Genomic DNA, 50,518 nt, shown 5'->3' with positions numbered 1-50,518 from the left:
TATTTCATATTCCTAAGTTCGACCACATTCATCTACTTACATACTAACTTAAAATCACAAAGCACTTTGGCTTAATTGTAAATATTCTGCATTTCTGCTGTAAGACTATAGCAAATCAAAATATTGACATATCTAAGTTGCTTTTCAAACTATCAACAAGCAAACTAATTAAATGACAAAACTGACTAGTAGAAAGTTATTAGCTACCATTTCTCAAAAAAGAAGTCGTTTGAAACCTACATTTAAGGTCCGAAACAATGTTCTATTGTATCAACCTAATATCAACATGTTTTCAATATTAACCATAATTGTTATTATCAATAATTTACAATCAAAATTTTTGTTTTGTTTGTAGGAAACCTTTTTAAAAGTTAACCATCGAACTCCAAAAATTTAGTTTAAACAGTATTACTTTATCGAATAAATGACATGCATATCACAATTGTTTTATTTCAATCACTTTTTTTTTAATTCTCATCTAAGTATAATTTTCACAATCTTTTTTATTGGTTTTCTGAGAACAGTAAAACAATAAAACTCCTCTTTCTCAGTTTGTCTACTCTTTGACCTTGATCATCTTCTCCATGACCTACTTTCCTCATCCTCTTCTTCTTCATCCTCAACCCTTAACAGATCCTCTTCATCAGCTAACAATGCCTCTTCATCAATCTCCTCTGTTCCCTGCCAACACAAAACATCAAAATTAAATAAATGATTTTTTTTGGCAGCTAGCTTATTTATTCTATACCCTGAACCTATTTGCATGTTTAATCTACTGGTTACTTCCCCAAAATGCCTACAGAAGGATGTTTAGTCATCATACAAATCGACCTCAACTTGTTAACACATATATACAGTAGAGTATTGAAACCCTAAAACAGAAAACGAATTCTATAATCTGAAATATACATAGCTTAATACCAGTTGGAACCTTTCTTTAAAATTGACTCCCTCCTTTTTGATACATTGGTACAGGTCAGCAACGAATTTAAATGTTCAAAGAAATACATATTTTCATTAAGTTGTATCCAGACTTTGGCAGAACCATGGAATCACATATCCACGAAAATTCAAGGTTTCCGTAATCCACGAAAATTGGTACCCACGAAAATAAATGAATCCACAGTATTTCTATACTTATACATCCTTAGCTTTCAAATGTTTGGTGTATGAGTGTTCCTGATGAAGGTAAATACAGAAAAGATGTTACCCTCGGTATTGTTTGTACTTCATTCATGACTATTTTTAAACATGTTAACATAAAACTTTACCTCATCTGTAGTGTCGTGATGCTCTGTAAAGCTATCATCACTGCTAACATTAAGGCGAATATTTATCTTAACTCCTGTATGCCATTTCATTGTCAATACACTGTCTTGTAACTTAGCACCACGTAGAACTGCCTAAAATTCAAAATACAATTGTTATATTTCCTGTAATAGTATTACTACATGTATATTGACTGTGAGATAGCTGTATGCCATTCAATAAATTAAGTTAATTAACTTTTCATTTTACATTAATGTGCAGTTTGTTCCTTCCTCTGTTTGCAATCTAATCTTTTCTCTTTTATATATATATATGTTAAAATATTTCAACATGAATGTCTCAGCATCTTTTTATCCAACAAATGGAGAATTAGGTATGTCAATGAAACAGCAATGTTATAGCACTAAATTAAAGAACCTCAAGATATCCCATGCCATAAATTCATTTCTAGTCAGTTACAGCTTTCATAGTAGTATCATGAAAAAGTTGTCCTACAAAAATCCTTTCACATATAACCATATACCCGGTACCCATGTTTGGTTCTAATCCAATGATATTTGTGCTTTCATTGGGGAAACCACTTTTTTGCAAATATTTCAGATGAACTTCTTCGACTTCTATGATTGTCAAAGATTTTCCATCATCTAGAGTTGTATAATGACTTACATGTTCTGCATCTTGTCTTGTTTTAAATGAGACTATTGCACTGTTATCTACATCATCAAAGTCAATTCTTTCCACCATTCCATATTGCTGAAAATAACAAAGTATTTGAGATTTTGTAGATTAAGATTAACAACTAATGATTAAAAACATAAAATGTTTAAATATTTAAGCAGTCTTCACGATAAACTTTTGAACCCACAAGCCCTAAGCTCAATTTTACAACATTTTTAGTTGAATTCTGTTGGCTTGTAGAGAAGAATTTCACAAGCCTGAAAGCAATTTTACAAGCATTGGCAGTAGGACTTGTGGTTAAGCGTGAAGACTGTTTAAGAAAAAACATTTGAACTGTGCCCTACCCACATGATACAATTACTCCCTTGTTTATACTTTTAAGTCTCAAAAATTATAAACATCAAATCAAGAAAAAAAATCAAAGTGAAAGGGACATTGCTGTAGTGGTTGTATATAACCCTTCAAGTTATATGAAAGATTGTGGTGGATACCTGATCCTGACATCAGTTAAAGTCAACAAGACAAAGGATCTCTGTCAGCATTTCAGACCTGCATAAGCTTTTTATTATATTTAGGCCTTGAGCATCACTGGAGATATTTTTTGTCTTGTGCATTAAAATTGGTAACGTTAAATGTTATTATTCATTATTCTTAAAGCAATCAAATTTATAAGACTTTCAAAGTTAAGTCCTAAAAAGTCCCGATTTTTTTTTTACACATCTTTCACTTTTAACTCCTACAAGGTACATCAATTCACCTTAAAATGAGTCTCCAATAGATCTTTCTGTTCAGCTTTAAAGCCTGTCACTTCAAACTGTTTAGGTCTGTTGTCTAGCGACCTACTGGTGTTGGCTGCTGGGAATTGACTAGCCCCTCGACCAACAGGGAATGGACTGGTTCCTCGTGCAGCACCTCCAGCTACCCATGTCATAGCACCACGGTTAGGGATGAAACCTCGACCTCTACCACCTCTAATAGCTCCACGGCCTCTGCCTCGACCTAGCAGACCCATAGCAGTAGCCTGTACAAAACAAAACTTTGTTAAATTTCTAAATATCAAAGAATCTTTGTAAATACATTTCATCTTCATCAGAAATTACTATTTAACCCTACCTGCTCAACCTCCACACCTTTTTGGGATTTTTTGCACTTAACACAAATACACAGTAAATAACTAGATTTGGATGATGAGCTTTACTATTATTTCACTGCACTCACTTCATATTAACCACCTTTCACTGAAGCACTGTACTAAAAAGTTTTATCAATTGATAAGTTTGTAGAGGTGAATTGAAACTGTTATTCGGTAAAACATTTTAGCAATTGCTATTGTGTAAGGTCAAAGCCTTCTTATCACCAACATTAAAAAAAAAATAGCCTTCAAGAGATTTAGTGTGATAATTAATAGGGAGATAAGTGGAAAAATCTGTGAAGCAACAATATAATCCCAAACCAGCAAGTTAATTTTACTACTGTAGAAACATTAATTTTTGTGGGGTTAAAATTTTGTGGTTTTGTCTCCATATAAGATTTCAAGGGGATTTAACTGTTGTTTTCAGTAAATGGAGGTGATATTATATGTAGGTTAATTTTCGTGGATATTCTTTCCACGAAATAAACGATATTCAATCCTCCAGGAAAATTTCTGCTTTTACAGTTTGTTGCCAATTTCCTGTTTTACTGGTGTAAAATGGGTCTATGATAAAAGGTCATACTAGCAGACTGGAATAATTATACTCAACAGAAGAAGGATTTTGTTCATGCTATTTTAATGTATGGTATATACATTCTTTGTGTAACTAATTATTTTAATACCTGTTTTGTAAGTTCATTAAGTTTTTTCCTGAGTATAATTGTGTCTTCACCACTTTGCTGCTTGTTAAATAATTCTAATTCTGTATCTAGAATCTCCTTCTTTGCCTGAAAAATATAAAGTATAACTTGTTAAGCACATTTCCCTAGTGATTCAAATAATAGAGAAACTTGAACCGTTATTTGTGATTTTATTTAGTGGAAGAAGCCTTATTTTTTTTCTCTTTTTAATTTTATCAATATATAAGGGCAGCTAGATGATCGCTTTCAATTCACTATTTTCTAACATAATATAAAAAACTAGCTGGTTACGAAAGGAGAAAAGGGGGATGGCAATTAGGAATAATGGCAAAGGAGAGGCAGCAATCAAGTTAAACAATGTTAGATTTCTAGATTACAGAAAAATAGGATTTTTTTTATGTAACAGGAACAAAATATCCATGTTTTACAAAAATACACTATTAACTAGAAATTTTTCATGAACAAACAAATTAAAGTTGTATGAAAAATTAATTTGGTAATAAAAAAAGACAACCAATGACCATGGAACATTTAAAACACATCTTACATGGCAAAAATATAAACCCAAAAATGACCAAAAGTCAAAAATTAATCCTGTAACAAAACAATTAGAAATTAAACTTGATTAATTTCTTTTTCTTCTGTTTCAAACCATTTTGTTACAATTTGAACACAGATTTGCCTGCACATATACATGATATACTAAAGTTACAGAAACAAATATTAAGAATGCCTATTGACACAAACAATGACAACAATGGATCAAAGGAAGCCAATTGCTATTGGTAACCAACCTGTTCTGGTGATGTAATTACAGGTAACTCAGGCGTAGCTGGTGGTGTAGCTTTCTGAATGACAGGTACCACTTCTTTGGTTAGCCTCTCTATACTTCCTGTTAGTATCTTCAAAGTCTGAAAGACAAAAGCAAAAATTTAAAGTTTTTTCAGAACTCAAACAAATCATCATTGAATAACTAGTCCATAAATTCATCTAACTTTTTCACACACTGGAAATTTTAAAGCAGAAATACAAGGATTTTTTTCTACACATTCTCTCATTTTGATGCAATTTTATTGATTTCTGGACTTTACCTATTGTTGTATGACCGCGGACGATTGAAATCACAAGATTATATGTTAAAACTTACAATGTACAAAGTAATTGTTTGAATCAGTCACTATACCTGTATGACTGGAATAACCTTTATTCGCAGATGCCTAAACGCAGAAAATGTTTAGGTGAATATTGGTTAAGAGTTAGCCTTATAACATAAATAAAGTTTATAAACAATGCTATCCATTACTATTTTAAAATCATCTCCATCACTTGAATTGATTCAAATGACCACCTAGTATTTTCCAAGAGAATAATTGTGATTTCTGAAGGTTTCTAAATTATCTAATTTAAATGTGATTGATTGATTGATTGTTGTTTGCTTAACTTCCAGTGGCAAATATTTCATGCATTTTCAGGACGAGAACAAGTTCACAATAAATACAATAGGTAGGTCTTGTCTTAAAAGAGGCCATTTGGGATGATGGTCGGGTAAATTTGGACTGCCACCAGAAAATGAGGGTATATTGGATAGGGACAGAAATTTTGCCTTGCAACAGGTCACCTACGGGCCCTCAAAGAGTTGTTGCAAGGGTTCTTAACGTGCAAAGAGCGTGGCACTCTCTTTACACGAGACATCAGATTTAACGTCCCCATTCTGACCGGACGTGACTGCGATCTTAAAACATTCCGCACAGCCAAACAGACGCCCCACTTCGGCAAGCGTTTAACTGTCAGTCTGGAGAAGACCAAGTGACCACATTTTTATTCCACAGTCACCCTTGGGGTCTAATTTAAATGTGTTTTGATCAGGTAAATTTCTCTAGAGAATGTGTACACTTTTGGATTAAGGCCAGCTTTCTGTATTCAAAAAACACTCAATTCATCAATTTAATTTGCTATTCTTTAAATATGATAGAACACCATAAAGGACAATGAACTGATAGATACTTGTTCTGATAAAGAAAGCTATGAAGGTGTCAGCATTATACAATTCCTTAGAAACTCATGGATTTTTCTATAAGTCATTGCTTATATATCACCCTGATAGCTTTCTTTATTTAAACAAGTCAGCATCATTGAGCCTCTTACTTATAAAGTTATAAAGGAAAGGGCTAAATCTATGAACCATACACGATACAGAACATTGAGGAAGGGTTGCACAAGTCAGACTGACCCATCATATTGTATGTTATGAAGCTATGCATATAAATGAATTATACCTCTTTTATTTTTTCCTTGTCTGTAGCTGCTAATGTCTTATTCTTCTCCAACTTCTCTATCAATTTCTGGAAAATAAAAATAATACTTTTGACATCATTTACTATAAACAAGAACTGTGTTTTTAATGACCACTACCTATAACTTTCCTAATATGAAGTGATTCAGTGACAAGCAGAACTTTTTATCTGTTATTCCCAATTTGCTAATGAAAAAGTATGTAGGTCACTGCAGGAAAAATGACAATCTAAATTGATTTCCCAGGGACAGGAATACAATATTTTTTTATGAAATTTAACAGAATGGTCTCCTTACTTTCTGTTGTTCTATTTGTTTCTGTAACAGTTCTTGTTTCTGTTTTTGTATCTCTGCTTTTTTCTTGGTTGCCTCTCTCTTCAAATCTTCCTGTTTTTTAATGGCTTCTATCTTTGACACAAACTGGGCCGAACCTACAGCTGTTGGACTAGTGAGTTTTGGTTTTGCAGCAGGTGACACTTTGGGATTATACACAGTCTTTGTAATTACCCCTAAGGATGGTGTGAACACAATGCTCTGCAAAAGTTACATAGTATTAAAAATGTTATTTGATGTAAAGAATGATTATCAAATTCCTTTAACATCTAGTTACACATTTATTTATTTGCATCACGTGAGAAAATCTACAAAAGAATGATATAGCCTCTTTTCAGTTCTGTCAAAATTTGAAATTTTATCAATGTTTTTTTCTTTCAAACGACAACTAGTTATTAAATGAAAACCTGAAATAATTTCTCTTGAACTCAGCCTTAAAAGAATCACAAGATGTTTATTTTTAAGAGTAAAAGTATAATTACAAGTATGAATTTTAAAATATATATTATAAATCTAATAAAAATTGTTTTAATAATAAAAACCTTTTCTGGTTTGGAAGCATCATAGGGTTTAGGTATTGTATTATTTAGTGACAGCTTGTGAGCAGGAGGGATTTCCACCCGTAATTTGACATTTCTTTCATCCTTCTGTTTGGCTGGGGGAGGAGTTGGTGTTGTACTTGTTGCATCAGATGTCGTTGTGTTTGAGTCATCTCCCTGAAACATTAGTAATTTAAAGATGAATGAAAAAAATCAAAAAACATTTTTTTTTTAATTACACTAAAGTCTCTATCTTTCCCTTTCAATAGTAGTAAATCACTAAATAAATGTAGTACTGCCCAAGAATTGTATTGATATATGGATGTTTAACATGCAAACCAAATTTAATTCCAATGCATGTCATACGTATGTATGTTCAGGTGCCTGTAAGTAATGTGTGTCTTGGTGTGAACTTTTAAGAATAAGGTGTTGATGGCAGACCTTTGTTAAACTCAACTCTAGGCGAGATTCAAAGTTTAACATAAAGAATGTTCATGTCTATTATTCCTACATGGGAATTAGATTTAGATTTTACTTACAACCCGATACAAACTTTTCATTAATTGCTCTGCAGGATTGGATTCATCTGCAGTTTAGAATCTTGTTACCCAATGTGTTACATATATTTTTAATTTGGTGTTTTTTTTTATATGTGACTGTCTCATTGTATTCAGGTAATTACACTTTTTAAATACTTTTGAGTATTTAAAATAGCTTCTTGTTGAAGGCCATACTGTTCCCTATAGTTGTTTAATTCCTGTGTCATTTGGTCTATTGTGGAAAGTTGTCTCATTGGCAATCATACCACATCTTCTTTTTTATATTTAGTGGGGTAAATAATCCAGATGTTGTCATTTTAATACCAAATCTTTGGTTTATCATGACATAGCACCAAAAACCATAGTAAATTGAACAAAGTAACAAAAATTGGCTTTATGTGTTATAGCTTGCTGAATATTTATTGTTTGTGAAGTGCAGATCTCTATAAATCATCATACACTCTCTTACCTGGTCTTTCTTGTCTTTTGGTTTATGCCAGAAAACTTTAATAAATCTGTTGTTGAAGACTGGTTCACTACTCCTGTAGGCAGCAAAGGCCTGGGCATTGTTAGCAAAGCATATCACAGCACCTTCTGGGTCTCCTTCATAAGATACCTGTAAGAAAAACAGATAGGTAACTGTGGAAGTAACTGAAAACAAATAGTTCAGTGGACTCAAAACAAACAAGAATGTGTCCATAGTACACGGATTCCCCACTCACACTATCATTTTCCATGTTCAGTGGACCCTGAAATTGGGGTCAAAACTTTAATTTGGATTTAAAATTAGAAAGATCATATCATAGGGAACATGTGTACTTAGTTTCAAGTTGATGTGACTTCAACTTCATCAAAAACTACCTTGACCAAAACTTTAACCTGAACTTTGCACTATCATTTTCTATGTTCAGTGGACCATAAAATTGGGGTCAAAACTTAAATTTAGCATTAACATTAGAAAGATCATATCATGGGGAACATGTGTACTAAGTACTAAGTTTCAAGTTGATTGGACTTCAACTTCATCAAAAACTACCTTGACCAAGAACTTTAACCTTGAAGCGGGACGAACGAACGGATGGAGACAATGCCCCTCTACTATCGTAGGTGGGGCATAAAAATAAACAGAATGATTCCCTGGTAATTTAAAAGTGAATTAAAATGAATAATCTTAACAGAACCAATACTATTGAAACATCATCTTATTTGACAATTTATAGTTCCCAAGCTACAAAACATTCAACAGTTCATTTCTGTTTTTTTTCTAAATTATATTTACTTTAATTTCAAAATAAAGGCTAATATTATAGAAATCATTTTGAATAAATTCTATTGCAATTTTTTCTCCAGAAATAAGTAATAATTTGACACCTTTTAATGATCATTAAAAAATATTCAATCAGAACCTACCTGTACATTGGTCAGTGTACCAAACTTTCCAAAGTATTCATACAATTTGGCAATATTGTTATTTTCCCTTGGGACTTTCCTCAGTTCTAATGTTGTATTGGTGTTATTGGCGCCTGGTTTCCTGTAACCTAGTCAAAATAAAATAAGTATTTAAAATAAACAAGTCACTAAAAAATATTTATTATGCCTTTCCATTTTGTTAAATTACAAAGTAGAGCACAATAGGTCTTTAAGCAATTAAACATTGTTAATACCTCAACCAACAAAAAATTATCTTCATGATCTAAGAATACAGTTTTTTTTGTTCATCGACAAAATTTTGTTGTTGTACGACTCCAGAGAAGAGAATAAATTATCTGAAGTTTATAGGAGTTGTGATCTTTGCTCTATGTTAAAACCTTTGAAATGAAAAAAACACAAACAATAATTGCTGTTCCTTTACTCTTTGACCAAACAAGGGAAATATATATCCCTTGTTGGCAGATAATATGTGTTCCTCATTAGATTGATTGTTGGTTGCTTTACACCGCATTAGCACAAAAAGGCTATATCACGGAGAGTTCCTCATTAGACAATTTTCAAACAAACAAAACAGTTATTTTCCGGACACTATATAGCCTGATGCTGATTTCACAGGGGGTAGAGTATACAATGTAGCAAAGTTTTTTTTAATTGATTGCAGTTACAATTGACAGAGAAAAACCATCATGATACAAGAGGTTATTTAAGTGGTATTATGCGACATTGCAAGTTTCAAATTTGTTGTAATAAATTAGATATTTTACTTTAGTCTGTATAAACCAAGTAAGATTTAGTTTGACAGACTTCGAGAAGACAATACCTCCTATCCTATTGTAATCAAAAGGTTTTTTTGAGGGTGGTCCTCCATAATGTCTGTCTTGTCCATTATCGTAAGGCCTCTTTGGTGCAATCACTGTCCTCTCTGGCTGAGATGATGGTGGAGGGATATGTACAGGCTCAGTGCCTGGAGGATGAATCGGGGGCTCATCTGATATAACAAAATAACAATGATTTAGTTATAACTTTTTTTCTTCCATAAATAGAAATGTTAACATTCGATCATTAAAATATTCCATACATACCAATTTTCGCCAAAATTTACCATTTTTTTGTGTTTAATTTATTGCTTGACATTGCATATCAATTACTCTTTAACTCGTAGTTGATTAAATTTTCCAGAATAATCAATCAATCTTTGAAAATCAATGTGTGAATAGCTTATTTGATTTCTTATGTAGATTTAAATACTATAAACATATTTGTCAGTGTGACTGCAGGAAATAAAGGCAAATACAGATATCACAGAAACAATGCATCACATCTTGCACATCGTAGAAATCGTTTACATATAAACTGTTAATCATTAAAGAACAGACTCTTCCACCTAAACAAGTAGGATACAATATTTCTCCACCCTCCAATATCAATTGTCTTACTTACCATTTCTTTGATTAGGCATAGTTTGTATATTAACAAGGTCCCTTGGTCTCTGCTGGTTCATGTTGGGAGGAAGGGGAGGTCCATGCATCATAAACATCCCAGGAGGTCTTTGTGGAGGTTGACCACCAAGAGGTGGAGGAGGTCCAGTCCAATATGGTGGAGGCCTGCTCATGGCTGGTGCTTCAGGATTGTAAGGTTCAAAATGTTCTAAAAAGATATTCAAATAAACACATATAATTACAATGTCGTGTAATGAGTTTCAAAGATATATTTTATTAGTAATAAAATGTTTTAAATGATGTGTTGGTTTTTTTTATTTCTGAAAAAAGAAAAATATCTTTCCAAGTGTTAATGTTACCCTTTCTTAAAATTAATTAAGAGAAGTTTCATGCATCATTTTTTACCTTGACTTCCTTCATAGAAAAATGCATTGTATTCAAATACAACTATAATTTTGTATTCAGTGTGGTGTCGGTAGTTTGATTAACTTATTATTTGGAACCTTTTGAAATAGTGTGCTTATATGAATAATTCTTATCACTTTTTGTAATTCTGCACTGCTTGAGCCTCTTGAACTATTGATGTCATATAACAATCACTTTTCCATTGTGGCAGATATTTTCTTTTGTGACAGTTAATTTTTTTGTGATGCCCAGTAATGGTGGACAAATTGTGTTAAAGTGTATTAAAAAGGTTAAAAAGTTCTGAGACACCTGAACCAAGCATGTACAAACCTGGCCTGGGTGGTGGAGGTCGTATTATCTGTGGTGGTGGTCCAACATGAGGTGGCATTGGTGGTGCTCCACTGGTTGGAGGGGGTGGTGGTCCTGTAAGATAAAGAACACATCAAATAACATCTGAGATGCCACAATAAAAAACATTTTTAACTTTAGTATCTTGGGAAAAATTGATGAAACCTGAAATTGACTGTAAACAAAATGATTGTATTGAATGAATGAGTAAAATCTTATTCTGAATGAGTAAATGTAAAAAAAAATTATGAATGCTTAAAATGAATGGAAAGCAGAATGAGAGTGTATGTTAAAAGAATAAATGATTAAAATGAATGATAAAATAATATACATTAGAAGGGACAACATGTTTTTTCTCTACATTATCATTAATGTCATGATTGCAGCAATTACTTCATCTATGCCCCTGAAAATATCGCAGTAAATGGTCAAGTTTCAAAATAAACATTTTTCACTTGAGTATAAGTGTTAAACAAACTAATGGCATAAATAATGACCATTCACATAATCAATTTTGACTTCTTTTAAATGTAAATTTAGCAGAAATGTTTTGTATTTTATTTATTTTTCATAATTTTAAAGACAACTTTTCTTCTAATTCTCGCTAAAAGCCTGACCCCTGGTTATACAAGCAGCCCCCTAAACTGTCCCCTTACCTGAAGGAGGAGGATAAGATGTGATAGGAACATCATCAACAATGACTGGATCTACTCCATGGTCAAATGGACACAAGTCTCCTCTCATGCAGAATCCCTGCTCTGTCAAAATACAAACGGCTCTAATTCTCATATTAGGGTCGAAATTTTCTCTTTTTTCAATATCTCTTTTTTCTTTAATCTTTTTTTTCTAATTTTTTTTTCTTTGATTCTATCTTAAATTATGATTTTTTTCTTCAATTTCTGACCCAATACTTGTGTTCATTATATTATAAATAATAAGCAATTAAATACTCAAACTAATTTCTGTTTAGAAATTTAGTTGAAAATAAGCAGACGGAGGCCAAAATCATCCCCTTTTTGTTTCTTTATTCCTTACCCCCTTTTTTTTCAAAATATTAATTTATAAAATTTTAAATAAATTACTAGTTATTTCACAAAATTCAATTGACACATCTTTATTCCATGAAGTTTAAACTCAATACAACTTAAATATTTAGTAACAGGTATTTGATCAGTTTGAGTATTTAAGAAAGAAACATATTAACATAATACATGCAGCAATTTAAACCAAAGTTCCATTTACATGCATTTAAAAGGATAGCCTCAATTCTATCTGTGGACCAGTCTGCACCTTTACTTTTTTTTTCTTTATTCTTTTGAAGGTTTAATTTTTTCCTTCCTCTCTTGCTCAATATTTTAAAACTAAATTTGCTCTTTCTTTTTTTTCTCAAGATTTTTTTTTCTTTTCAGGTGCACATCAAAACTTTTTTTTAAATACAGTCCTTCTTTTTTTAAATGTTGTTATTTCTAATAATAAACTAGCACATGATTTCTATATCTTAACCTATTTTTTCCAGTATAAAAATGTACCAAAATAACTTAATTTACCAATTAAGCATCACACTCTTTCTTATGACCAGTCTGTATATATTTTCTTTTCTTTTTTACTTGAAGATTTTATATCTTTGAAGGCGTTATATTTTTTTCCTTCATTCTTTGAAATCTTTTTTTTATAGTCTTTTCTGATTTTTTCTTTTTTTTGCTCTTGTATCTTTTCACGTCATTGTTGCTTCTTTTTTTTCTTTTTTCTCAATTTTTCTTTTTTTAATTGCTTTCTCCTTTTTTTTCTTTTCACATGAAAGACTTTTCTCTTTTTTATTCTGGTCTTCTTTTTTTTTTTTTGAAGAAAGAGTAATGATGAGAATTTTACTTCAGATCTTTCAATATAGTATTTAGATTCATTAAAGAAAACTTGATTTTTTTTTTTTTTTTTTATCCCTTTACAAACATAGAAAGCAAGGACAAGATCATCCACCGCTATAGACGGAGAATCCTGAATTACCATCGTAATCTTTACATCTAGGCAGTGATTTCACAGCTGACGGCTTAGTCTCATTGGGTTCTGTTCTTGCTGTGCTGTAGACAGTGACACCCATGACAGGTATGCTGGATTCTATATACTTTCCATTATCCATAGTTGGTGTTGGACCTCTGCTGTCTCTTTTCCTTCCTGCAATAAAATACAAAATTGTAAGGAAATTCAACCAGAACACTTCCTACAAAAATGACAATACCAGTGAACATTAACTTTAATGATAACTGATAACCATGATAACTGAAATAATTAACCAAAGCGCAACACACAAATCCATAATGCTTTAGACATGAAGCTTGATACCAAAGCACTGACCTGCAGCTTCTAAGAAAACTATGACAATTTCAATGAACAGAAGGTCAATGGTAAACATTATACTACTTCTGGTCAGGGGAATAAATATTCTTGCATGGAAACTGTTCAATACTGTTGGGAGCTTATTAGATAGACAACAGAAATGGTTTTGGAACTGAGCAACTTGAAAGCTTCTCATGAATAGGTCAAATATATTAAAAAAAATATATAGATGTCTATAACCAGCAAGTTTCTGTCCATCTAATTTTTGTTTGAATTCAATTTTACAAAATTGGTACTGCTGAAAACCTAATCTTCACCAATACTGCTTCCATCACTAACTGCTGCTGGCCTTGTATTTTAGACTACCAAGTCAGAATAAAGATACATGTATAAATTGAAACATATTATTCGATTTACTCATGTTCTCCTGAGTATTATAAACACTCACCTGGAGACCTTGATCCTGACCTAGATTTTGACCTAGGGGTGGATCTTGATCTTGACCTAGACCTACTCCATGATCCAGATCGCCTGGGTGATCTTGGAGACCTGGCTCTAGCTTTGGGTGACCTATAACCAGGTGATCTTCCTCTTGGAGACCTAGATCTTGGTGATCGTGACCATCGTTTTGGTGATTCTCTAACAATCCTCCTAGGACTTCGACCTCTTGGTGATCTTGACCTCAATCTAGGGGATCTTGCCCTGGGTGACCAGTGTCTTGGTGACTTTGACCTTCCCCTTGGAGACCATGCCCTTGGAGATCGAGTTCTAGGTGGTCTATATGGACTTCTTGATCTACTTCTTCGTCTTATTCTCCTGTCATCAACTCTCCGTCTTCTTTCATCACTGACAAGACAACAAAATAGAATAGTACATAGTCAAGGGTGCAGTATGGGTTTATTAACATTATGTACAATAGTCTACCTTGATTTGTGTAACCATGACTCATTATGTTATAACTGGACTGGTACCTTTTTAACTATAGGAAGAAAACATTATATGAAAATTCCTAAATTCAGGCAGAATTGATTACTTATTTAATGTCTATAGATGAGTTGAAAGTACTGAGTAATCAATGAAAAGCCTGTATGGCAGACAAATTTGCTATTTCGCCCAACTTAAGTGCAGAATAAGAAAAGATATTTCCTGTATTAAACTTATCATGTAATTATATTGCTTAAAAACATTTTATCACATGAAATTTAAAGCCATACAGTGACCTATAGTTTTTAACTTCTTCATCATTTGGTCTCTTCTGATTGGCAATCATACCACATCTTCTTAATTTTATAAGTACATTTACAGTGTTCTTGCATTTCTTTTATGTGATTCATCTCAGATATTGAAATTTCTTTGAGGTTTAAATTTCAGTGAATATGTATAAAATACCATTATATTAAACAGTATAGATCTGACTTGTAAATAACTATATAAACAAGAATGTGTCCTCAGTACATGGATGCCCGGACAGACGAACGGACGCACAGACCAGAAAACATAATGCCCATAAATGGGGCATAAAAATTTAGATGCAAAACTTCATAAGTAAAAGAAGATTCACAATGCATCTGCAGAATAATAAATTGACCGCAGGTTCCTTTATTCATACATGTAAAAATTTAGAAACCGAGCACTGTACTTACAATTCTCTCCTTCGGGGACTAGGACTTCTGGAACTGTGTCGTTTCCTGATAACATCTCGTAAATCTTTTTGATCTTCCTTACTGGTGCTTCTTTTAACTGGAGGCTTAAAGAATTCAAAAGACTCATAAATATATATTGCAATACTTATTGTTGTATAAAGGAAAAGATAAAAATTTTACGTAACGAAAGTGGTACTGGCAAGGCAACTACATTTAAAATAAGAAACAAGAATTGCCATTTTCAAGATAACTTTAATTTATACATTTGACAATAAAGATTGATATTTTCCAAAAAAAAAAACTGAAAAGAACATCATCTTTAATTTCCTTCCAGAATATAAATAAACACTTTAAACTGTTAATTAAGTTTTTGACAGTGAATTAATTATACATATATATCTCAAAATTGGCCTCCTCTATTACCTCTTTTGGTTCTTCCTTGACCTTTATATCGTCTGTTGTAGAGGAGGGTGCCTCTTGGCTGTTATCTGGTACATCTGGTTTTCCTTTGGATTGGAGGTAAGCTTTGGACTTTAAAGCATCAAAAAGAACATCAACAAAACCTGCTGTCTCTGAAGAGGAAAAAAATATCTTAATTTATTAAGATTTTGTTTGATTTGTTACATAATAAATTTTTCTCAAAGGGAATATACATCAAATTTTATTTAATTAAAGTATATAATATTCAAATATAATATACTATACAATTGGGTAGAATAATAAAATGGAAATGAGGAATGTCAAAGAGACAACAACACGACCAATAAGCAGTAAAAAGCAGAAGGCCACCAATGGTTCATCAACACAGCAAGAAAATCCTGCTTTCAAATAACACCCCTTTCCTTTTTTTAACTGATTAAGATCTTTTCACAAGTATATGATTCGTTGAAATCACCACCTTATATTTGGAAACAAACAACAAAATTTACCAAAACCATGTGAATAGTTGTTATTGGATAATTGAATGATTACAAATAGTGCAAAAAAGGATCCGAAGGCACAAGTTTACATGATCGTGCTAAAATATGTACATTATTCTAGTAGTTTCTACAACAATTTACCAACTTATCAAAGATACGAGACTTTCAATTTAGTACACCAGATGCCCTAATCATAATACTAGGAAGGACAAACCAATAATTAAGAGTATTGAAAACCAAAATTTTATAAAACGGTTGATGCATTTCTGGCCAAGGCCATCTGTACATTGGTTAAGAAAACTTCCAAAAACTTCAAAAAAAATAGTAATTAATGCAACAAAGTGTTACTTACTGCCCTGTAAGAAGACTTCTAGCTGATCTAGACAAAACTCTCTAAGTTCAGACTCTGATTTATCTTTCTTCACTAAAGCTAAGCAATATCGAGACAATGGCTCAGGATCTGCATCACAACTGTAAAAGGAAAAAAAGTAAGAAAATCATGTTTTTATAAGAGGAAAAAGGAGTTAATAAACTGATAATTTTTGCTTTTTTTCATATAGAAATAACAGATTTGATCATTCTAAGGTAAATGTACAATGTATTGTAAAGACAGTAGAACTTGAATGGATCTTAACAACAAATCTAGTCTTGTGTATTTGTTAAATTTAGGTAACACATGTATATGCTTTGGAATTAAGTGAGGCATCCTTTGCTGAACTATCATGTACATGTATTATGTTCAGGCCTAAATTAAAATATTGTTTGTTTGCCCTTTTCCGACCCTATGTTTTAAAACAGGGTAGGTAGGTACATTGTAGGTAAAATATTTTATTTTTTTCCCAAAAAAAATAACTTGGCTCGGTATATTTTTTGTCATGGGTAGGCAGGTAGGTATAAAACTTTATTTTATAGATACAAAATCTGCATAATGTCATTTTTGTCTGTTTTGCTTTTGCTAATAAGTTTTGAAAAAAAAATATCATGTAGAATGTGAAGCTAATTCATATGCACTACTTTTTTGTTTTCAAATATCAAAATATAGAGCTGTGCCGCATATCAGTCAGGGGAGTTACTTGTACAAGTGATTTTTAAAATCACTTTCTCAAGTGATATTTTCAACATAATAAGAGTTAATTCCCTTTCATTACTTTTTAAATATCACTTCTACCAGTGATTAGAAATATTTTTTAAAATCACTCATTCAAGTGATTATTATTGTTTGGAAAATCTTTAATAAGAAACCAGGATTATCCCTCTCTTTCAGAGGACAACATCACAACAGGGGTCTTCTTGACATTAAAATAACTATAAAAAAGGTAAAAATAAATAAAACCAGATGCTCCGCAGGGCGTAGCTTTATACGACCGCAGAGGTTGAACCCTGAACGGTTAGGGCAAGTATGGACACAACATTCAAGCTGGATTCAGCTCTAAATTTGGATTGTGATTAAATAGTTGACACAGCATAGGTTTCTGACACAGAATGAATGTGTTCTAATGAACTTAAATTTTTTGTTTCTCTTAGAGCAATTCACTATGCTGTTGAATATTAATCCTCTCAAAAAAATGTTTGAAGAAATTTTCTTTTTTATTCATGAAATTTCAAATGAGAAAAATTGAACCCAATTTTTTTAATCACATCCCCCTTTCCCTTATTCCAAAACTAATCTCAATTAAAATTTCTAATGGAGTTTGCAACAATAACTACTCATTTAAATACATCATAAAATATTAAGATGTAAAAAAACTGCTTGTTATCACTGAATGGTAAAGATTATTTTAATTTATCAGTTGGTAGTAAAAAGTGAATATACATTGTATATTGTATATAACAAAGATTTAAGTTGATTCTGGACAAAGAAAGATAACTCCAATTAAAAAAAAATCTTGCTATTGCACAATATTTTGCAATTAGATATTTCTTGCTTACTATTCTGGACAAAGAAAGATAACTCTAATTAAAAAAAAATTTGATATTTCACAATATTGTGCAATTAGATATTTCTTGCCATTGCGCAATACTGTGCAATTGAAAAGACTTGCTATTACACAATACTTAATATAATAATTTTAGATCCTGATTTGGACCAACTTGAAAACTGGGCCCATAATAAAAAATCTAAGTACATTTTTGGATTCAGCATATCAAAGAACTTCAAGATTTCAATTTTTGTTAAAATCAGACTAAGTTTAATTTTGGACCCTTTGGACTTTAGTGTAGACCAATTTGAAAACAGGACCAAAAATGAAGAATCTACATACACAGTTAGATTTGGAATATCAAAGAACCCCATTTATTCAATTTTTGATGAAATCAAACAAAGTTTAATTTTGGACCCCGATTTGGACCAACTTGAAAACTGGGCCAATAATCAAGAATCTAAGTACATTTTTAGATTCAGCATATCAAAGAACCTAACTGATTCATTTTTTGTCAAAATCAAACTAAGTTTAATTTTGGACCCTTTGGACCTTAATGTAGACCAATTTGAAAACGGGACCAAAAGTTAAGAATCTACATACACAGTCATGACAGTTAGATTCAGCATATCAAAGAACCCCAATTATTCAATTTTGATGAAATCAAACAAAAGTTTAATTTTGGACCCTTTGGGCCCCTTATTATGTTGGGACCAAAACTCCCAAAATCAAACCCAACCTTTCTTTTATGGTCATAAACCTTGTGTTTAAATTTCATAGATTTCTATTTACTTATACTAACGTTATGGTGCGAAAACCAAGAAAAATGCTTATTTGGGTCCCTTTTTGGCCCCTAATTCCTAAACTGTTGGGACCTAAACTCCCAAAATCAATACCAACCTTCCTTTTGTAGTCATTAACATTGTGTTTAAATTTCATTGATTTCTATTTACTTAAACTAATGTTATTGTGCGAAAACCAAGAATAATGCTTATTTGGGCCCTTTTTTGGCCCCTAATTCCTAAACTGTTGAGACCAAAACTCCCAAAATCAATCCCAACCGTTCTTTTGTGGTCATAAACCTTGTGTCAAAATTTCATAGATTTCTATTAACTTAAACTAAAGTTATAGTGCGAAAACCAAGAAAATGCTTATTTGGGCCCTTTTTGGCCCCTAATTCCTAAAATGTTAGGACCAAAACTCCCAAAATCAATACCAACCTTCCTTTTGTGGTCATAAACCTTGTGTTAAAATTTCATAGATTTCCATTCACTTTTACTAAAGTTAGAGTGCGAAAACTAAAAGTATTCGGACGCCGGACGACGACGACGACGACGCAGACTCCAACGTGATAGCAATATACGACGAAAATTTTTTCAAAATTTGCGGTCGTATAAAAACTAACTTGTAAGCCCTGAGTAAAATTTATTTTCTGAGCAAAAAATAGCATTAGCAGTAGTACATTGTACATGAATTACATGTTTTTCATAAAGCAGAGGTTTCAAACCACCAAAACTTAAAATATAAAAAAACAATTATTGCTGAGTTTGGCGGTAATATAAGCATTGTCTATATGTTGATAACATTTGGTTGAGGCAAATTTAAGTCAGAGAACAGAAACCAATTTTTGGACGAACAGACAGCATGGACAAGGGTGAAATTTAATGGCCCTACACTACAAATGGGCATAAAAAGGAACAGTAAGAACAATAATTATTAATAAACTTCAAATGCTTTGACCAAAAACAAACACAAACATTTTAACATACATTTGTCATGTTTGTAGAAAACTAAAGACCTCATGAGCAGTGATAAATAAGATTTTGCAGGTCATAATTATAATTTCTAGTGAAGTAAATTTATCATATGGAATATAATCATTCATAGTATTGATCACTCTTATAAATGAAAATAAAACACTTCAAAGGGTGTCTTTCATCACATACATTTTGAAATAATGTATATCACTGGTACACATGATTTTAAATCACAGCACAGAGTTTTTTCATTCAATTAGAACGTAAATCACTTGTGGAAATGATTTAAAATCACTTGTGCAAATGATTTAAAATCACTTAAGCAAATGATTTAAAATCACTGCACAGAGTGAATTAAAATTGGTGTTCATTTCTGATACCAGCAGTATTTTCAATTACTTTCTAGATGGTGAAAAACAGATAAAATTTTTAATTCAAATTTAAAAAAAATAACTTTATATTTATCAATCATTTCAAATGTTTGTAAATCGTATAATTTCAGAGGGCTGAAATGAAATGTGTGGATTACAATAATTGAATCTTGGTAAAAAGAGGTTCTTGACTGCTGAATCTTGTTATTTTTTGCTTAAATCTTTCTTCAATGATTATTTTTGCTTTTCTATATATATTTATAATGAGTGGCTTAAAAATACCATTTAAATGTTCTTTAATGAATTGGTAGCCATGTTTGTTGATGGATCAAAACTTCAGTCACCTAAAAAGGGGGGATGAATTGAGTGACTTTAATTTACTGTTCCTTCAGAGTGATTTTAATAGAACACTGGTTAAGAAGTGATTTCTGATTGGAAACCCCTCCCTTGTTAGACATCCAATATCAGAATATTAATCTTTTTATTTAATGACCAGGACTAATCATTGATTCAACTCCATTGCAGGTTGTCAAATTTTGCAGATCTAGATCATTTCAATCTTTTTGTCAGAATATAACTATTTCAACAAATTCAAATTCAGATAACTTTTTTGTTGTAATCTGGTTCAGCAAGGGGTCCTGCTGTCCAGCACAAGATCATTTACGAAGGAAATCAGATCAAATCTATATTTTTTATGCCCCACTTACGATAGTAGAGGGGCATTATGTTTTCTGGTCTGTGCATTAATCCGTCTGTCTGTACCATGAATAAATGCATTGCATTTTTGTCAGGAACTACTTGCCAAGGATTTCAAAATTTGGTGTTAGGATTTATAGAAGTCAGCTACTTGTATACATTGTACCCAGTGATGTGTTTTCCAAATTCATCATTATGAATTCAGGGAAAGAAGAAGTCATTATCATCACTGTAAAAGTGTTTGGATTTGTTGGTATATATCACCATTATCACTGACAAGGTCAATTGGCTATAAATACCTTGTGTGTTATAAATGGTAAGGAACATGTGTACTAAGTTTTAAGTTGATTAGACTTCAGCTTCATCAAAAACTACCTTGACCAAAAACTTTAACCTGAAGTGGGATGAACGGATGCAAAGACGAATGGAGGAACAGACGGACTGACGGATGGACAGACAGAGGTAAAACAGTTTACCCCCCCCCCCCCCCCTCCAAGTTTTTAAAGCAAGATTCAACGCTATAGCTAGGGTTTAGAATAATAAAAATCACTTGTAATCATAATGGTTTAATCATTGCACAGTATGAGACCTTCATTATGGTCAAATCCTATGTTTTTGTACTGCTATGCATGCTTTTTCAATAAAAGTTTGACATCACAATGCATTTTTTATAGTTAGGAAAACCCATGCATGAGACCAGTATAAATAATAATGAAAATCACTTGTATAAATTATTTCAAATCATTGCATAAAAAAAATATAAATCACTTGTACAAATGATTTTAAATCATTGCACTGAGTGATTTACATGAATTAATATAAATCACTTGTACAGCTGATTTCAAATCACTGCACAGTGATTTTCAGTAATAGTTATTGTCAGATCATATATTAACAGTTTTCTTACTTATGAATTCGTACAACATGTACAATGCATGCTTTTGCTATGGAAATTGTGATGTCAAAATACATTCATTAAAAATAGTAAGAAAACCCATAAGACCAGGATAAATAATAGTGTTAATCACTTGTACAAATGATTTTAAATCACTGTACAGAGTGATTTCTGTGATGGTACAAATGATCTTGCTGCACAATGATTTTTAATAATTTGATATAACATGCATAAATCAGGATGTTAGATCAATTAAAACAAAAATGCAGACTCCCATTGATGTACAAGATCGTCAACAACAAAGAAGTGTACCTCCTATTAGACCAACTAGAGTATCTAGCAGGGGTGGATCTAGCCATTTTAAATTGGGGATCCAACTATGTCCCCATTCAAATGCATTGATTGGCCAAAAAGGGGGGGTCCCATCCCCAGAGGTTGCCACAGCACAGTCATCAGTGGAGGATCCAGAACTTTCATAAAAGGGGGGGGGGCTCCAGTCATGCGTCAGTGATCCCCTATATAATCAACCAAATTTTTCCCACAAATCATTTGCAAATCAGGCCCTCCCCTGGATCCACCTATGGTCATTTGAGACATTCAAAACACAAATGAACAATCTCACAAAATATAAATAAACATTTGTTTTTATCCTGTATTAACCAAACAGAACCAAGTTGCCAGTATATATGGAAAGTTGAATGTGGACAGTATACACAGAAAAACATGTAAATTATTTGTTTACCATCTTTGATAAAAGAACATTATCTTGGCATGTAAGTTGTTATGGAGTTTGTTCATAAAGATTTGCTTTATTAAGTCTGAATTTATCAAATAAATATTTAATATTTTTGTTTGCAGTGTGAAGAAATTATGAAATTATAATAAATCAAGAAGGCACACAATGATTTCATATTTTTATTATTGTGCCAAAAATTTCTGACATTCTGATTTACATGATTTTGTTTCAAACTTTTTAAGTCGTCCGGAGTTATTCCCCATTAAGTTAATTTCATTCCCAAAAATCACTTGCTGAAATGATCTTTTGTATCTGAATAAAAATATCACTCATTGAAGTGATTTAAAATCTTCAGAAGGTCCAATTTTCAAACCACGCAAGTACTTATATTTCTATCGAGAGTACATATTTTTTTCAACGTCAAAATGTAGTTTAAATGTTGAAGTTTATTGGAAATATATTCACAGTACCAGCAAAAATCTTATAAAATCCCCAGACTATAAATATTTCAAGGCTATTTTTAGTCATTTTCAAGTAATTTTTGCAAATTCCTTTATTTTGTCAATGTTTACAGTGTTTCCCACCATATCTTTGGAAAACCATGTAGTTTAGGAACAATCTCACAAAATTACAGCGAGCTACAAATTGGGGGAAGTTCAAATTTTCAAGTTTTTATACCTATAGCTATGTTTCTAAGCAAAAATAAAAAATCACTCAAATAAGTGATTTTAAAAATCACTTGTACAAGTAACTCCCCTGACTGCATATTTTCAACGTTTACATGCCTGGAACTTTGAAGAGTTTTAACTTGCACTAATATTCAGTACTACGTACCTTGTACGCTTACCTCTACCTAAAGGTTTTCTGTAAGAGATAACTTTGTCCTGGTAAAATTTTACAGGCTTTTGTCACCTTTCGTTCATGTCAGATATAAATAATATAGCAATGCTGGTCGAAGGCATTGTTAACATAACTATCCTGATCTACGGATCACAAAAGGCCATCCCTACATAGAATACAACGTCCGTTTACAAAATAGTTTGTACGCACGTTGATAATTTTGTATTAAACAAACCTTTTTGGTAAATGAACCCTGTTCTTCAAGTATAAAGATACAGAGTAACGTACGTCATATCATGATTTCAAAGCGTTCAACATCGATTTCAAACAAACACTTTGAAACTCTAAATGCAAGTGTTCATGTCAAACGCTCACGTGATACTAAATGGACTAGACCTTATACAGTAAAGATAAAACCCCGAGGATCCTGGTAAAAAAGTTTTGAGCGGGAAATACAAATATAAGATTTTTGGTAGGAACGAAAAAATAAAATCTTGCTGGTAAATACAAATAAAAGATTTTTAGGCGGAAAAAATGTATAGGGTCAGTTGGTAAAGGGCAAACAAACAATATTTTAATTTAAGCCTCAGGGGTCAAGCCTTGTTTGGATTTTCTTGCTGCTAGAAGACCACCCATTGTTGGCCTTGTGCTGTTCTGTACTAGGGTTTGGGTTTTCCTCCCTTTGACACATGGTATATGTTCTTCTTACTGAACATTGGACTCCCTATGACCAAAAAACGATGAGTCCCTGGACTTGACACCTTCATAAATCCTTCGTGAGAACCCACCTCAACTGCTTACATGGCTAAAGAGGGTGTAAAATTTTGCAGACCTAAATTTCTGTATAAATATGATCATAATGACGTAAATAAAACATTGTGCCTGAATTTGTTGAAATTCAGGTCCATCAATAATAAGAGTTTGGTATTTTATATGCTCGAGGAATCTTGGGAAATCAGCTGCATTTTAAAGACATACATGTATCCACATCTCATGTGTTTTTGTCTATTAAGGCCACGGTTTTTTAATTTGTTGGTTTACGGATTTTCTCCATGAAAAAGTCGGGTCGGTCGGTAGGGAAAAAAATAAAAAAAATATCTTTCAAGACAGAAAACTGACATGCAAAAGAAATATATATTTCACCTTTCTATAATCAGTCAGGGGACTTACTTAAATAAGTGATTTTCTAAATCACTGATTCAAGTAACATTATTTCCATAAAGGTTGGAAGTTACAGTTGTCTTTCTTTAATAATCACCTATTTAAGTAGTACAATTTAATCACAAGAAGAAGTAATTTAATTTTATTGTAGCTTTAGATATAGAATACTAATGATCCAGGGACTAATTATGTTTCTAAACTTATCAGAACCAACATCTGTGTTGTCTAGGATGACCAGGTCATTTCAGGTGATGACCTTGTACTGAATCTAGGATAATGACATAAAAATCACTTGTTTAAGTATCAGACCTCATTTTCCTTCCTAAAAATCACTTCTTAAAGTATCATTCTTTTAATAACCCCCACTAATTTCAACACCCCCGAACAGTGAAATTTTTATCGCGAACAGTAGAATTTTATTACATAATCTGAAAGATGAAACCTTGAACTTCACAGGAAAAATACTCCCACTGCTGGGAAAAATCTTTTAAGAAAGTATCAGTTCATTATGTTAAGCCATTATTATAGCATTTTTCAACTAAATTAGAATTTTCAGCTAAATGATAGCATCAAAGGCATAAACCTTGCTACTTAAAAGAAGCAAAAAGTTATTTTTTTTTTAATTTTACTGATTAAAAGATATTATTTAAACCTAGATGTGTTTAAAATTTTGAAAAAAACTACATAATCACAATTTGTGACGAAACCTTGAATTTGCTACTCATATAAGTGATTTAAAAATCACTTATTTCAGTAAGTCCCCTGACTGATAATAATATGTTTGTTATCCTATTTTGTCGTCTTTTCTTAAATTTTAGTTTAATGAAATATTATTGCTCAGTTGTAATAAAAATTGCACGACATTGCCTAATAATTCCCGTAAAAACGGGGGTGCACAGACAAAGACGTAATTAAATTTCATAAAGGAAGACAAATTCACATAGCTCTTAATCAATTACAGAAAACTTGGTGAATAATGATCTTCAAGAACGAAAACTGATAAAGAAATAAATGTAAAAGCGTGGTAAGAAAATAATTTTCAACACACGCGTCAAAAACGTAATAGACTCGTCCACTGGAAAAAATGAGAATATCGGGTTAATCTGTTGTCACGCATTCCCGTTTTTATCCAAATGGACGAAAAAAAATTATTATCTATGAAACAAGAAAATTTTAAATGATCTGTTAATATTCAGTACTTTAACTTGATGTCCTGAACTTCCACCTGTCCACATTTGGACAAGTCTATTTCTATGAGAAGATGCATCTTACGGACTGTTGACAAATAAGAGAAACGAACTTATTGTGCAATTGGTTTTAAACACGGGTTTCGTTCCACAAAAATATTTGTCCAAACGACATGTCAAGGTCATTAATAATTGATTTATCTATTTTTAGAAACGTAAACTGGAAGTTTCATTTTTTCACAACAGAAAGTGTTATCAATTCTGTTAGTGATTAATGCATTTCATTTTATAAAAAAAGGATAATTTATTTATTTTTCAGGGATAATGCATTTGTTACGGTCGGCGGGAATGAAAAAGCATGAAAAGTCAATTTTATTTTTATTCTGGAAATCAGCAAAATCAGGTCGGCGGATCCGTAAACCAACAAATTAAAAAATCCTGGCCTAAGAATGCATGATGTCGTGATTTCCATTGTAAAATTATGCATAGTACATTTGTAGTATAAAACGTATGATGTATGAAAACATATGGTGTGACCGTTTAATATTTGTGTTTTACATCTCGAATGGATCAAGAAGCTTTTTTAAACAACTTTTGGATTTTTCTGGAAATGTTTTATTTGATCACACAAAAAGGTTAGACTTTGAAGATATAAGAAACTTTTAACATTCAAATATAGAAATTTCGTTAAAGTATATTCAACATTTGATTAAAATGGTCCTGTTGTAAAGTTCCACATCTTGAAAAGCTGTGCTCCTATGATGCTTATGCTTTAAAAATGGTCTGCAAATTATGTTATAGTTTATAATGTTCAGCAATAAGGCCAAAAAAAAATATATGTCTGTTTCCTGTTTCCCGACCGACCCTGACTCAAAGCCCCCGAGCCTAGATCTTTTTATTCAATTCCGGAAAAAAAATCCTTTCCGGTCCGAAAAAAATTTGTTTCCGATCCAGATCCGTATTTTACTATACCCAAACAATCAAAATGGCTGCTTCCAGCACAAATGTGCTACAATTAAGGTTTAAAAAATGTCGGCACTGGGAGGATTATTCAATTAAAGCTTCTTTAAAGAGATTAAATGATTTAAGGGTACAGGACCCTAACCAACATGACATTTAACCATCTGCAAATCTGACAGGGAGTGCAAAAATAATTAAAAAAAAAACCGACCCTGATTTTTTTGCCTTTGCAGCAGGAAACAGACATATATTTTTTTTTTGGCCTAACAGAGGGTCGTAATGAAGAAAAACGGTAAAAATTCTTATCAAATGACGTTAACGATAATTTTTGTTGTATGACGATAATATGTACAGTTTCTTTTAGACGATAAAAACATCGACAGATTTTGACGAATCATGATAATTATTTGAGAACTCTGACGAATCACGATAAACCATGGCAGAATAATCAGTCAGTTGATTGTGGCCATTACCTGGCAGAAGCAGAAGAAGAACTAAGCATATTTTGACGAATCACGGTAAAATTTTAACCAATTGGATGCTAACGGTAGCCGAAAATGGCTGTTTGACGCCTGAAGTTAAAAGGCATTACTACCCTCATAAACCCCATACGTGCTACCGCTGCACTTAAAATAAAAAAAAAAACAGATGCGAGGCCAAACATGCAAAATTTAAACCTACATCGGTGCAACAGTATCCATCACCCATTTCTTCAAAGCTTCTACGTCTTCAATAATCATTTCTGAGGTTACACTATATGGTCGTATAATGGTTAAAGTTACTCTTTATAACATAGCTTGCAAATATTGTAATTGTCGTCGCCGGAAACGTGTAGCAAATTTTCAAAATGGCGACAATTTAATCTCTAAATTTTAGTCGGTTGGTATTAAAGTCATTGAATAATCGGAAATCAAATGAAAATATATAAATTTCGGTTAAAGAAATTTAAATAGTTGCCTAAAGTTTAATCAAATATTTGAATAATAAACCAAAGAGTAAAAGATAACTATCAGTTTAGTTATGTAGAGAGTAATACAACAGGTTCCCGGTTGAAGAAACGGTCGGAAGTAACCAGTAGTATTTGTAAACATAAACACGTGGGCACAGTAAAAATGCCCCCGAAGTCAAAACAACAGAAACAAGAATGGCTTCAGTGTGTGAAATGCAAACACTTGATTTTTCATAAAGACATTGAAAAGCATCCCAATGAATGTGATTTACAAAACAAATACACAAGTTGCAGCATCAATGGAAACAAACTCAATGCATTCATTTCCCATTTGAATGCATTAGAAGGTTATCATCATAGATCATCATAAGTTTTGAAAGCAAGACAAGTCGCCCCACTTTCCCACCAACTCGCCACACTTTTGTCTACCAACTTGTCCAACTTTACCATCAATCACAGGGGCACGCCCCTTTATGATCAGCTCGCCCCACTTCATGTTTACCAACCGCTCCACTTCACAGGTTCAATCATCATAGAAGGGGGAACTGATTCAAGATCCGGCTAAATGTTTTGTCAGATTCATATATCTACCTTACACAATGTACGTAAGCAGTTTTTTTATTATTTTTGTCATTTCCCGTGTCCAGCTAGACTTCATTTCCAGTTTTCACGACACAATTATTTAACTTTCACGTGTCACGCTAACAAAAAAATCTGCAATCCTGCATCGCTCTTAGACCCCAATAAGACCTACATAGAAGAGGGACAAGTCTGACAAAAGATACCAGAGGGACATTCAAACTCATACATTGTCATAGATCAAAAATAAACTGACAGCGCCATGGCTATAAAACAAAAATACATATATAGACAAATAGTAGTACACAAGACACAACATAGAAAACCAAAGACTGAGCAACACGAACTCCATCGAACACGGGGGTGATCTCAGGTGCTCAGGAACCTGAAACAATCTCTTTTGTCTAATTAAAGTTTTGTTTCAACAGACCCATATTGTGAATTTTGAGATGTAAGTCAAGATATTAGGCAGACTTACCTGTGTCTGTTGTAGTATCCTTTATCTCTTGTTAAATGGGATAGATGTGTCCAAATTTTATCAAAGATATCCTTCTGTGTATTCTATGTAGGTAATATATTACAGGGTCATAAATACAAGTGATCTCAAGTCAAATTACCAATAAAACCCTGTTTCACAGTGAATCTACACTAGAGGCAGGAAGAGAATGTTTTGAATGGATAACCTTGTGTGTACTGTATAACAAACATTAGCTGTGAAACTAGCTCTTAAAACGATTGTTTATTTATATACAATGTACTTTTTGATACATGTAAGGCCAAAAATGGTGTTTACATTGTCCAAAAAAATATGACGAGGACCATACAAGATGATTTTGCAAGTAGATAAACATGCACTTTTCTTTTTAAATACTGTAAATTCAGAAATTATTGCGAGGTTTTTATTATTGCGAATATTGCGACAGAATTGTAAACGCAATAATTAAAACTCGCATTTTGTCATATTTTAACTGAATAAAGCATGACTTTTCACAAAATCGTAAAAATTAAAATCGCATTTAAGTTGAAATTGACAAAATCGCAATAATAAATGCACGCAATAATTTCTGAATTTACAGTAGTATTGGAAGTACTTGGTATACTATTATGAACAAAATATCCAACAACAAAAAACAAATAACATCAACGGGTCAGCAATACATGCAATACAAAGTTATTGTCAAAGACAAGCTTCTTATGAGTCCTAGACATATTGAATGCATCTCTGAAGCAATGTAGATTAAAGTTCAACAGTGTAATAAAAAACATTAAATCTTAAAGGCATCAAAAGAGGGATGCCAAGTTGTGGTCATATTTTTTTATTGAACAGTTGACTGTGTATCATCAGTACAAATGTATTAACCTTATAAACAAATTTTGTTTGCTTTGTTTCAGTTGGGAAGCTTGGTTTACCTCATGATTTAAGTGACAATGTTACAGTTGTTCATCCCAGTACAATGAAATATAGTGGACTTGCCATTGGACGACCATGTTTATTGGACAGTCAGTATGTCAGTGTAGCCTGGCCTTCAACTTTCATGGCCCAGACATCAGTTGGGGTACCAGATAATTTAGTGAAGTTGCTAGAGAAAGAATCTAGTGGAAAAATAACAGTAGAGCCATTAAACTACGGACTTCCAACAGCTTCAGAGATCTGCTTGAAGCAGAGGTAACATTTATTTTGTAATATATGATCAATTTACAAATGTTAACTGTTTATAACCACCAAGAAAATTTATTTTGTATTAACGAGTAAAACACAAAAAATTAACAAATGATACCTTTACACAAGAAAATTTGTTTTGTAAGAAATGAACAATTAACCAATGTAACATGTACACCAGAAAATGATTTTTGTAAGACATCAACAATATTAAAATGTTTCCTGTACACCAGAAAATTTATTTTGTAAGAAATGAACATGGTTTTATTTGTTGTCTTAAGTGTTTTACAGTTGAACAGAGTGATTTACCATTTGTTATTGTATATGTGAGTGATAATACCTGTACACTTTCAACGGGAGACATTTTGAAAATGATTTATGTATTCGAAAAATCAGTATCAATGTATTTTTTTAATTAAATCATTATTGTGTGAAATACAATACTTCTGCAATTAGCAAGAGTTATCTCCCATTGATTGCTACAATAACCAAGTTAAATAATTCACGAGTTTTTGTCCTTTGATAGTGTTTTACACAGTGGCGGATCCAGGGGGGGGGGGGGGGGGGGGGAGAATTCCTGCATCTGCCCCTGTTACATAATGTAGTCAAGTTTTTGCCATGGCAATTATGGCTCTTAAATTGTTTATAATTTGCAAAGTTTTCATTTATCATTTCCAAAAATGTGTCTGTGAATACTCACCCTCTAAAAACATTTAGACTAGTTTATCATAAAAGTATGTTTAGGCCACAAAAAAAAGTAGGGAGACAGATTTGTAAAAGCAAATTGCTTGTTTCTGAATCCTTAATATTATTTCATTGTATAATATGTTTAATGTTGATTTATCTGAATAAATATTGTTTAAACTAAAAGTATGTTTAGGCCACAAAAAAAAGTATGTGTGTTTAATGTACTCCTACCTACCCTAATTTTTATCCCCTACCCTAAAGTTTTTTTGGCCATTATTGATTAAGCACTGTTAAAGTCACAATGTTGCTCCAATAGACTAAAAAAAATACCTACAAATGTACCTACCTACCCTGGGTTTTTTCAGCATGTGACAGTAAACACACATACTATTTGTTTGGCCTCATATTAAGATTTTTTAGAGAATTTCTTTTCATTTTTATTTTTTTGGCTTAATAAAGTTGATTAAATTTTAATTTGTCATTGATTACTTAGGAATTTAGAGTGTGACATCTCTAAAAATGGCACCATGCAAAAAACTGTAAAGAATGTGTCTATATTAACCGAATATTTACACAAGACATGTGAGTTATCTCCCTGCAGATTTAGAAAATTGAATAAACTAGTGAAGTATAGTACTGCTATAAGATGCAAACTACATAGTTAGTTATTTTGTGTATTTAACATGTTTAATATTAACTGATAAATATTTGAATCAGATTGTCCATTTTAATGCAGCACTGATGGGTTTCCACCAGAGGAAAGTTGCTTTCAAGATTTTGTCAGAAATAAACTATGTAAGTATTGCCATTTAAAGTCAGTATCACACACAAGGATGTGATTTAATTATACATGTACATGATGAAAACAGGCTGTTATTATCTTCAGTGTCACCAAAATAATCGTAGGATAATGCAGGTAGAGAAATATATTCAAGGAGTGAACAAATAACACAAGAATTGATGAATATGAATAACTATTATTAGTTAGTTATCAGTGTTGTTCAGTAATGAATTGTTTATTTCCTGATATTTGAATTCTCTAATTAACTACACAATATATTCTTTTTATTACTGACGATACACTGATTCAAATGTAAATAAAAGGATAAAGTATAGCATGCAAGGACTCATTCTCAATTTGTTTTGATGCATTTGAACATGCCATTAGTATGACTACAGAGGAGTGAAATTTTTCAGAAATTATTTTACACAGTATTTCAAAGAACCAATGCAATAAAACTAAATAACACATATAGCTTAATTGTTGCTCCAGTAATGAAAATTAGTTTGAAAAACTCAATATTAAAGGACACCTCTTCTTTTTCTGCTTGTTTCTTTATCCTGTCTACACTACATGCTTTTCTTTTATTTCAGGTGGAAAATGTTTTAAAATAGGAAATAAAGTAAACATTAGTTATTATGGACAAATGTATCAGTTTGTAGTGACAGACCTAACCATACAAAGAACTCAAAATCTCAACCAATCAAATGTTGATGAACTATCACATGACCTTTCCGGAATGAACATGTCTGACATGTCATGTGACACATCCTTTAAATCACCTTGTACACCTTCAAGTTCATTTGACAGATCTTTATCATCTGAAAATCAAAGTTTTAATAATTCTTCTCCAATATCAAGTACTCCAAAATCTAAACCAAGGAATTTAGACATGTTTAAAACTCCAGAGCCTCCTGGGAAACAGAATTTAAAGATGAATGAAAAATTTGCAAAAATAGCTTCACAAACGAGACTGATGATTTTACGAGATGAACCGATTGAAGAGGACGATATAAAAGACAAAGTGACATTTGATTGGATAGGAGGACTGAAATCACAGATTAAAGTGTTGAGGGAAATGATTCAGCTTCCTCTAGCACAACCAGAACTCTTTAAATCATTTGGTAATACAATAAATTCTCAAATTAGATATCATGTACTGGTCAAAATCTTTTGTACCTGGACTAGTCACAGATATTTATGTTACTCTGGTAATTCTTAAAAATTTTGAAAGACACCAAAAAATTCTTGGTAACAAAAGAGTTTGACATGAGATAACCTGCTATAAGTGTTCTCACACTCTCAGACGTAAAATTGAATAAATTTTAAGCAATTTGTTTGATACTGTACACAATTCATATTGCTCCTTAAATAATGAAAAAGACCTGAATAATTTATATCACAAAGTTTTAAATGTCATGACGATACTTGCAATTTTAAAAAAACTTTCTGGAGTCAAGACAGTCGGAACCAATTGAATTCAATGAAGTTAAATATCTTTTAGATATAAAAACAAAAAGTGACTATTAGCATAATTATGATAATTTGTTGTTTTAGGTATACCTCCACCAAGAGGAGTGTTGATATATGGTCCATCAGGTACTGGGAAGTCATTGTTGATTAAAGCTGTAACCAATGAGGTCCAGGCACATATAATAAGTGTATCCTCATCCGATGTCATTAGCAAGTAAGTTCTTAATAGAATACAGGGATCCAGTTTTAAAGGGCATATGGAATAAAAGTGTTACAACATATCCCCCTTTTTCTATAGATTACGGCTGCTCCAGTATGAAACTGAGGAACTTAGAATAGACTTTCAACTGATCAATCCAATGATAGTGATTTTAGTACCATATGATTTTGGTGGGATGAAAAGTGGTGCTTATAATACACAACTTCACAGGGCTAAATACTATATCTATTTTAATTGTGAATTTTACCTGTAAGCTTGCACTGAACTCTGTAAATAAACCAGATTCCTTAAATTTTAATGTTAGTGTGTTCTGCTGGATAAAGTTCAATGAATATATATTTTAATAATATTGGTGTCCATGATATTGTAAAGGACTTTGTGGTTTGATACAAATAATAATGTAAAATTTGTCATCCTAATTTTATATGCTTTCTTTGTTTCAGATTTTTTGGTGAATCCGAACTTAAACTGAGAAATATATTCATGGAAGCTGAAGAAAGGTAGTTGTGTTTTATCAGATTAAAATAGTATTGGTATTAGACATGTCCAGGAAAACTTTTATTTTGTTTGAAGGCTTTATCGAGAGAACCACATTGGTACTGCTCTTTCATATCCTGATTTCATTTTAAGTGAACAGATTGCGTTGTTTTGGGTTGCATAGTCCTGATAAAATTGACAAATTCTAAGATGTGTGTTTTTGTTAGTATTATGGCACTTGTATGATTTTTTTTTCTATTTGGTAGTCTGTGGAAAACTGAAGGCATTGTGTATGATGTAATTGCATGAAGATACACAAAATGTACAAGTGATGTTTTGGACTGCTTTCTTATTTATTCAAATTTAAAAATTAAACAGCAAAGATTTTTTCATCACATATTGCAGTAACTTTGATTTTTAGTCAATGGCAATAAAACTCTTTAAACCAGAATTCCTCATGTCAAAAGATCTTTTAGAATTGTGTTATTTTTTCCAGAGCGCCATCTATAATAGTTATGGATGATGTAGATTCTATTTTACCAAGTCGAGATAAAACACAAAATGACTCCCAGAAAAGACTGGTAGCCACCATGTTAACATTGATGGATGGAATTAGTCAGGTTGGTTAAAATATCCTTCTTTTTGTGAATAAATTATTCTGTATAATATTGATCTTAGAAGTATTTTTTCATGTTTTTTAATATATCATTTTGAAAGTTTCCAATAAAAAGGGAATGATACAAGAAAGAGAATTAAAAAAAAAGATAAAGGTTTACTTAAAATGCCAATAAAATATTAAACTAAAGTGTAAAAAGCAGGGGTTTCAGTTGCAGACTTCAGTTTGTTTCTTATTGCATTTACCCTGTTTTAGAACCAGAGAGAAGATAAAGTTATTATGGTTGTTGCTGCTTGTTGTGTACCTGATCAAATAGATCCAGCATTGAGGCGACCTGGGAGATTTGATAAAGAAATTGAAGTAGGAGTCCCAACATCACAGGATAGAAGAGAGGCAAGTTTATAACTGTATTTAAAGCACTTTGTTTAACAGGCTATAAGGCTGTACCTTGACATATAATGGTTTACATGGATGGAGAGTTGCCTCATTGGCACTCATACCACATCTTCCTATATCTATTATAATGAATTTTCCGACCACCCTTTACAATATTTGTAACAGAGATAGCATAATGGTAGAGTTATATTACAGAAATTCAGGTCTTTTCCAAATTAAATAGGGAAAACTTCAAAACTGCTTGATATGGCTTTAAAAGATGTTGAAAAAATACAGAAAGAAAGAAATGAAGATACAAAGTATGAATAATTTTATTGCTAAATTTGTTGATATTCTTTATAAATGTGCAGTTGACAGTTGAACAAACAAAAATAGTTTGATAATTTACAGTACCTAAACAAGCTAAAGGTTTTGGGGTTTTAAAAATCTTTTTTGTAACACATTATTATAATACTGTCCCTGTTGTATTCACAAGGTTAAAAGTATAACCCCCAACTGTTTAAGAATTTGTCAATGGCTGTTCCAGAATTAAATACATAAGGGAATATTAGGCAGATCACCAAAATCAGATAAATTCTCATTTTACTTACGTTTGTATAATTCTTACAAATTTCTAAGGAAAATGCAACAACTCATATTTAACACATGTTTAATTAATTTGAGTGCCTCCACCTGATATTTGTTTGGAAACAGCCCTTGGTTCACATCTGCTGTATAAGGACTGTTCCATTCATTTGGGAATGTTGAAAGGGATTTAAAAAAACATTCTGACAACCAACAATTTTTTCATACATTAAATGACCGCACAACCATAAATGGCTAAGAATTGTGAAAATAGAACTTTCCTTCCTACCCATATTCATTAAATGTAACACATTGTGCCTCTGATACCATACAAAGATTGATTGATTGTTAACAACCCAGTAGTTAATGTTTCATACATATATAAGAAGTGTCTATATAAAGGAAAGCAGAGGTAGCAGAAAAGAAAAGGCAAACACATAATACAGATAAAGACATAGAAAGAGAAGAAAGTTTAAAGGGAGGGAAAAAGATTTTCTTTGTCAGATAACATTTAATTTATGTTGCAGATTTTACAAAAGCTGTTGCAGAAAGTGCCAAATACTTTAGAGAAAGAAATCATATTGAAAATAGCAGATAAAGCACATGGTTTTGTTGGAGCAGACCTTGCTAGTGTTTGTCAACAAGGTATGAAAAGGTCAAAGATTGGAGGGTTGTAGACAAAACACATGGTGATAGGACTTTCTAGAAAAAAGTAAAATCACAAAAACACTGAGCTCCAAGGAAAATTAAAAAAACAGAAATACCCTTATCAAATTGCAAAAAAAATCTCTTACACATTAAACGAATGGATAACAAGTGTCATATTTCTGACTTGGTACAGGCTTTTTTTTTTTTATGTAACTCACTTCTCGAAGCTAGAATTTGGCATTGCAATTACAGCTGATGATATACAAATTTTCCCTTGTTTGGAAGATATAGTTTTATACATACTAGTTCACTTCGGTGGAGAGCAGTGAAGAAAATAGAAAAAGCAAACATTTTCATTTGATAGGCAAAAAACTGCTTAGATTTTTTTGGATACGATAGCTTTCAAGCAATCTGTAGACTTATACCGGTGGCTCAGAGCAATTTCCCTCACGTCAATCGTTTTATTCTAAACATTAAGGAACATCTCAGATTCTTATGATTGTCTTGCTTTAAAAGGCAAAAACAAACAAAGGGATTGAACTTAATCAACTTTCCTATAATGTTCTTTTCATAATCTTCATGTTTGATAATTTCCTTGACTTCGATGCGTGTTTTTAACAACACGGAAAATCAGAATTAAGCAGTATTTATATTTAGTGTAGTTATAAATTTAGAAACACGTCAGAGGGAATTCCCAGTTTTGATAAAATGCGAGAGTTCTCTGAATACCGATAAATCTATTTCTGTCATATGAGAACTGAAGTGGAGTTTTTCTTATATGTTACCGTTATGAAACTGATATTTGAGATTGTACTTCCATAAAGAAATTGAGAACCATCTAGGTCCTTTAATAAGCATTTAATCAGAGACATGTATAGTATTTATATGTCTCTGATTTAATATATCTTGCCCCAGGGTTTGATTTGGAAATTATGCGCATGCATATAGTTTTCTTGACTTTAAGGGGTTTTAGATTGAATGGTTGCTCTGGATTCCCCACTCAATTAATTAATTTATAACTCATGGGATCTTTTCTATGTATGTCTGCTATTGAGGGTTATTGTTGTTGCATAATTTTAAATCATATGCATCATTTAGATTAAAATAAATATATTCCACATCGTAGAACACCCCCTTCAGGCGAAATGGAGTCTTCCATATTATCGTTTCGAGTTGTCTCCGTTCCGGCAGTAACTTCCGTGAATTCTGAATATAAACAAGACGTCGAGTATTAGCTCGTTCTGTCAATAAACGTCGTATTATATTAAAAACGAATGCAATTTAAATCGATAAATGTGTACGGAAAGGAGCCATAATGACTGACCCAAAGGAAATTAAATATTTAAAGAGTTAGGAATGGGGTTCCTCCTAGAATTAACGTAGGGAAAAAGGTGATAAGATACGAATTGAAATCTACATCTACATCATACGACGATCCATCAGCACATTGATGACTATACGTCGGCGCATCGCTAACAGACACTTAATAAAATCTAATAACCAATGAGTGAAATAAAATACCTTCTCTGACATCTCTGACATTGTCTCACTCTGAGTCAGTCAGTGACTGCTGTGGAAAGTAAACTTGGTATTGATAGTACAAAAATAAAACACAATAGACCTAATTACATTGTTCATACACTTTTATCCGGGTTTGGCTATTTTGCAACTATTTTACATGTCTGTTTGTCATTTGAATTAGTTTTGAAAATAATATTATCCAGCTACATGCATACATGTTTCAATGAAACAATGGCAATCGTATCCCTCAGAGCAATCTGCTCTTTGATTATATAAATAATATGATAAGGCCACACCAATTTAATTTCTTGTTCTACGGATTTTTGGTCTCCAAAAATTGGGGCGAGCGAGCGATTTGAAAATTTTAATAAAAAAATATTTGATTTGAAAAATTTTCAGGCGAAGCTGGAAAAGTAAAGGCGAGCGATTATAATTTTTTTTGTAAACATAAAATAGTAGGTTTTGACAATATTAAAACTCATATTTATGACTTGTAATTTGACATTTCTTTAATTTATGAAGTATTTTTCCCTGTTCACCATGTTCACCAAGAAATAACTGTATAATTAAATCTGGTCTATGTATGTGTGACATACAATGGGCCAATTCTCCATCTACATTAAGTCATAATCAGGTTGGGAACAACCGCTTAATGTTATAATGTAAATATCCCTTTTATAAGGGGTCAATATCTTAAAGTCATAATATATTTCTTTGTAAAAAAACATCTTTTAGTAGAAAAGGGCTCATATGTTCCCAAAGATCTATATATCTATCTTGGGCCTCAATTAAAAATATTTTGGTTTGCCCAAACCCTACCCAAAGGTTGAGACAGTGGGTAGGTAGGTAGGCATTTTTTTTTCTTTTTTCATAAAAAGAAATTGAAGTATCGGGTGTTTATTAGTCTTCATGCCTATCTGATTAAAAAAAACTTCTTCAAATCAGGACAGTAAAAGAATTTGAGTAGGCAGCTTTTTTCTGGGTAGGTAGGGTTTGGGCAAACAAACCTATTCTTTTTTATGGCCTTGTATTAAATGGTCAAAACATGTCCAAGAATTTTGTAATATTCCTGGACTTAAACCATGTTAACACATTTACTTTATAAACAGTTTGTTTAATGATTCTTTAATAATATTCAAAATAAGTGGACCCCTCTTTTAGAAAAATTGTTTAAAATATGATGTATTTCTCCTCTTTTTGTGTAAAAAAAAAATCCAAATTTTCAAAGGTTTTGTGTAGTAGCACAGACTAGCACTAGCACTACAAATTCTTGGTTAAATTTTTTTCTTTTCTACAACGGTAAAATTACCCCTTATCAAGTCTGAGGGAGGGCTGTTCACAACCTGATAATAACAAACACAGGTCAAAGTACGGCCTTTTACAAAGGGCTTTGATCCAGATCAAACAGCAAGCTTTAAGGGACCCCACAATTATTGGTGTACACAATTCGAACAGGAAAACCAACTATCTAATTTATATATCCAAACGGGAAAATACCAATGATCCCCATCTACAAACGATAACTGCTGAAGACAGGCCCCTGAATCAATCAGGACAGGTACATAAACATGCAGCGGCTATATATAGTTTTGTTTCGCCAGCATACAATATAATTGCAGTTGAAGAAGTTCAGAAGTTCTTTGTACTTTATTCTAACAACGAACATTTTTTGATAGGGAATATAAGTAAGGGGAAAGAAACCAATGTTTTGTTCTGTACAGGTATTTCCGCTGTTATATATTTATATCAGAGCACCCCCACGTTTCATGCTGAAACAAATATTCTCACAGATATTTACACAGTGTTATGGGGTGCTTATAGGTTTAAAATCATTATAAACAGGTTAGAATGTGATTTTAAAAAACAAATGTTGATATCTTTTTATAATATTTACAAAACAAAACAAAAAAAAAGGAATTAAATTGGTGTGGCCTAACCAAAAATAATCTTTAAATCAACAGGGAACACAAAATCATTCATAGTCATAAAGATTCTTAGGGAGTCCATTTTTGCTATTCTTTAGGATTATTTTATTATCATAACCCAACTCATGAAGTGACATGTAACAATGACCTATTTGAGGTTCTCGTCCATTTATTTGCCCATTTTCTCTGTCCATTAGTCAATTCATCAATTGAAAAAGAAGTTGTGTTATGTTTGCCAATGAGACAACTCTCCACAAGATACTATTTAGTATAGCTTAGCTTCTGTATTTAGAAATGATTTAATATTTGTTAAGATGTTCAGTTGTACCTTGTAGGCATTTTCAGGTCTTATTGTTTGACAAGGATGTTTATGCCCCACCTAGGGGCATGATGTTTTCTGATCTGTGCTTCCTCTTTTTTGTCTGTTTGTCAGGACGTCTGTCTTGCTTTGGGTTAAAGTTTTTGGTCAAGGTAGTTTTTATACAACCGTTTTTGCTTTTTGCGGTCATATATTGGTATCATGTCATCGTCTGCGTTGTCGTCCGAAGACGGATGGTTTCCGGATAATAACTTTAGTATAAGTAAATAGAAATCAATAAAATTTTAACATAATGCTTATAACCACAAAAGGAAGTTTGGGATTGGTTTTTGGGGTTATGTTCCCTAAGGTTTAGGAAAAAGGGGCCCAAAGGGGCCAGAACAAGCATTTATCTAGCGTCAAGACAATTAGTTGTGTATAAGTATTTCAATTGTTCTGAAATTGTACCACAATGTTTAATAGCATAAGTAGAAGGTTGGGATATATTTTATAGGTTATGGGGCATACAGTCTAGGAATAAAGGTCCAAAAAGGGGCCAAAAACAAGCATTTTTGTAGTTTTAAAACAATAAATTGGAGTTATCTTTCTTTGTCCAGAATGGTTGTTTAATCACATAAAACCAATGCTTTATGAATCTTCTTTGAAAATTGGAGTTATCTTTCTTTGTCCAGAATAATAATTGAATCAACTTAAATCAATGCTATATAAAATTTACATTGCAATATGCATATAAATAATGCACTTTTACTACCAACTGATAAATTTAAGCAATCTTTACCCTTCAGTGATTACAAGCACTTTGATTACCACTCTAGGATTATGCCCCTTTACAAGTGGAAAAGTTGAAGATTTTTTTTTGTTATATGCTAGCGGGGGCATCATCTGTGTCCCTTTTGGACACATTCCCCATTTATTTTTTTAGAAGTTACTATAACCATGACTGTATGACATTTTTTATTTTAATACTTTATGATATATTTAAATGAGTAGTTATTGTTGCAAACTCCATTAGAAATTTGAATTGAGATCATTTCTGGAATAAGGGAAAGGGGGAGGTGAAAAAAAATGGGGGGGGGGGTTCATTTTTCTCATTTCAGATTTCAGAAATTGAAAGAGGATTAATATTCAACAGTATAGTGAATTGCTCAAAAGCAAAAAAAAATTTAAGTTCATTAGACCACATTCATTCTGTGTCAGAAACCTATAGATGCTGTGTCAACTATTTAATCAAAATCTAAATTCAGAGCTGTATCCAGGTTGAATGCTGTGTCTATACTTGCCCCAACCGTTCAGGGTTCGACCTCTGCGGTCGTATAAAGCTGCGCCCTGCGGTTGATGACGTTGAACTTGAAACTTAGTACACATGTCCCCTTTGAAATTATCTTTCTAATTTATATGCTAAATTAGAGTTTAAACTTCAATTTTACAGTCCACTGTAACATAGAAAATGATAGTGCAAGTGGGGCATCCATGAAACATTCTTGTTTTCTATCTATTTGGATTTTATTTTCTGTTATACAACAGCTAGTTTGAACTCTTTGAAGAGAACTCTAAAGAATGGTGGGAATCAAATGGTGTCTGTTAGTGTGACTAAAGATGATATATCTGTTGCCATGACAATGGTACAGCCTAGTGGTATGAGAGAAGTACAGCTAGAGATTCCTCAGGTATTATTGCAAAATGTCTGGAATAATGAATCCATAATCTACAAATTCAAATGTACACTGCAGGCTTCGGTATTTTGATTGATTTTTATGCCCCACCTACGATAGTAGAGGGGCATTATGTTTTCTGGTCTGTGCGTCCGTTCGTTCGTCCGTCCGTTTGTTCGTTCGTCCGTCTGTCCCGCTTCAGGTTAAAGTTTTTGGTCAAGGTAGTTTTTGATGAAGTTGAAGTCCAATCAACTTCAAACTTAGTATACATGTTCCCTATGATATGATCTTTTTAATTTTAATGCCAAATTAGAGGGTTTACCCCAATTTCACGGTCCACTGAACATAGAAAATGATAGTGCGAGTGGGGCATTCGTGTACCGGGGACACATTCTTGTTTAGAAAAAAACTTATTGTAAAAATAAAGATAGATATCATCATTTTAAAAGAATTTTTAAAAGAAATAACCACTAGGATTTCAAGTTGCAGACTTTTTTTGATAGGCACATGGAAAAATATTAATTTGACAATTTTTTTGGTTATTTGAATTGACTAACTATTAATTTACCATTTTGAAATATTTTAAACACTGGGAATATTTTACACTCAGGGCATAGTTGTTCTTAATCATAGTTGACATATAAATACTTATTGGAATTTTGTTTTTTCAATGCCTTTTAAAATTTGAATGTCACTTTTGTGTATTCTGTAGTGACATTTTATGATACAAGTAATAGGACATTTAGATATTAAGCCTGTTGTAGATTAACAATCTTGTAATATGGACCAGTAAAGTGCTGTCTTTCAAATTTGTTATTTGATTTATCCTATTTAATAAAACACAGAATAATTTTCAATTAAGGTTCTTTGGAGTGACATTGGAGGACAAGAAGAAATTAAATTAAAGTTGAAGCAGGCAGTAGAATGGCCACTGTTACATCCTGAGGCCTTTGAGAGGATGGGAATTAGTCCACCACGTGGTATATTGATGTATGGTCCTCCAGGATGTTCCAAAACCATGATTGCTAAAGCCTTAGCTACAGAAAGTGGACTCAATTTTATTGCAATAAAGGTAATTTTAAGCTTTTTATCATACTGTGGATTCGTTGATATGTGAGCTCAGTAGAGCTTATGTTGTATGTCAATTTGTTTTTGTACTATGCCAACTTTGAATATATATATAACGTCCAGGGCTTTCCATTGAAATTGAAGTAGAAGGCTCAATTAAAATAATAGCCGGCTGTAACATGCGTTCGGCGAAGCCGGACGCCCACCAAGCTGTAAGCTTTGTGCCTTACGGCAGGGGGTCTGGAGGCCGCTCAAGGCCCCCAGAAGCTCTGGCATAAATAGAGCTAAAATCCTGCATACTCGCAATCTCCTGGCACCTAATTTCATCTTTCAAATGACCATTTTTTATGTATGAAATTAAAGAAAAAAAAAAAAAAATCTCAAAGAAATTTCTTTTTTTTTTGTTATAGTTTTTTATTTTATTACCTTATGCTTAAAATTCATTTACTTTTATAGGAGTTTTATTTATATAATAATTCGGTTTGTTAGAAATCTTGATGGATTTATTTTGCATAACTACGTGCATTTGTAAACAAATGACCCCCCTTTTCTCTATAAAGACTGTTACGCGTATTTAAATCATACAATTGTTTCTCAAGCATTGACAGAAAATTGATATATCCTCTGATTTTCGCTTTTTTTGTATACTGTTCAATAAGTCGGATACATAAATCATTTGGAAATTTTATTTATTTGAGGTCGAGTCGACAATATTCTACTTTCGTTTTTGATCTTGATTCTCTGAACACCACGTGGGTTTTGAAAAATGAACTTCAAAACTTTTTTAAAGATACTGTTTTCCAGATTCTAAACAATATGATCTACTATATTTTCTTTAATTTGACTGCTATTATTCCATAACATAAGATTGTCATCCTATCTGATTGTCTTCACGTTTTAAAAGCCAAAAAAAAAAAGCAAACGAGTTAATGACCATCGGAACGTCTCAATTGTTATCGTTCAATGACCACCGGAACGTCTCTCTTGTTATCTTTGAAAAGAAACGATGCATTCTGACTTTAAATAGACAACCAATCAGTGACCTGAATTCATGTGAACTATATTTAGCCCAAGGTAAACACTGATTTTCATCCTTGTGTATCGTGATCGCGACTTTGCGACAAGACGTCTCTTGGCTGCCTGTAAACATTTGAAAAAGATATTTTTGTAATTTATATTTTTGTCAGTGAAGTAGCCGGCACTGGAATCTACCGCAAACGGCGGATTTCCGCCGGCTACCGGCTTCAATGGAAAGCCCTGAACGTCACGGTACTCAAATTGCACCTATTTAGCAAAAATAGCAGAGGAAATCTACGGAAACGTTGCCATGAGACGCCATCAAAACGTCATCTTTTTAAAATTAGCAAATACAATATGTTACACGTATCCATTTCTTAAAAAATGTAGAGTAAGCATGGACTAATATTCAATTGTTCAAAATATTTAAAGAAATTAAACAAAAGCTCGGTTATTCAACGTTTGACGATGCGAATTTAAGCATGGATGCAATTTGGGTACTCCTCATTACAGAATCATTGATGGTTTGGAGGTCAGTTCAGACCATTTTTTCTATGATTCCATATGAATTCAAAATTAAATTGGTGAAACCATATAGTGAATAATGATACATCTACAAAATAAACACATAATAAAACTTTTGTCTAAAGCATAAATAAACGTAGGTTAAAAAACTGTCAAAATAGGTGCAATTTGTGTACCCTCACATTAGGGTGGTAATTTCCATTGATCTTATGGGTAATTGTTATCAATGAGTTTAAGAGTTCAACTACGAAGAAATTTTCAAATGGCTTGTATTCAAAATTTATTAAAACCATAAAATAAGTATGATAATGTCAACCAATGAAACATTGGCACTAATACTGGAAATCATTATTTATATTTTTTTAGGATTCCACTACATGTATTAGAAAAAAAAATGTAAAAGAATAGTGACAACAACAAAAGAAAATGGCCTTAAGGGAACATGCTAACAATTTGTGTTTAAGGCAGTTTCAAAATTGATCCCTCTTTTTTAAATAGAATGAAATTCAAAACAGTGTTGCTGTGGCCATTGATTGACACATTAAATTCATCCATTGACTGGGACAATTTAGGTGAACGTTTGTATGTAACGACCACTGCTCACTATGTACTTTTTAAAGACACTTAAACTATGGGGTCGCCAAAGGTTCTCAACACCTTAATAAAGTAATTCGAAAAATTAATCAGAAATAACACGATGTTTAGATATACATCAATTATATAAATCAAAACATAAAGGTTATTCCTGATTAATTTTTCGAATTATTTTATAATTAAAGGCGTTAAGAAACCTTTGGTGACCCCACAGTTTAAATGTCTATCGTAGGTACATCGTGAACAGTGGTCGTTACAGACAAACATTCACGTAAATTGTCCCAGTCAATGGATGAATTTAATGTGTCAATCAATGGCCACAGCCACACTGTTTTGAATTTCATTCTAAGTCATCTTTGAAGTTTGAACCTATTGTTTTTATTTGTACAGGGACCTGAGCTGTTTAACAAATGGGTTGGAGAATCAGAAAGAGCAGTAAGAGAAGTGTTCAGAAAGGCTAGAGCAGCAGCGCCATCTATTGTATTCTTTGATGAAATTGATGCCTTGGCTGTAGAAAGGGGGAGGTAATTAGGGTGTTTTTTGTACAAATGTATAGGACAAATGACCAGAGATGAACCTTATGGTTTTCTGCTGTGAAATAATGTTGAGGGAAAATTGACAGTTATATAACCATTGTTGTCAAGTCTTAAACATTGGATATTTGATTTGTCTCATTTAATTCTTAAAGGAGATATGGTATAATTGGCAATGCGACATCTATTCAACAGAGTTAAATATGACTTAAATAGAAGTAAATGAAGGTCACTGCACAGCCTTCAATAATGAGATAAAACATGTTGTATAGTTAGGCATAAACATGAAAAATGTAAGACAAAATAAAACAAGACAATGTTGGATAATGGAACCATACATAAGAATATGGATACTCTTTAGGGAAAAGACTATTTAGCACAACTATTCATTATAAGTGTAATTTGATTATAAAGGGTTCTTTGTACATGTTGATTAGACTGTTTTGTTCTTTCTTTAATGATAGGAATTTTAAATGTTTTATAGCTCTGGTGGGAGCAGTAATGTTGGTGACAGAGTCCTGGCTCAGTTATTGACAGAGATTGATGGAGTTGAAAGGTTAAAAGATGTCACGATTGTAGCTGCAACAAATAGACCTGATATGATTGACAAGGTGAGGTTAAAATTGAAAGGTTAAGATTTGTCACTAAAATGATTGATAAAGTGAGGTTAAAGCTAGAAGATTAAATAATGTCACTAATGTTACTGCAAGTACATGACTTAATAGAGAATAATATCTTTGAGTCATACCAGTTGTAATGTAAACGGCAACTGATTTTTTTTCATGTTTTGTGTTATGTTATGCAACTATAACCTATCACTGAATCTAAATACTGTAAAAGTACTTTAATTCGTGGGTATCAATTTTTCGTGGTTTGGGCAATATTTACATATTCGTGGGTTTTTAAATTCATGGATTTTAGTTTAAAAAAAAAATAAACCTTTTGAAACGAAGGTTACAAATAGTATGGATGGAAGGAAATTGCAAAGTAAACATTGACCCGTGTAAATCGTAGTGACAACACTAATTAACTCAAGATAAAGTGATCAACAGATGAAAGACAATCAAAGGTGTTAATTAGGCCATAAACTTGTCACTTAAAGAAAACAGTAACATAAACAAATGCCATAAATGAATCTTGAATTGTCAAATAATTCTTATCAAAATCAAGCCCAGCATGAAATTATTATTACCCATATGTACGAGAACTATAAAAATATATAATGAACACTTTATCATACCAGTGTATCAATACTGGAAATCTGACTTTCATCCATAAAAATATTTTATATGAGAATTAAAAGATCAAAAGTTGTTAAGTTGAGGTTATCAAAGATTAAATTGGTATAATCCTGCATGCTGCCAGTTGTTGTTCTGTGACTGCTATTAAAGTATTCTCAGACTTGGCATTATTCAATCTATTCTCTATATCATATTAGTAGTCAAACTTACATGGGGATCTTTCAATGTTTTGTTTTGGACAATGGTTGTTTTATTTCGTTGAACAGTTAAATTCGTGGATAAAATCGTCCACGAAAATTGGTACCCCACAAATAAAAGTACTTTCACAGTATTGCTAAACTTAAATGAGCTGCTACTTTTGTGTAAAGTTGCTTGTTTAAATACACGTTGGAGTACACCAGGCTCTCCAGAGCCAAAAGTCTGTGATCCTAATTTTTTCATTCTAGAATGCATCCATCTAGCAGTGTCGGAGTGATAATTTAAAAAATAACCATATAACCCCACCTTTAGGTTCAGGAAAGTTAATGGAAAATTAAGTGCCTATCTTCTTCAAAATAATTTTTTAAAACAAGAAATTCTGTTCAACACTCTTAATTTCATCTTTTAAACAAGGAGATTTATGTAGCCTAATCTGGAATTAAAAATATTATCAATCATTTCTAAATGGCATACTATCAAATTTAATTGCCTGATAAATCCTTTTTAGTCAAATTATTTGGCTTAGATATAATTTTTGTTTTTATCATTTTGTAGGCTTTAATGAGACCAGGTCGATTAGATAGGATTCTGTATGTACCATTACCTGATGAAAAAACAAGACATGAGATATTGAGAATTAATCTGTGTAAAATGCCAATAGAGAGTTCTGTAGACATGGATTGGATTGTACAGAAAACTGAGGGATATTCTGGAGCAGAGGTAATAAAAAGAAAAAGAGAGGGAAAATATCATGGGTGAAAAAAAAAATACAGACAATATGATGGCCAAAATATGAAAACCCTGAAAAAGACAACTAACAAATTCCTATTCAACAAAAATCCTGATAAAATCAAAGCTTGATCTATACAAACACCAACAAAACTAAGGATGATCTCAGATGCTCTAGGATATTTAACAGTCCCTGCTCCACTTGTGGAACTCCTTGTTTAAAGAAATATTAAGTTGTGTGTGTAACAGTCTCTAAGTGCGACAGGAATAATGTATTGTCATAAATCAAATAACTCTACAAAATATTGGCTTGATGACAAAAGTATTGTTGATAGATGTAGAATTTTAAAACAAAACTAAAGAAGAAATAATGAAGTACAAAAAATGTATTATAAAGACCCTTACAAAATTAATGTTTTTTTGATGTCTGATTTGGTTCTCAGTGTACAATATCAGAAATTATGATGATATAAATAAACAGCTGCGCCATGAGCGCATGATACGCCCGACGTCTTATGTGGAAGTCTTATGCAATAATCATAAATAGTTTATGAGAAAGTTTTAAGCAATAACCATATATTGTTTTAGAGACACAGCGGGATATGTGAAACCCCCCACCCTGGTTTTTTTTACAAAAACTAAATATTACCAAAATAAAATTTTGAATCAAAACCAAAAAGTATACAGATCTTTAGATAAATATATCAAAGAAGTGTGTAAAGTTTAAAAAAATTAATCATAACTTATTTTTGAGATATGGCGGGACATGTAAAAAACCCTCCCCTGTTTTACAAAATACTCAATAACTCAAAAATAAAATTTTGAATAATCACCAAAAGGTATACAGATCTTTAGATTAATAGAACAAAGAAGTGTGTAAAGTTTTAAGCAATAATCATAAATCGTTTTTGAGATACGGCACAACATGTAAAAAAAAACCTCCCCCTTTTTTACAAAATACTAATAACTCAAAAATGAAATTTTGAATCATCACCAAAAAGTATACAGATATTGAAATTAATATAACAAAGACATGTGTAAAGTTTTAAGCAATAATCATGAATAGTTTTTGAATTATGGCGCGACATGTAAAAAAACCATCCCCCTTTTTTACAAAATACTCAATAACTCAAAAATGAAATTTTGAATCATCACCAAAAAGTATACAGATATTGAGATTAATATAACTAAGAAGTGTTTAAAGTTTTAAGTCATAATCAAGAATCGTTTTTGAGATACAGTGCAACATGTGGAAAAAACACACCCCTGTTTTAGTTATAAAGTGCCGTAACCCAAAAAGTTTAAATCTTATTTTCACCAAAAAGTATACAGATCATTTGACCATCATAAGAAACAACTATATTAAGTTTCATGAAATTTGGATAAGTCGTTCTCAAGTTACGGTGCGACATGTTTACGCCGGACAGACGGACAGACGGATGGACGGACGGACGGACGTATAAAAATTAACTTGCACTATTTGAGTGACATTAAATCAGGTTTGAAAGCATCACTTATATTTATATGAAACAAAGCTGCAAGAATAATCAAAACTTGCAGTTTAATTTTTTGGGGATCATTCTTCAATCTGCAACTCCTTTAAGAATGATCTTATTTCAAAAATATTTTCAGAGAATATTTCTAAAGTTACACTTAGTTTTCTTTATTCTACATTTTATTGTCCATTTATTTTACAATTTCCCTATACAAATAAAAGACCAGGAATTGAATTTGTGAGTTCTGTCTGTTCAAGTTTTTCAAATTTATGATTGTTCGTGTTAGGAGGTACATGTACATGTTCTTAATAGCTTATAAACCTTTTTCTTTTTCAGATCTGTGCTGTGTGCCATGAAGCAGCTATGAGTGCTTTACAAGAAAACATTGATGCTAAGCATGTGAAAATAAAACATTTTAGTGATGCCCTGACAGTGGTGACACCTAGAATAGATTCTGAGCTTATTACGTTTTATAATGACTATCAAACAAAAAGTGGAATAAATTCTATATGAGATCAATCTGTTTTTTTATCAGACCATTATTCTGAATAGTATCTATCAGGGATACCTTTCTTTGAATGATTGTCAAGGATTCATTATTCTGTTGAGAGAATGGAACTCTCTCTACATGAGGAATTTTCTTTAACTATCCTCATCTGGCCAGGAAGTGACTGCATATTTACAACATCAAACATCCAACTTAATTTTCAAGGCCAAACATCTAACTTATTATACAACACCAAACATCCAATTTGTTAACCAACATTAAACATCTTACTTATTTTGCAACACCAAACACTCAACTTATTTTACAACACCAAACATCTTACTTGTTTTTCAACACTAAGCACCCAAATTGATTTTCAACACTAAGCACCCAAATTGTTTTTCAACATCAAACACCTTACTTGTTTCAGAACACCAAACACCCAACTTTTTTTACAGCCCAAAACACCCAACTTGTTTTACAACACCAAAACACCTAACTTGTTTTACAACACCAAAACACCCAACTTGTTTTACATCATCAAACACCTAACTTGTTTTACAACACCAAAACACCCAACTTGTTTTACATCATCAAACACCTAACTTGTTTTACAACACCAAAACACCCAACCCAACTTGTTTTACAACACCAAAACACCCAACTTGTTTTACAACACCAAAACACCCAACTTGTTTTACAACATAAAACACCCAACTTGTTTTACAACACCAAAACACCCAACTTGTTTTACAACACCAAACACCCAACTTGTTTAACAACATCAATCATAATACTTGTTACTTTTGACACATTCTTGTTTATTTATTTATTTTCGTAGGCACCATTTTATTTATGACCACAAATTGGTATGACGTTGGTGTCGTCGTCAGCGGCAGGGGCGTCCTCGTCGTCCTTCGTAGACATTTGGTTTTCGCACAATAAGTTTTATAACTTTAGCATAAGTAAATAGAAATCTATGTAATTTAAACACGAGGTTTATGACGACAAAAGGAAGGTTGGGATTGATTTTGGAAGTTTTGGTCCTTACAGTAACAGTTTAAGAATTAGGGGCCAAAAAAGGGTCCAATAAGCATTTTTCTTGGTTTTCGCACAATAACTCTAGTATAAGTAAATAGAAATCTTTGAAATTTAAACACAAGGTTTATGACCACAAAAGGAAGGTTGGGAATGATTTTGGAAGTCTTGGTATCAACAGTTTAGGAATTAGGGGCTAAAAAACGGCCCAAATAAGCATTTTTTTGGTTTTCTCACAATAACTGTAGTATGAGTGAATAGAAATCTATGAAATTTAAATACAAGGTTTATGACCACAAAAGGAAGGTTGGGATTGATTTTGGGAGTTTTGGTTCCAACAGTTTAGGAATAAGGGGCTAAAAAAGGGCCCAAATAAGCATTTTTTTGGTTTTCGTACAATAACTGTAGTATAAGTAAAAAGAAATCTATGAAATTTAAACACAAGGTTTATGACCACAAAAGGAAGGTTGGGATTGATTTTGGGAGTTTTAGTTCAAACAGTTTAGGAATTAGGGGCCAAAAGGGGCCAAAACTAAACTTTGTTTGATTTCATCAAAAATTGAACTATAGGGGTTCTTTGATATGCCGAATCGAACCATGTAT

The 50,518-nt window shown here is 32.2% G+C and overlaps 2 protein-coding genes across 3 annotated transcripts; one reads left to right on the top strand and one right to left on the bottom strand.

Moving 5' to 3' along the window:
- Window positions 1–488: 488 nt before the first annotated feature.
- Window positions 489–27,389, bottom strand: LOC139486167 (RNA-binding protein 26-like). The gene is made up of 21 exons (XM_071270953.1): window positions 27,204–27,389; window positions 16,353–16,471; window positions 15,504–15,652; window positions 15,081–15,184; window positions 13,886–14,283; window positions 13,108–13,275; window positions 11,763–11,864; window positions 11,089–11,181; window positions 10,355–10,561; window positions 9,735–9,902; window positions 8,894–9,021; window positions 7,953–8,099; window positions 6,948–7,121; window positions 6,370–6,606; window positions 6,057–6,122; window positions 4,575–4,691; window positions 3,763–3,867; window positions 2,705–2,968; window positions 1,936–2,022; window positions 1,272–1,403; window positions 489–681 (listed from the first exon to the last, which is right to left on the bottom strand). Exons 1-21 carry the CDS (start codon window positions 27,260–27,262, stop codon window positions 574–576), a joined length of 3,132 nt encoding a protein of 1,043 aa, XP_071127054.1. The 5' UTR covers window positions 27,263–27,389; the 3' UTR covers window positions 489–573.
- Window positions 27,390–27,556: 167 nt separating this feature from the next.
- On the top strand, window positions 27,557–48,909 carry LOC139486166 (ATPase family gene 2 protein homolog A-like). Of its 2 annotated transcripts, none has more exons than XM_071270952.1 (15): window positions 27,557–27,675; window positions 29,443–29,716; window positions 31,134–31,192; window positions 31,772–32,302; window positions 32,736–32,865; window positions 33,315–33,371; window positions 33,845–33,968; window positions 34,220–34,357; window positions 35,452–35,569; window positions 40,862–41,004; window positions 41,852–42,061; window positions 44,584–44,717; window positions 45,211–45,337; window positions 46,721–46,885; window positions 48,727–48,909. In XM_071270952.1, the coding sequence occupies exons 2-15, from the start codon at window positions 29,505–29,507 to the stop codon at window positions 48,901–48,903; spliced, it is 2,325 nt and encodes a 774-aa protein (XP_071127053.1). In that variant the 5' UTR covers window positions 27,557–27,675; window positions 29,443–29,504; the 3' UTR covers window positions 48,904–48,909. The 2 variants fall into 2 exon arrangements, with proteins under 2 accessions (XP_071127053.1, XP_071127052.1); XM_071270951.1 differs by having other exon boundaries at window positions 27,562–27,818.
- The last annotated feature ends 1,609 nt before the right edge of the window (window positions 48,910–50,518 follow it).

Source organism: Mytilus edulis, chromosome 8 (genome assembly GCF_963676685.1).
Source record: "Mytilus edulis chromosome 8, xbMytEdul2.2, whole genome shotgun sequence".
NCBI classification, from domain to species: Eukaryota; Metazoa; Mollusca; class Bivalvia; order Mytilida; family Mytilidae; genus Mytilus; species Mytilus edulis.
The sequence above is the reverse complement of the archived record's forward strand: the minus strand, read 5'-3'. Positions and strand labels throughout refer to the sequence as shown.

What these genes read in the sequence shown, in the direction of transcription:
- LOC139486167 (XM_071270953.1), bottom strand. Translation starts at nt 27,262, where the DNA reads ATGATTATTGAAGACGTAGAAGCTTTGAAGAAATGGGTGATGGATACT. An exon ending in ACCTCCACCACCCAGGCCAG is followed by an intron (nt 10,562 to 11,088) that starts GTTTGTACATGC and finishes ATATCTTTTTAG; the next exon opens with AACATTTTGAACCTTACAAT. An exon ending in AACAAATAGAACAACAGAAA is followed by an intron (nt 6,123 to 6,369) that starts GTAAGGAGACCA and finishes TTTATTTTCCAG; the next exon opens with AAATTGATAGAGAAGTTGGA.
- LOC139486166 (XM_071270951.1), top strand. Translation starts at nt 27,635, where the DNA reads ATGCCCCCGAAGTCAAAACAACAGAAACAAGAATGGCTTCAGTGTGTG. An exon ending in TGATGGATGGAATTAGTCAG is followed by an intron (nt 33,969 to 34,219) that starts GTTGGTTAAAAT and finishes ACCCTGTTTTAG; the next exon opens with AACCAGAGAGAAGATAAAGT. An exon ending in TGCTAGTGTTTGTCAACAAG is followed by an intron (nt 35,570 to 40,861) that starts GTATGAAAAGGT and finishes GTTATACAACAG; the next exon opens with CTAGTTTGAACTCTTTGAAG.